Source organism: Phocoena phocoena, chromosome 8 (assembly GCF_963924675.1).
Source record: "Phocoena phocoena chromosome 8, mPhoPho1.1, whole genome shotgun sequence".
NCBI classification, from domain to species: Eukaryota; Metazoa; Chordata; class Mammalia; order Artiodactyla; family Phocoenidae; genus Phocoena; species Phocoena phocoena.
In genome coordinates this window covers 94,997,695-95,067,369 of record NC_089226.1, presented here as the reverse complement: position 1 = coordinate 95,067,369, position 69,675 = coordinate 94,997,695, and the positions used below count along the sequence as shown (strand labels likewise).

General features: G+C 56.0%; 2 protein-coding genes across 2 annotated transcripts; one reads left to right on the top strand and one right to left on the bottom strand.

Annotated features, from left to right (window-relative positions):
* The first annotated feature begins 17,919 nt into the window (after positions 1–17,919).
* TP53I11 (tumor protein p53 inducible protein 11) lies at positions 17,920–20,997 on the top strand. Its single transcript, XM_065882636.1, has 6 exons — positions 17,920–18,048; positions 18,673–18,731; positions 18,927–18,975; positions 19,216–19,312; positions 20,316–20,417; positions 20,864–20,997. The coding sequence occupies exons 1-6, from the start codon at positions 17,920–17,922 to the stop codon at positions 20,995–20,997; spliced, it is 570 nt and encodes a 189-aa protein (XP_065738708.1).
* A 5,159-nt stretch (positions 20,998–26,156) lies between these two features.
* Positions 26,157–47,207, bottom strand: TSPAN18 (tetraspanin 18). The gene is made up of 7 exons (XM_065882986.1): positions 47,145–47,207; positions 44,605–44,799; positions 38,801–38,875; positions 37,543–37,641; positions 36,812–36,994; positions 28,189–28,272; positions 26,157–26,204 (listed from the first exon to the last, which is right to left on the bottom strand). Exons 1-7 carry the CDS (start codon positions 47,205–47,207, stop codon positions 26,157–26,159), a joined length of 747 nt encoding a protein of 248 aa, XP_065739058.1.
* Between the last annotated feature and the right edge of the window lie 22,468 nt (positions 47,208–69,675).

The window sequence follows — 69,675 nt, the reverse complement described above, 5'->3', positions numbered from 1 at the left end:
CAAAGAGAGACTCGTTACTCTTACCTGAAAAATGGGCCGAATAATATCAAAGTGTCAGTTTAAATGAGAAAATCTAGGAATTTAGTTTGCTTTGCAGACTCTAAAGCAGTGGCTCTCAAACACTCTAGCTCGATTCAGAATCACCGGGAGGGCTGGTTGAAATGCAGATTGCGGCCCCGGCAACTCTATCCCTTCAGAGTTTCTGATTCTGTGTTGTCTGAGGCGGGACCAGGTATTTGCATTTCTTTTTTTTTTTTTTTTTTACATCTTTATTGGAGTATAATTGCTTTACAATGGTGTGTTAGTTTCTGCTTTATAACAAAGTGAATCAGTTATGCATATACATATGTTCCCATATCTCTTCCCTCTTGCGTCTCCCTCCCTCCCACCCTCCCTATCCCACCCCTCTAGGTGGTCACAAAGCACCGAGCTGATCTCCCTGTGCTATGCGGCTGCTTCCCACTAGCTATCTATTTCCTGCAAACCTGCTTTGAGAACCACTGCTCAAAAGCCATTTATAAATTACCCGTATAAATGTAAAGGTGATACCCTTGCCCCAAACTTGGATGACTACACTGGGGACTGGGCAGGCCAAGGAGGATCAGCCATCCCTGCCCAGGTCAGCAGCACAGCCAGAGCCGTCTGGGGTACTGGGCCTGGGGTTCCAATCCTGAGCTCACTGATCTCTGGGTTGTGGCCTTGAGCAAGTTATGTAACTCAGTGGGCCTCAGTTCCCTCATCTATAAAATGGAGCTAATAATGGTACCAACATCATGAGATTTGTTAAGGTTAATACATGTAAGGCACCTAGACCAGGGCCTGGCACATGGTAAGGGCTCAGAAAGCTATCTATTGAGCAGATGATAGTGCTCTCTAGGGTGTGGTACCCAAGGGGCCTAGCATCCCCTTGGGCAGGAGGCAGGTGAGGTGTTGCTCACGGCCCTAGCTGGCTACCCAAGGCCCAAGGTCCTGACCTCGCAGCCCAGAGTGGCTGCTCTACACTATCACTGTAAAGGGGTTTGGGGGGGTCCCCCAAGCTGAAGATCCACTAGCTGCTGTTCTTTTTGGTCAGGCAGGGCTCAGCACTTTCAGAGCCTGAGGCTCTTATCTGACTTGCAGCAGTGTGAGCTGTGCCCACAAGGGAAAGTCCACACTCTGTTCTGAGTTTTGGAAGCTGCCTCTCTCACACCAGCACAGAGCAACAGGTGTCCTGGGCCCCCAGACAGTGACCCCACCGCCCCAAGCCAGCTGGTGGAGGCTGGCTTTCCCAAAGGCAGTCACATGCACCTCCCTGTACCGCCACTCACCGCCACTGTCGCCTGTTCATTCATTCATTGGGTCAGTGAACGTTAATTGAGCACTTACTGTGAGCCAGCCTCTGAGCGCAGGACTTACAGGCTGTGCCTCGCCTAATCCTCCAAGTCCCCTGTGTCTCAGCGTGACTCTTCTCTCTCCATTTGACAGATGAAGAAACTGAGACTCAGAGAGGCTGAGTATCTCGGCTGAGGCCACAGATCTAATAAGCAGAATGAGGGCCTTGACCCTAGATCCAGGTTGGTCTAACTCCCAAGTTCTGCTCTCACCTGCCCCCTTGAGCTCTTCCCAGTGCAAGCAGAAAAGGGCTGGCTGTGGTCCTCTGGTCCCAGAGCTGAGCCGTCACGTCATTCCTTTAGAAGGGCTGAGCCTCACTGCTTCCACCCGCATCCTAATGGGTTGTCTGTCCAACAGGTGAGGAGCTGCTTGACATTCTGCGGTCCTGGAGCAGCAACAGCAGTGGTGGGGATGATTCATAGGCGGGAGGGGGGTGGTGGAGGGAAGGAGGCCTGGACAGTGTCCCTGGCGTGGAGGCAGGGTCCAGGCAGTGTGGGGGAGGCCTGTCTCAGGGTCCCTGAGCTCCCAGCAGCTTCTCCCAGTCCCCAAAGCTGTGCTCAGCCTGGGCCCACTGGAATTGGAGCGGAGAGACCCAGAGGTCTTCTTACTAGACAGGCTCACAGGGAAGGAAGACAGTCTAGAGGAAGTGAGGGGAACCAGCAAAGGGAAGTGGCAGGAGTTATGAAAGCCCAGCTCCTCTGCTTCACGCTGTGCGCTGGGACAGTGGCTCTTTCAGCCTGGGCCAAAATGATGCTCCTTATAGCAGTTTCCACCACCTCCTGGCTTGACAGATTTCACCCCAGAGCTACTTTCCCAGTTTACCAAGCACTGGCACCTGCGAGGCCCTCTCTCTCCCTCCTTCTTCTGGGCTTCCTACGAATAATGTCAGCAACAGTTGTCTACTACGTGCCTTCTCTTTGCTAACAGCTTAACATGCATCCTCTCTCTTAAACTCCCAATAACCTCTAGGAGATAGGCTCTCCTATTATTCCCATTTTACAGACCAGGAAACTGAGGCTTAGAGAAATGAACTCACTGGCCCATCCCTAGGATTTGAACCCAAGTCTGTCAGCTCCAAAACCCCTGGGCTCAACCACCACAGGCCTCTGACAACATCTTTTTCCTCTACACGCACCGCCAGCCCCAGGGAGGGGTCCCTGGTAAGACCTATCCCCTGTCCCTAGCCCCAAAGACTAGGCCAAACCCTCAATCCCCCCAGCCTCTCTCCTTATCTCTTGGGTGCCAACACTAGTCCCACTGCTGGCATCTCTGAAATCTAATTGCCTCTGCATTCTTCCCCAGGGAGTCACAATCCACAAGTGATTTCTAGCCACAGACACGGGCATTCCCTGTGCCCACTCCACCTTCCAACACCCACCTGCACGGGCACACACACAGACACACAGCCGCAAAGGAGGTGCTGCCGCCCCTGCTGGCTGGAACCTGGGCAGATGGAGGCCCAGCTGCTCCCAGGCTCCTGTGGGAGGCTGGAGGGGAGTGACCCTCGCCCAGCCACGGGTCTGGGCTCCACCTCCACCGCACCCCCACCCTCCTGGGGCTTTGAGGGAAACATTTCACCGCAGTAATCATGATAATAAGTCTGCAAACCCTTTGCATCTCATCACCTCACGTGACTCTCACAAGCCCGCTTTTCAGGAGCAGCACAGGGAGCCGCAGCTGGTTAGGAGCAGAGCCAGGGTCCTAACCCCCTGCTCTCGCCCTCTCAGTTAATGCTCCCTGTCCTGCGCTGTAAATAACGATGACACCTCATGGCTACCAAGTGTCAAGCACCTGTTCTTGCCTAGATTTGGGGAGCACTTTACAAAAGTCAGTTTTTATCCTCTTTACATTTATGTCCAATGTAAAGATGAGGTGACTCAGAAATGTTAACGGCAGAATGGCAGTCTAAGGAATGTTCTGAAGTGGAGGCACATCACTTTAGAAAATCATATAGGAAGGAAGAGAACAGAGCTTTTAATGGGCTCCTTAGGGAAAGTGGACGCCAGGGGTAATGGAGAATGTCTCTTCCTTCTCCTCCGGCGCCCCAAGCACTTCGGCTGTTACTGCGAGTTGTTTCCATTGCTGGGCTTGACTATTTGTGTGTACATCTGTCTCCCAGGAGCTATAAGCTCTTCAAGGACAGGGACTGGGGCCCCGACAGCCAGCACCTCGCCTGGCACACAGGAAGGGCCCAGTCAACATTGCCTCCTTCATGAAGGATGATGGGACGGCTTGTGCTCACACCCTCCCATCTGATGGGCTTGGGAGACAAGAACGCAGGATCGAGTCACCCAGCGCTCAAGGTTTATCCACATCAAACACCACCTAAGGCATGAACCCCTCCTGTAGCACCCTCAGCAACTCTTCCTTGGCTTCTGCTTGCATGCTGCAAGTGACAGGGTGCTCACTACTACTAAAGCAGCCCCTTCTGTGTTGGAGATCTCGGGGCGATTGTTATAAAGTCCCTCCGTCTATTGATAAAAGTCAGGCTCTCGGGTATATACAATAGTCACACCTAGGGGAGCATTAGTTGTGTCTCCTAGTCAGGGGGGCAATCAGGGGTAACACTGCACACAAGTGAGGCTGGTGCCTGCCCTCCAGCAACCCAGAGCCCAGAATGCTGGGGAGGCAGAAGGAGTAACAAATGAATTCATCATCCCTGCTTGAGCCAGCTCTGTTAAGGCAGTGAGTTGAGACTCTAAATTGTCACAAAGACTACTATCAAGCCCTGAGACTTCAGTCAGGTGGCTTTGGGGTCTGTGCTTCACCCAACAAAGCTAGGAACAATCCTGATCTGTAGTCATAGTCATTCACTCATTCATTCATTCACTCATTCGTTCATTATTGGCTAACACTGGCTGGGAGCAGGGATGGTGGCACTGTGGGCCACAGCACTGTCTCAGGATCAGAGTTGTTACCTTGGTAATCAGACAGCTAACCGTCACTGGGTGCTTACTATGAGCCAGGCACTTCCTGTTTACTTCTGTGTAAAGGGCATAGCCTCTCCTGCCCAGTCACAGCTCCGGGGAGGGCAATGGGAGTCTGCTTGGCACGCCAGCCCTGAGCACCTGGTACAGTCAGTGCCCAATAAGCGTGGGCTGCTGCCATTTAAATCTCCACAACAACCATAGGTGCTCCTACTATTGGTTGCCCCCAGTTTGTACACCGAGAAAACCAGACACCTAGAGGTTGTTACTTGCCCATGGCCACACAGTTTCCAAAAGGCTGAGCCAGGATTTGGACCTGGGCAGTCTGCTTCCAGAGCCTGCTTGATCAACTCTTAAGGTACGGGTAGGAGCCTGGGGAACCACTCACCTTTCTCTGCCCCCTTTGCTTATCTTGCGAAATGGAGCTTGTCATCAACCTCGCCTTCCTCTTTCCTCCAGCCCCTTCCCATTGTGACCATCAGCCAAGATAAAGAGATGCAGGTGTTCTTTTCTAGGAAGGAGGTTGGTGGGAGCTGGGGTGGGGAAACACATTACTGGTCACAAAGGATTGAAATGAGCTCAGAATCTTGTGGGGGGGGGATTGCTGTAGGAATCTAGTTGTTTTAGGCTGAAAGGCTCCCAGAGAGCCTCCAGGACCCCCAAACTCCATTCTTACCCCCTTGCCCTCCACAGGATGTGCGGACACAAAAGGTCTTGCCACTGTGCCTCCTCCCTCCCCCACGTGCCAATGAGCCCCAGCTAAGATCTTTGTGCCTTGACTGCAATTTGTAGCAACTTAGCTGAGGCTGGATTTTAGGCTGGAGGATGAAGGTGTGCGAGTGTGTGCGTGTGCGTGTGTGTGTGTGTGTGTGTGTGTGTGTGTGTGGCGGTGGGGGGGGTGTTGATGGTGTCATGTTACTTGACAAAGTCACACCAAGCAAGGGAGGACTAGAAACGGTGAGCCTAGGCTGGAAGCCAGAAGACTAAATGAAAGCAAGCATTAACCACCACCGTCTGTAAAATGGGAGCAATCATCCCGGCCTCATAGGTAGTTGTGAGAAGCACGAGTTAACACTTGTAATTCCTTCAGCACACGGTGCCTGGCACGGAGCGGGCGCTCAGCAGACGGGGACCATTGCTGTGTAACTGTGTTATTACACACTTGGGTATCTACCAGCCAAAGCATTCCTTTCCGTTTTAGACACTGGCCTAGGCCCCAGGCGATACCCCAGGGATATTTAAGACAAGGTGGCTTGCCAACCGACGAGGGTGTTGATAGTCTCACGAAAGGGGCGCAGTCTGGAGAATTTGCCACGAAAGTCTAACCTGGGCGGCGCGGGCCCTCTGTTCGGATTCCCAACCGCCTTCCCCCGGGGCGTGAGCGCGCCCCCCGCAGGCGATCTCCGGGAAAGCCTCGGCTGGGGAGCCCGGGAGCCCAGTCCCCCCAACCCTTCTCTCCCGCCCGCCCCGGCGGCCACCCTCGGGGGCTAGGCAGCGCGGCGCGTGGGAGGGGACGGCGCGCCATTGGCTTGTGCACGGAACTGAGAGGAGGGACCAGCTCGGGCCGCCAGACTCGGGCAAAGCCCCGCCGCGCTGGGCGCCGCGCGTAGTCCAGCCGGCCCTGCCCTGCCCGGCGCGGGCGGCGCGATGTGAGTCGACCGAGGGCCCGAGTCCCCCTGGCACGCCAGCTCCGCGCAGCGCCGGCGCCAGCAGGCGCTAGGAACGTAAGTTCTGCTCCCCGCCGCCGCTTCGGAGCCTAGCACTTTCCCTTCCCGCCGCCAGCTGGCCGGTGCCTGCGCAGCGCAGCCCACCGGGGCTCCTGCGGCCGCAGGAACCGCCGAGGAGAGGACCCCGTGCGCGCGAGCCGGGCGCCCCAGCACCTCTTGGCGCCGGAGGGTTCTGCCGGGACTCCAGGGATTCCCCCCTCCGCGGTTCTCCCGGGCGCCGTCCCGCAGTCCCTTCAGGTCCTCTCCTTCGCGCTCTCCGCTTGCTCCCTTTCCTCTGACTCGGTTTCCCTCTCTTCCCCGGCTTCCTCCCTCCGCCGTCTCCTCCCTCTAGGACGGTTTATTCCGCCCTCTGCCTCCGCCTTTTGGGCTCGCGCTCTCCGCTTCGGAGCGAGGGAGAAACCGAGCGGAAAGCATTTTCTCCCTCCCTGGGGTCTGACTCGGTCCCCGCGCTCGGTTCTCTGTCCCCTCCCCCCTCCATCCCTGTCTCCGTCCTCCCTCCATTGTTCCCGGGTCCGGGGTGTGTGCGGCACAAACTTGCGAGTCCCCTTCCTCGCCCCCTGCTGGGTCGAGGTTGGAGGTGGCGGGGTTCCCGCTGCCCATAAGTCTGGCCCGACCTTCAGATTCGGGGGACCGTGGGGGCTGGAGTGCTGGGCCAGAGCACCGGAGGCGTCCGACAGCCAGGAGCTCCCGCCTGGAGCCCCCAGCCCTCTATGAAAGTGGGTGGGTATCTGGAGCTGAGAGATAAAGGACACATTGGAGGGGGGAGGAGCAAGACCGGGAGACCCCAGTCTCCAGGGGTGGGGGGAGCAGAATCGGAAGCCGAGCCTAAGCCCCAGTTATTGGGAGGGGGTTAGGGGAAGGACAGGTGGAGATCGACGCTCCCCACTCTCTCCCAAGTCGCGCGCTCAGCGGACGGGCTCAGCGGACGGGGGCAGCGTGGTGCCATTGTCCTGGCGCTGAATAGCCTGGGACTGCCCGCCTTGGGCGGTATACTCGTACCCACTCCGGGGGTCCGTAGGGGAACCGCCAGGCCGCCTCGCCCACCCGCGACGCCCCTATCACGGTTGGGCACTAGCTCGGCGTCCTCTCGCTCCGCCCTTCCCCGCCACTACCCCGTCCCGGGCTCCCGCCGCCTCCTCGAGGCCCCGGAGGGAGCGGATTTCTACGCGGGAGCGAAGGCGGCGGGGGCGGGAGCCGGGTGGAGGGTGGAGGCCTTGAACCCCGAGGCGTCTCCGTAGCCCAGAGCCCAGAGTCGACGGCCAAGGCCGCCTCGCCGCCTCACCGCCCCTCACTTCCTGGTTGATTTCCTTCAGACAAACTTTTCCCGGTGGGGCTGCCCTGCGGGGAGAAGGCACCGGGGCTGCAGGGATGCCCACCCCAACTGAGAGGCCTCTTGGACCTCCAGTCTTGGTGGTCTGTGGAGAGGGAGCCGACGCCCTCTCTTCCTCCAGCTCGCAGTGCCAGGGACATAGGGATGGGGGAGGGGGGTGGGGAGGGAGGTGAGAGGGTTGTTGGAGAGCCAGGGGGAGGCAGAGTCCATTTTTTTAGCCGGGCCTCACACTTAGCCCAGGGGGAGCAAAGATTTTTCTCGTTGGGTTGTTAGTAAATAAGACTACGTATTCTCCAGGCCTCTGTTATCCCATCTGTAAAAGGGGCCCTCTGTCCCCCAAGGTGCCCTCCTGGCCCCATTGTCTTGAGAACCAGCCGACCTGACTTCTCCTTTTCTGCCCACATGCTGTCAGCTTAATCTGCCCTAAATTAGGAGTGGAGGGCTGAGGCCCAAAGCCCTCCACCCATGTTTGGCTGTCAGTACCTCCTGGATCCACAGCTCAGGCCCGCCACCTGCACCCCAAGTTCTCCAACCCCACACTCAACTGCCTCCCCTCCCCCAGGATCTTATGGTAGCCCCCCTCTGTGTCTGCTGGAGGAAGGGCCTGCCAGTCCAGGGGTTGGGGGTGGGAGGAACAGTGGAATTGACAGTGACCCGTGATATTCACACAGCGCTGAACTGCTCTTTACTTTCTTTCATTTATTGGACAAAATGTTCGTGAGGGCTGGGCCAAAAATGACTTAATGAACAGAGTGCCAGATACAGTTCTAGGCCCTGAGAGACAGCTGTGAACAAAATTAAAAGATTCTTGCCCTTCTGGAGCTGACACAGTGGGGGAGGGGCAAATAACTAATAAAGTAAATAAGCAAATTATATAGTATATTGGGAGGTGAGGGGGAAAAGTTGAGTGTTGGGGGGTGTTGAGGCCAGGGGTGAGGTCGCCATTTTAAATAGGGTGGTCAAGGAGGTCTCCCTGAGGAGGTGACTTACCAGCTAAAGTTTTGAGGGAGTGAGCTGTGGGGATAGCTTCAGGGACTAAAGATCTGGCCGAGAACAGCCTGTGCAAAGGCCCTGAGGCTGGAATGTGCCCCCTGTATTTGAGGAACTGTAAGGAGCCAGTGTGGCTAGGGTAGAGTGAGCGGGTGGGGAAGGGATAGGAGACAAGGCTGGCTGAGAGGGGATAAGCCTCCCCATTTCACAGATGAGGGCAGTGATGCTCAGAGATAGCATAAGTAACCCCAGGGCAAGCTGCCCAGGAGTGGCAGCCGCAGGGTGGGGTGCCTGATGCTCTGACTCCTAGCCCGTAATAATTTTCCCTTCACCCTGCATCTCAACCATTAATTCACAACCATGGCTGTGCCCCTCCGAAGGCCAGGCCTGGCCGAGTGCTGGGGATATGGAGGGGAGCCACCCAGGCTTAGCACCCCAAGGGGCTCCATATTCTGCAGGCTGTTGCCAGCCCCCTTCCCAGGTTCCCCTTGCCCACCTGTTGTCAGTACACTCAGGGCAGCATTTTCCTCCTGAGCCAGAGTGACCTGAGTTCTCTCTCTTCCCATTTCCTTCCTGTGGCCACTGCCTTGTAAGCACCCCACTCTGTATCCACATGTGGCTTCTACAAGCGGACCTGTTCTGAAGTTGGTATGGTCAAGGGGGAAACTGAGGCAAAGAAGTTGAATTTCCTTGTCTGAAAATAAGAGCAACATTATTTTTGAGCGTTCACTATAAACAGGAACTGTTTTAGGAGTTTTTTGTGCATCTTCTCATCAGTGGGAGGTGGGTGTCATTATTACACCCATTTAACAGATGAGGAAACTGAGGCCCAGAGAGGTAGTATCACTGGCCCAAGGCCATGCAGCTAATAAGTGGTGGAGCCAGGATATCAGCACAGGCCTTTTGAGTCATGCCAGAGCCCCCCAAACCCTGGGGGAGATGGTTAGTTCTGGACTGTGGTTCTGGCCCATCAGGGTACTGGGAAAAGTACAGGGACCCTTCTGCTTACCTCCCCCAACCCACCCAAAGGGCAAATAACTACTTGCTTATGAAAAAGTTGGCTCAAAATAGTGGGACATCTCTTCACAGAAACTCCCTTCCCGTCCTTCTCTCCTCCTCTCCAAGTTTCTGAGCATCTACAGGGGTGGGGGAGGTGGAAGGAGTGGGAGGAGAGAGGGTTATGGCCACTGCCTTTTCACAAGAGCTCTGGCCCCATGGGATCTGGAAGCACCAGCTGCCTTTGAGGGCCCTGATGTGGTCACTGGGCTGAGGGGGAAGCTGGCCCACTCCTGGGTTGGAAAGGACAGGAATTCTCCATGTGTTCTGCCCTTTGTGAGTGGCGGTAGGGACAGAGAAGCCCCTCTCAGTGACTTCTGTGTGGCAGCGGATGGCCATCCGAGGCCTGGACACCCCCTTGCCCACACAGCAGTTTCAGAGGGTGAGGCCCCCAGGGATGTCCCCTCCTTCTTACCCCTTGTCCTGCCCTGCCCTCTCACCCTCTCCAGCACAGCAGGGAATGTTTATTTTTTCTGTCCCTGAGGGCTTGGAGATATTTGTGATGAAAATGTGAGCTTTCCTCTGTCCTTCTGGAAATTAGGCAGCTTCGAAAGAAAGAGAACTGGTAGAGAAATAGCAAAATGTGTGTTTCCAGAGCCGGTGAGAGAGGTGGTAGGACTTGGGGGCGGGGCAGCTTGTGCTGGGGTCTTTGCTGGAGCTGGAGTGTGGCTGGTGAGTGACAAGGTTTGGAAGCCAGATCCGGAATATCACAGCCAGGAGGGGCCCTGGAGACCACACTTCCATTTTTCAGGCGAGGAAGCTGAGTCCCAGAGCCCGGCCCTGGCTTACCTGTGATGGCAGAATCTGTTGGTGACCTCAGCTGTCCTGTCTCCCAGCCCAGTGACTCAGGGCTCAGCCTTCCAGCTTCAGTCAAACCCGTCCTGTATTGCCAGCTCCTGTGTTCCTGGAGTTCTTGGAAATGGGGTGTGGAATCCTTTTCTTGACTATAGAGCTTTGTCACGGGGACTGGTTTGTACCCCAGCAGGACTCGCATCGTGTTCTCCTCCCCCGCCAGTTCTACTCTGTCATCCTTGCCCTTGACACAGAGCCCTGAGCCCGGTGGTGATGCTGGTACAGAGAGAGGTGGGTGATGCAGCCCCGCCTTCCACTGGCTCACTGGCTACTTGAGAGACAAGGCTGCCTAAGGCAGGCTGGCCTTTAGAATAATTGCACTCTGCTCTCGAGGGATACACTGCAAGGAAGCCCTGCCACGTGGCAGCCTCTCCTCAGCTTCTTCCCTTAGCCCGTGTACCCTGAGGAAACGCCCACCGGCAAAACCTGCACCCCAGAGGCCACTGTGATAATAATGTCGGTGAAGCAGCTGTGTGACTTCCTAGTTTAGTCCAACCCTGCTGACAACCTAGTAAGTCAGGCATTGTCACCCCATTTACAGTGAAGAAATGGAGGCTCCAGGAAGTTAATCTGCCCAAAGACACAGGACTAATGATGTAGAACCCAGAGATTTGGATCCTTGAGCTTCACTCTGCCTGAGGGCCCCGGTGGAGGGTTCTGGGCTGGGGGTTCTTTAGACCCCATCTCGCCCAAGGGGCTGATGGGCTGCCCCAGGAAGGGACCACAGGAAGGATGATGCAGGCTGTGGACCCTCCAGCCCCCATGGTCCCCTTGCTGGGGCTCTCCCTGCCTCCCCTTCCCTCTGCCCGGGGCCGGGAGGCTCCGTCTCTCACTGCCCCCACTCCTGTGCTGCATGTCCCAGACCCCATTTCCAGCTATTTTGCACCAACGTGATAACCAAACAATGGGTCTCCTTTGTTGCCCTTCCCAGGTCCTGCTGGAGTCACAGGGCCTTAATCCAAAGGAGGCTGGACCCCAGGGAGGGGTTCAGATGCTGGCAACCTGCCAGGGACTTTCACGGGGAGATGTGATGGGGAAGATGGCTTAGAGCTTAGTTCTCTTTGGACGTCGTGTTCACCACACCACACCCCTACCACACGCACACCAGCTTCTATCTGAATATCCTGTTAGGCACAGTTAACTTAGTTTGAATTTCAGCTCTGCCACTTACCCCCAAGAGACACATACGTAAGTCCCTTGGGCCTTAGTTTCCTCATCTCTAAAATGGGAGTCATAGTACAGCTGTTCTCATAGGGCTGTGGGGGTTACATGGAATTCCTGCTCTAGAAGTACTGGTCCCCTGCCTCCTTTCCTTGGGAGGATGTTTTGGGGGCATTTCTCCTTACCAGATGTGGGGGGACAGGTATGCTGCCCCTCCAGCAGAGGGTCTTGTTTGCAAAGGAAGTGCTTCTTGGCTCTGATACTCAACAGCAATGACTCCCCGCTGAATCACCGGAGGCTCGGCGGCTGGTGGGTGCTCTGGGCCCCAGGCCCCTTCCCCTCCCCCAGCCCCTCCTAAGCCAGCCCTCATGGTAGCACATTCTCCACGAAGGGGACAGCTCTGCAGTCCATCTGCTTCTGTGGAAACCGGGCTTCCTGGGAAGGCTACAGGGGGGTTGGGAGAGGTCCTCCAGGACTGGCATGGGAAAGATGTCTCAGCCCCATCGGATCTGCTGCCAGGGCAGCGCCTGGACAGCCACCCCTTTAATATTGTTAATTGCTGTCCTTTGGGGAGTGCATACCAGGGACCAGGCCCCTCCACTGCCTTTTCTCAGTCTGTCCGATCACAGCCCTGTGAGCTAAGAAGTCGTCGTGTGGTTTCACAAATGAGGAAATGGAGGCTCAGAGAGGTTAAGTAACTTTCCTGAGGTCACAGAGCAATTAAGAGAAAGAGTTGGGGGTTTGAGTCCAAGTTTGCCTCATCATTAAGTATATGCCCGCCCCCGCCCCTCCCCTGACACTTGTAACACTCCTCCCGTCCCCCCATGAGCCCTTCCCTTCCTGGTCCGATCTCGAGGCTCTGCTTGGCCTCTGTGCCATCATGGCCCCTTCTGTCTTGCCGCCGCCGCTAGGAGATCTTTGGGGATGTTCTTTTCTGGCCTCAGATGAGGAAGGAGGAAGGGGCTACACGGGGTCAGATCTCGGCTAGCAGGGGGCCTCGAAACCCTTCCCCCAACTTTACTTTGTCACAAATTTTTGTCGAGCTCCTCCCATGCCTGGAGCTGTCCAGGCCAGGTGAACAAAACCATCAGTAACCCCTGCCCCGTGGCACTCACCTAGAGATGGCTGCAGCTCTCTGAGGTGGTAGTGGGGTCTCGCCCAACGTTCTCACCCAACCTCCAGTCATTTCCTGGGCACCCCAGATGCCAGGGAAAACCCCATGTACTCTCCTGGAGTCTTCAGCACCCCCTGACCTGCTTGCGCACGGTCACCTGGCCAGAGGAGGTACCAGACTGGAACCCAGCTCTGCCTGACCACAAAGCTCCTTCCCGGCTCTCCTGGGTCACCAGCTCACGTGTGGCCTGGGGCAGAGCTTGTCCGCTCTGGGCCTCAGCTCTCTGGCCTGTCCAGCGTGTGTGTGGAGCAGAGCCTCCCCTTGGGCCCTGCCAGGTCTAACTGAGTGTGATCCTGAGTGTTGTGGGTAGAGTTAGGGAGACCTGCTTGCCTTGGCCTGACCGTCCCTCATTCGCCTCTGAGGCCAAAGTGCCTCTGTGCCCAGCGGGGCCAGCGGGAGGCTCTCAGGTGGGCACGATACCAGCCCTGCCTTCAGATCACTGGGTCTCGGGGAGCCCTGAAATGATGATGAGGATGGTCCGGAAGTGGCCCTGGCTGCCACTGAGGGTCCAGAGAGGGGAGGGGCACTGTGCCCTGGGAAGGCTCCCTGGAGGAAGGGGCATGCAAAGACCCTGAGGAACGGGGGGCATCGGGATGGAGGGAGTGGAAGGCAGTGGTTCAGAAGGGAGAACACCTGTTCAAAGGACAGTGATTTCCCAGTTCATTGGGAACTGAGGTCAGAGAGGCTGGCCAGGGGCAGAACGCAGAGGATCGTGAACACGGGGTCTGGGGGCTGCCGTCCACGTTTCCCCTTCTCCTTACCTGGCAGGGCCTCCCAAGTGAGCATCTAGGAGCAAGGGCAGCCCTCCTCCCAGCCCTTCCCCTAGCCTTGGGCAGCCTGGCACCAGCCTGGCCCCCGGGGAGCCCTGGGGGCCCTTCAGGAGGCACAGGGGCCTGGGAAAGGAAGCATGACGGCTGTAACAGGCAGGCTTTTCCACTGTGCACGGCTGAGTGAGGAGAGGGAAGGAGAAGGAGTGGGGCCCTGCCTGGGTCCGGGCAGGGCACTCTGCCACAGGTATCGCCTGTTATATCTCCTCCAGCCCTTCTGCAGAGTGGGCCTTCTCATCAGCCCCATTGTACAGGGGCCGCAACTGAGGCCGGGAGAGCTGCGGTGTCCTACAGAACCAGGATCTGAACCCAGGTCTGGCTGTCCCAAAGCCAGTTCAGCTGGGGTACAAGGAGGGAGTGGGGGAGCTGTCCTCTGTCCTCTCTTAGGTTACAGTGGGGCCAGTCCTACCTGGAGTGACCTTGAAAGGGAGGAAAGTTCATGGGCAGATCAGAGGGGGTGTGTGGTGTGTCTCGGCGGTGGGGTGCTTAGGGGCTGCTGTGCGCACACGTGCGTGTGTGTGTGTATGTGAGTGTGGCAGCTGCCCGCCTGCCCTCTCCAGGTGGGGTCCAGTCCTGCAGATGAAGGAACAGTGGGACTCAGGGCTCAGTGCACTTAACGCTGTAGGGCCAGGTGCTGGGGACCCTGCTCCCTGGAGATGACATTTAAGATCCCGCTTTCCCTGGGAGGCTGTAGGGCCCTTTGTTGGTGGTGAGCTTGCGGCTGGGCTCTGGGCTCTGTGTACGGCCGCAGTGGGTCCCACCAGCCCAGGTACCTGATGGCTGTGCCGGAGTGATACCGGAAGTCAAATGGAGCCCAGGACCCTGCCCTGTAGCCCCCCTTCTGTACCAGCCCTGGGCCTGTGGTGCCGAGGGGAGCCCTGTGTCTGTGTCGGTGGGGAGGGACCATCGGGCGGAGGAAGGCAGCCGACCCTCTGAGCAGGGGTTGCCGACACAGCCCAGGCCTGCAGTGCTGTGGCCCGAGTGTCAGCCTTACGCCATGGGATTGAGGTCTGGGGGCTCTGTCCAAGGGGTGGAGACGTTAGGAAATGCTAGTTAGGCCCCTCTCCTGATGCTTCCTGGCCTCCACCCCAGAGCCCCTGCTACATGGGGGACGTGGGGAGGAGGGGGTGTCTGTGTCTAAGTGCCCATCCCAACCAAGCACTTGGTGCGGGCCAGGCACTACCTTACGCCCTTCACGGGGGTCTCATCTTAGATTCTCACGGCATCCCTGTGAGGGAAGACCCTTTGCTTCCCCAACTATGGATGGGGTGACTGAGGCACAGAGAGTGTAAGTGACCTGCCCACAGGCACACAGCTAAGAAGTGGTGGCCCTGGGATTTGAACTCAGAGAGTGTGGCTTCTGCAGCTAAGCTCTTCTGGCTTTAGCAGTTAGCTGGCACTTTATAAAATACTTTCTGTCCGTTATTTTGTTTCTGCTTTGACCAGGCCTAGGGAAGATGTAAGGATTGTTGTTTCCATTTCACAGATGAGAAGACGGGCTCAGAGAAGCAACTTGCCCTGATTCGTGCCTGACAGATCAGCATCCCTGTCCCCACTCAGGCTGCAAGCTACTTAAGGGCAGGGACCCAGTCCCACCACCCCTACGTGGCTCACAGCACATCCTCACTAAATGCAGTCCTTTCATTTAAATGTGTAGGTGCTGTGCTGCGTACTCTTGACCAAGCTTCTCCTCTTGCCCATGGATCTCGAGGAGCTGGGAATTACAGCTCCATTTCACAGATGGGGAAAACCGAGGCTCAGAGCAGTGTGACTTGTCCACTAAACATGGGCAGTAAGGGACACAGCAGGACTGAGTCAGGCAGCCTGGCCGGCCTGGGTGAGAAGGGTTAAAACACTATGGAGACCTATATGAAGGGTTAAGTCAAGTCTGAGCATACCTGGTGCTGGCGAGGATGGGGGGTAAGGGAACACTCATGCATTGTGGGGAAACGGAAATGGTTCACTGCTCTGGAATGCAGTCTGGCACTTCTAGAGTTAAACGTAGATTTACCATATAACTCAATATAATTCCACGCCCAGGTATTTACCTCCGAGAAATGAAAACTTACGGTCACACCAAAACCTGCACGTGAATGTTTATAGCAGCTCTATTCATAATCGTCAAACCCTGAAACAACTCAGACGTCCTTCAGTGAGTGACGGGGTAAACGAACGGGTACGTTGACGCCAGGTACCGGTACGTGGATTCCCACTCTCCTGCCGAGAGGAAGGGAACGTCCATGTACACAGCAGCCTGGATGAGTCTCAAAGACATGATAGTATCCACGGTTATATACTACATGATTCCATTTATGTAACACATTTGAAAAAACAGAAACAAAACTACAGTGACAGACAACAGATCAGCAGTTGCCTGAGGTGAGGGGAGGGTCTGACTGGTGATGCAGCTGCCCTGGGTCCTGATTTGGAGGCGGTGGTCGCCTGGATCTATACATGTGCTAAGATTCATATAACTACAGACCCCAAAGAAGGTTCATTTCACCGTATGCAAATTAACAACTAGAAGGCCAGAGCGGAGGCCGGAAGAGGAAGGGTGGCGACCAGCCCGCCTGGGGCTTCCTTCATGGAGGGATGGGTGAGGGGCCAATGGCTTGCTGGCGCCCTGGGGGCAGCCTCCCGCGGGTCCACCTGGCAAGTGGGAGGGACGCCAGGCTGATTATAGCTTCTACCTGGATCCACCAGAAGGTGGTAACGAGCGGCTGAGGTGTTGTGACAGTACCCGGGCCCCCTACCGAGGAGCCTGGTTAAACCCTCGCTACCCCAGGCGGCTGCCCCCGCTGCCCAGCATCGGCCATTCATTGAGCTGCCTTCCTGGTCACCACCAGCCGCCGCCTCCCATTCGCCGGGATGTATATACGTGGGAGAGGAAAGCATAGCTGCCACTGTTTTACAGGTGAGGAACTAGGCCGGGGGGCTTAGGAGGGCAGTGGGGCCTGGATGTTACTCACTAAAGACCTTGGCCATTATTTCCAAACTCGAGCTGGTATGCTCCCTGCCCAGTTCATCCAGTGTAAAGCCATGTTATCCAGACACCCCACCGTTTGATTCTTTGTTCTGATGTTTATTTGCTGGGTGCTTTATTTTCTAAGACACTGGGTCTTAGTGTCTTAGAGGCTGGAAAACTGGAGGTGACCTGGGGACATTTCTGTGCCCTGCCTCTGGCTGGGGCTGAGAGGGTGAGACTTGCCGGGGGCCACACAAAGACCTGAGTCTGATGCCTGGTCGGGGTGGGGGGGGTCCAGCAAGCCCACCTCAGGTCCTTGGTTGAGGGACAGGCAACTTCTGAGCCTTGTCTGTTATCAGGGGTGGTTTTCCTGCCTTGCTGGAGAGTAGCTGTGGGTGGGAAAGAGGTGCAGGGATATGGGAGGCACCCAGCACTGGTGCAGCACGTGATAGGGTGGGGGTACTACCATTTTTCAACCCGGTCTTCTATCGAGCCTCATTGAACTTGGTTTTCTCATCTGTAGAATGGGTGTAAATAGTACCCATCTTGCAGGGCGGCAAGATCACGGGAGCCCACTCAGGGCCAGCTTCTGGAAACCTTTACCTCACTTTGGTTTACACTGTTGTCTCCTCCACATAGATTTTGTGCTGACTGAAGGTGAGGACGGCCACTCAACTCACATCAGCGTCTCCACTGCCCGGCACACAGTAGGTGCTCAAGAGCTGGTCTGAGGTGGAGCTGAGGGGAGGCTGGAGGTTGGGGGCCATCAAGGATCGTGGGCAGACCTGGAGGGGGTGAGGGGAGAGCAGGGAGGGGCAAGGCCCGAACTGCTGCCACAGCCCTGCCAACTCTCCTGGCCATCCCTCCTCTGGCTCAGTTGGGTCCTGGGGTCACCCCCTCCCCTTGTTTTCAGCGCTGGCAGGTTAGAGGGAGGATGTCTGGCAGGGTGGGTGGGAGAGATTGCTGGGCAGAGGAATTGTCTGGGCAAAAGTTCAGTGGCGGCCTGGACTCCAGAACTCAGGAGCCCTACCCAGGCTTGGGTAGACCCTTGCCTCTTCTGGCAAGGCTGACCCAGGCCCCAGTTTACCCCCTCCCCCCAGGAACCTTTGGGTACAGTCTATCCAGGCCTGAGTGCCTTGTCCTGGGCCTATACCTCCTCCAGGGCTGTCTGTAAGGCTCCCTCCGGCCTGGTCGTCTGGGGTGTGCCACATCCACTTAGGCCAGACGGGCTGGCGGAGCTGGAAGGCCTTAGGACCATCTGCCCTAACACATTTTACAGATGAGGAAGCTGAGGCCAGGAGAGGGCAGTGACTTGACCCTTTTAATCACACAGTCGGGTGGTTAGGGAGCCCAGTACTGCACCTGGACCCTCAGATTCCTCCTCCAGTGTCCACCTGCTGCCCCAGGTTGACGGGGAGGCCTCCCCAGGCCCTGGGCTGGGGTCTGGCTGCCCTCTGAGATCTGGAAGCTGGGCAGGACCCGTGGCTGAGGCTGGTGTCTCCCTGCAGCCCTCCTACAGACGCCGGGCTCCAGGACAAGATGGCAGCCAAGCAGCCCCCACCTCTCATGAAGAAGCACAGCCAGACGGACCTCGTGAGCCGCCTGAAGACCCGGAAGATCCTTGGCGTGGGCGGGGAGGATGACGACGGGGAGGTCCACCGCTCCAAGGTGGGCGGAGCTCGGCGGAGGGGCCTCGAACCAGCCACATGGGGGTCTGCCTCCGAGCACCAATTTGGGGAGGCAGATCTGGCCCACTGTTTGGGGAGAATAGCTGAGACCCATGACAGCTGCAGGGAGCCTCCAGATTTAGCTCATATTTTCTAGAAGTCTGATGGATATGTCGGAGGAATGTAGCAGTAACGAAAATGGGTCGTTAGAATTAGTTGAGTCCTTATTATTTGCTTCTTATGGCACCAGCTACTTTATAAGCATTATTTACCCTGGGAGATGTAGGGTCAGTTATTAACCCATTTTACAGATGAGGAAACTGAGACTCAGAGAGGTTAAGGACTTCCCCAGGGCCACACCAATAAGTGGCAGAGCCAGCCTTCAAGCCCACATCTGGCAGACCTCTGAGCTTTCATCCTCAGCCACTGTATTTTCAGCTTCCCATAAGCCCCGGTGTCAAGAGGAGGAAGAGAGGGTGTGCCTCAGTGTGACCCTCCCAGCCTGGGTGACCCTTTGGCTAAGCAGAGCCACCTGGGCATCCAGGGGCCTCTGGGAGGGGGTGAGTAGACTGGGCAGGCAGAGCTGCCTTCAGCCTGGTTGCCTCTGACCCCTCTGTGTCCACAGATCAGCCAGGTCTTGGGCAATGAGATGAAGTTTGCTGTTCGGGAGCCTTTGGGCCTCAGGTGAGCATTACGAGTTTGGTGGGGGACAGGGCTGGGGGAGGGGCTCATCAGCCTTGTCCCTGTGTACTCTTGTCTTTGGTTCCATCCCGTCAAATTCCCTCCCCCAGACCAGCCATCCCTGGGCGTCTTGGCTGGAGAGGGAAGGGTTCTGCGGGGCCTGGGGTGGCTCTGACCTTCCTCTCCACGCCTCCCCAGGGTCTGGCAGCTTGTCTCTGCTGTGCTCTTCTCTGGCATTGCCATCATGGTGAGTCCCTGCCCCTCCCCTGGGACCTGGCCCCCTCCCCTGCCCTGGAGCATCCTAGCTCCTGTGGTCCGTGGTCCCAACTCCTTGTCACTGGAAACTCAGATCTTCTGTCCTGGAAGGGAGGGGTCGGGGGCAGTTAGTGTCCTGATCCTGGACTGCTACTGGGGAAAGGAAGGAGATGTCCAGGGGAAGTTTCCACAGAGAGCCCCTCACCCTGAGCCTCCTGCCCGCTGTCCGCAGGCCCTCACCTTTCCTGACCAGCTCTACGATGCAGTCTTTGATGGAGTGCAGGTGACCAGCAAGACCCCCATCCGCCTCTATGGCGGCGCCCTCCTCAGTGAGTATTGCTGGGGCAGACTCTGGGGAGGTGATAGGCAGCCGAGGGACCCACAGGGGCCGAGGGAACATGGGGAGCCTTCTTTGTGCAGGGGCTCCCCTTCTCAGAACCCACGCTTCGGCCAACAAGTCTGTCTCTGCTGGGTGTGTGCTGCCATCTTGTGGCAACTGGTAGACTGTCCCCAGGGGATTGGGACTGTCCTTAGCATCATCTGGGACAAAGCACTTATTGAGTGCCTGCTGTGTGCAGTGCACCACCTAGGCATTGGGGTAGAGAAATGAAAGAGGCCCAGGCTCCGCCCTCCAGGGCCTCACAGCCCAGAGGAGGAGGCAAAATCAACAGTGTCTGTAAAACCCTCGCCCTTGGACCGCCCATTTGAACCACTTCTGTTTCCTCTCCAACCTGAGTCACACGCAGCAGTGCCTGTTAGGAAGCTAAATGACAGCATTTAAAACCCAGCACTGGGGGTGTCCCTCCTCTTCTCCAAAACATTCTATGGCTCCCTATTACCCGCAGACTGAAGTCCCAGCTCCTTCAGGTCTCTGATATTCAGGGTCATCTGTGGGGTGCATCCAGCCTGCCTTCCAAACCTCCCTCCCCGACATCCCACGGTGGGCCCCGGACCCCAGCCGCACCTCCTGAGGCCCCCGTTTCAGAAGGCCTCCACGACTTTGCAACGCAGTTTCCCCAGCCTTGTGCCAATTGCACTTCTACTTGACCTTCAAGGGCCAGTGCCAGTAGCTCTGGGGTGGGGTTGGGGGGTGGGGACTGGGGCAGCTTCAGGCCCTTCAGCCACGCAATGGGAGAGCTAGTGTTACGGGTTATGGGTCAGGTTGGATGACGGAGGAGTTTTAATTTGAGCAGTGGGAGTGGGGGCAGGGCATGTCCGGGATCCTGGCTACTTTGTCAAAGGGTGGAGCACCAGGCCCCCTGCCCGTCCCCCAAGGGGGCAGGTGGATCAGGCTACTCCGCCCCCCACTCCCCTCTTTGCCCCCCACCCCAGGCATCTCCCTGATCATGTGGAACGCTCTCTACACGGCTGAGAAGGTCATCATCCGATGGACCCTGCTCACCGAAGCCTGCTACTTCTCGGTCCAGTTCTTGGGTGAGTCGGAGGTGGGCAGTGATGGGGAAGCTGATGGGGTACAGGGTGCGGGCAGCTTGGCCCCTGGCCTCCGAACTCTTGCCACTTGTTTTCTGGGAAGCGATGAAAACCTGTGCGAGGGGGAGGGACTCGTGTGGCTGGGTTGACCTGTACACCTGCACACCTGTGCTCACGCAGCTGGTAGGTGCCTGTATCCTCCTGCATACATGCCCGTGCACCCACAATCCACTGCTCGTTTGTGGACCCAGCACAGGTGTGATGGCACACAACCAGTTCTGCCCATATGATCGCCCCCCATACCTGCTGTGGTTGGGCAGCTGATAGGATGCCCCAGCTCAGGGCGGGGGTCAGTCAGGCAGCCACCCTGAGGCCCATGGCATCCCGTGCTGGGGTAAGGGCTATCCCCACCTCTGACCTGTGTCCCCCCCGGCCTCTCTCTCCCACAGTGGTCACTGCCACACTCGCCGAGACGGGCCTCGTGTCCCTAGGGATCCTGCTGCTCCTGGCCAGCCGCCTCCTTTTTGTCGCCATCAGCGTTTACTACTATTACCAAGTCGGCCGAAAACCCAAGAAAGTGTAGCCGCCCGCCGGGCCAGGGGCCCCTCTGGGGCAGGGAGGCCTGGGGACCTCGGTTTCCCTTTGGTTCCAGAAGGCAGGAAGGACCCTGCCCCAGGCAGGCAGGAGTGGCCGCCTTCCTCTCCTCCTGGGCACTCCCCGAACGCTGTGATCTCCTGGGCCCTCAGGTTTGGGGAGGGATGGAGCCTCTGTACCCCATCCTTCCCCCCACACGGTGACGCCTCCTGTTCATGGGTGTCTCGGCCTCTGGATCCCCTGGACAGATGCGCGAGGAAGAGCCTGAGCCACAGGCATCCGGCCAAGGCCAGGCTCCTGCCCCTCTGTCACAAGACCCTTCTTTCTTGAGAGGCTGTGGACCGCCTCCTTGCTCTCCCCCAGGCCCCCAGCCAGTCTAGTGCCCAAGCAGCTGAACTTGGCTTCTGCCCATGCCTGGAAAACCTTAGAATTTGACCCCGGGCCCCTTCCCTTCCATGCGGGCGCTCTCCACATGTAGGGGACCCTCTGCCCCCTAAACACACAGCGCCGCTGCGGGCTGGCAGGCAGGGGTCCGCCTTTGACCCCTGGCACCTCCCCTTCCGCCTTCTGTGAGGTGGGCTGCAGGTAGCAGGGCCTTGTCCTCAGCCACAGCCTCTCCTCGGGCCTCGCTCTTGGCTGCTCTGCCTCCACGCAGCTCCTGAAGGCCCCTAGATGCCCCCTCTCCCAACTGGCCTGGGTCCAGAGGCTGCCAAGGGCCTCAGCCACAGGCCGGCCCTGACAGATGGACACCCGGGTAACCCCAGATGGCGGCCACCTGTAAGTGACGGGGTTTGTGGTTGAGGAAGAGAGAGAAGCATGTCTTCATCACTTGGCATGTCCTCCAGGGTCCGAGGTACACCTGGCTCAGCCCCCTTATCCACCCTCCCCCCCCTCCCCAGGGTGCTGCCCTCTGGCCTGGGGTGCCTCTGGGGCCCGGCTGGGTAGGACTGGGTGCTCTTCAAGCTCAGCAGGGGCAAAAATTAGAAATATTTCAGCAAGCCGCCTCCTCTCATGCCCAGCCCCCATCAGATGCCCTGGAAGAGGCCGACAGCTGGCTCCCTCAGAGATGAAGACCCCTGCAGGCCCAGCAGCCTGTGTGCCCCCCGTGAGTCCTTTACCCGACGCCCCCCCTTCCCTCCGGCACCCCAGGAATGGCAGCCCCCATGTCCTGGGGACAGATGTGGAGAGAAGCAGCCCCGGCCCCAGACTTGCTTCCCGTCTTGGAAGAGGGTGTTTAGGGGGCGCGATGGTTGGTCCTTAGGTGCGGCCCAGCTCTGGCTGCCGCGCCCTGGGCCCGGGCCCTGCCCACGCTGGGCCTCGCTGCCCTCCCCCATGCCCAGCTGTCCCTGCAGCCACACGTCCAGGGACACGGCCTGTGCCCAGCGGAGCACGGCACCGCCGCTGTTAACACAGCCGAGGAGAGAGGCCCAGCGGGTTGGGCGCCCAAGGCTGTGCTGCTGGTAACCTCGGCCGAGCGGAAGGGAGGCTAGACACTAAGGAGGGGCCGTCCTCTCCTGGCCTCCGTCTCTCGAGGCTGAAGTTCGTGCCTCTTTGCAGAATCCTGCCCCCAACCGCCGAGCCCCGGGCAGGCCCAGAGCCACGGCAGCCTTTGGGAAGTGGTCCTGGCTGGTGGGCAGTGCCCCCAAGCCAAGGCATGTCCTCTGAGCTGACCCATGCTCTATGAGGCCTGGCTAGCATGCCGCCAAGCGGTGGATGGTCTGTCCTAATGACCGCTGGGCTTGTTGGATAGATTTCCCCCGGGAGGCTAGCAGGGCAGGGGGACGTCCGGGCGCTGGAGCCGGGCTTTGTGCCGGGCGTCCGCGGGGGCTGAGCCAGCCAAGCTGAGGGAGGGTGGCAGGACCTTGTCCCAGGGGCTGGTAATGTGGGCCTGCTGGGACGATGCTGTCCTGGCTCTGTCCCTCCTAAAGGTTTGGGAGAACCCAGAATGCCCCTTCCCCGGTTCACTTGCCAGCCTCCTGCCTCGGCCCAGCTTCCCCACCCCGCCCCCAAACCAAGACCACCTTTCCTCACGGTCACTATTTATTCTTCGTTCCTTTCTCTTTTTGTAAGAAACAGTCACAAAAACCAGTGCAAAACCATCAGTGTGGGCGTCCTGCTTTATATTACAAAAACTCCTCTTGATATAGAATATAAAAAAGGGAGGCTCACAGGAAATAAACTTGATAAATTAGCTCTGCTACCTACCGCAAGGAACACTTAGAGTTTTCAAAATAGACTTTCGACATAGGACCCACCGGGGAGGGGAAGAGGGGGCTTCTAGGGAGATGGGGGTGCTGGGCCTCGGCCGGTTTGGGGGATCCTGTCTGGGCCCCTTAGGCATGGAGAGGAGAGAGGGGACAAGGGAGGCTGGGGAGGGGCCCCAGTGCCCAGCCACTAAGCAGGGAAGGTGGCCTTCGGTGCCGGGCAGGGTATGTGACCAAGTGCAAGGTCTCCCCTGGCACCTGGCCTGTCAGCAGGGTCAGGAAGTCTCAGCACAGAGACTTCCTACCCTCCCGCCTCCCCCAGCAGCCCCCAAATTGCCATCTGCACCTATCAGGGGCTGTGGCTGCTGGCCTTTGCCTTCTCGTGCCCCCGAGAACGGCCGCTGGGAGCCTTGCAAATAGCTACCAGCCTGCGTTAATGCTACAGAGCAGAGACGCCTGCTTCCCCTTTCCGGCCCCAGAAGGTGGTCAGCGGGGGCAGATCGGGGCTCCTTGGCCCCTTTCTGGAGAGCCCTTGGGGATTAGGGTCTTACATCTGCCCTCAAACCCGCCTCCCCCAGGTGTTCCTCAACGACCAGCCTTTCTTCTCGGGGGCCCGGAGGAGGTGGTGCCTGATGCCCGGCTCTTCTTACCTTGAAGGCCCCAGATTCTCCTGGGCAGTGGGGACCAGATGGGGCCCTGATGCCTGGGGCGCCCCTGGACTGAAGTCACACAGCTGCCCAATTTGACCCTAAGCCCTGCCCAGCCAGCCTGATTTTTTTTTCTTTTTTTTTGTCAACCACACACCAGCCCTTTGCCTCTGCCAGGAAGTTGAAACCAATTTTTGGGTGGTCTAGAGACCTGCGCTGGGGTACAAGCTGCACGGCCCCCTGGGTCCTGGGGTTGCCCAGTCGCTAGGGAGTTCATAACATCATTTATGGAGTTGCCAGGGCAGACTGATACAGGGACAATCTGGAAAGACCCAGCCCACAATGGGCCAGGACTGGTGAGGGCAGCAGAGTGAGTGCAAGGGGGAAGGGGAGAAATGGGGGGAGGGGCAAACCAAATCTTTACAGCAGGCACAGAGCTCCGCCGCATCTCAGAAGGGGGTAGGTGGCAGAGCAGGGGAGCGCTGGGCTCTAGGCCACTGCTCTGTCTCCCAGTGGCTGGAAAGCTGGAGGGGAGGCTGGAAGCTGGCACAGGGCCTTTGAGATAGAATGGGCTCTTCCCAGACCCTGAAGAGGGACAATGAAGAGAGGAGAGCAGGCACCATACTGTCCCTTCCACACCCATCCCTCAACAAGCTTGAGTTGTTTGGCAGACATCACTAATCAAGATTACACTGTCCTCCCCCACTGAGCCCAGACCAAGCCTCAGATTCTCCGCACGGCCTCTGGCAGCCACTCCTGATTGATCAGGGTCGAGGCATCTTGCAATAGAGTTGCTAACACTGGTCTAGAATTTGAGACCTGCACATGAGGGGCTGATCTGTGGGTGCTGTGTGGGTGTGAGTGAGTCTGTGGGGAAACCTCTCCCTGCCACATCCTGGAGGAAACACTCAGAAATGTGCTATGGACAGCGAAGGGACAGGAAAACCGTGTCACAGCAGAAATGATGAGGTGCCCTGGGGTTCTTTAGCCTGGAAATAACGGGGCTCAGGGGGACAACGTGTGGCCTTATCGCTTCGGGAAGGAGAGCAAGTGGGATGCCATGGACAGAACCACAGGAAAACAGGAACCTCTTCCGTGTATTGAGCTGATGTTAAAGTCAGAGCAGTCCAAAGAGAAGCCTGTCTTGGGAGGTAGTAAGCTCCCCGTCCTTGGAGGTGTGCGAGAAGAAGGTGGAGAAGTCTTGGCAGGGATCTTGTGGAAGACATCTGAGTGGCAGTTCTGAGTGAGGAGAGGAGAACCAGATGATCTTGGGGGTTCCTTCCAGCGCTGGGGGCCAGGGAATTGGTGGAGTTGGTGGAGGAAAAGTGGGCAGTGTAGAAAACGGGCTGTGTTGTGTGTGCATGTGTGTGTGTTCCTGGGACTTAGAGAAAAGTGTGGGGAGGTGGCAGGGAGACCAGGGAGGGCAGAGTCCAGAATTTTCTTAGCTGTGGAGCCGGGAAGAGGCAATTCCTGACCAGCTTGCCCGCTCTCTTCTGGGGAAACCAGGATGCAGAGGCCAGGGAGGGGTGTGAGCAGTAGGTCTGCTGGGACCAACAGAACCCTGGAAGGAGTGACAGGCAGCCTGGGGATGGCGGGGTTCTTGTTCAGAACTGTCACGCGCGTGCTGTGTGACTGTGGATGAGAAACTGCTCCTCTCTGGGCTTTCCAGATGATTTGCTCCAACAGATGGGGAAGCACGGACCCTACTGGCTGGGCCATCCTTGGATCCAGCATCTGCGGCCCACTCTTGGCCCCAGCCTGAGGCAGGGACAACTCCATCCTCGGAGGACCGGGGACTCCACGTAGGCTCCAAGCCCTCAAGGACATGGTGACCAGGTCTCCTCGGCGCCCGCGGGCTTTGCCAACCTTTCTCCACAATTTTCTTTTGCCTCCTTCTTGCCTAAATCCTTATTACTTCCTTGGCACCAGATCCTGAAGCTGTGAGTTGAGGGCGCAGGTCCCGGGCTGCTTGATCTGGCTGCACCAAGGAGGAGGCCTGGTCCTGGTGTTGCTTTGGTCTCTAGTGCAGGCTGCGTCCTGGGTTCAGGTGCCCGGGCCCCCGCGGGGAACCCCATGGCGCCTGTTCCGGAGTCCAGATGGGCTACATCAGTCCATAGTTTTGCCTTCATTTTTTTTGTTAAAAAAATAGCTATTTTCCTCTGCCCCATTTCCTAGCCACCCATCATGGCCTCATCTCCTCCCCCGGGGCCAGGAGGGCAGGGGCGAGGGGGAGGGGAGGGCATTGGGTGCTGGGCAGTGGTGGGTGGGGTGAGTCTTCAATCTTCAGGCCACACCCTCTACTGGATGCCCCGGAAGAGGCACATGGCAAAGACCATGGCAAAAAGCTGCAAAGAAAGTAGGAGTTTGCTTGTCAGGCTGGGCTCACAGCCCTCCAGGGGGCTGACCCTCCCCAACGAGAAGGGGCTGTCTGCTCTGGGACAGGAAGGGGCTCCCCCATCACTCCTAGAACACTCCTGCTGCTGGCACTCCTGACACTGCCCTGGGGGCAAGCCCCTCTTGCCAGTCACTGGTCCCCTTCATGCCGTGTAGTCATGAAAAGAAGGGGGCCTTGGACGTGGGTTCAAATCCAGCTCCCTTATTTGCCAGCAGCAAACTTGGGCCAATACTCAGTTCCCTTCTCTGGGCCTGAGTATGTATCAAGAGTCTACCATGTGCCGGGCACGGTTCTAAGTGCTGTCTCAGAAACATTTTCACAGACCAGGAAGTGAGACACAGGGAGGTCAGGTAACCCACCTAAGGTCACACAGCTACAAATGGAGGATCCAGGATTGGAGTCTAGGTGTTCTGACTCCAGAGACCATGCTCCTAGCCCCCGCACTCGCCTCCTTCCAACTCACGGGAAGGAGGCGAGATTGAAGTCTAAGGCAATTAACGATGTAATGAGGCCTGTTATATAGTAGATGCTTAATTAGAAGTTACCAGGATTGTTACTAATAGACAAGGAAGATGCAGCCCTTCTCCAAGCTAGGAGCACAATCACTGAACACCTGTCTAAGGGCCCTGGGGTAGTGGGGTGTGTAGAGACCCTGACTCAGAGATGCCCATTTCTTCAGACTGGCTGATGCCCCTGGGCCAGAGCTCTTGCAAAAGGTCCCCAAATCATTCTGCCTGGCACAGAGGCCACAGCTGGGCTTGCGGGCTGGGTGTGAGGGCAGCAGGTCAGGAACACAGGCATTGCTTAGCGAGCCCCTATTACACGCCAGGCACGTAGTCCCCGGCACCTGTAAGCCCCACCGTGCCCTAGGAGCAGGCTTTTAGCACCATGTTGCAGATAAGGAAACTGTGGCTCGGGCATCCTGTGCGTGGGGCAAGGCAGAGCTGGAAGGTGAACTCTAGAAGCCCATGTTCTTCCTGCAGGGGACCCACGCCTGCGTTTTCCCAGGGGGTCTGGTACTGATTTGTGTTTCTTGTTCATTGTTTCCTCCTAGGAGAGGACTCGTTCACCTAGAACAGCGTTGGCATACAGTAGGGGCTCAATCTTTGCTTGAAGAACGAATGAATGAGTGACCCCTCCCTCTCCCCATCCTCAATAGTCTCCACAAAACTGCCCTAAGCAGGGCTGTAGGACACAGTAAGAAGCTAAGCAAGACCAGACCATGTTAATGGTGCCAGGTGGGAGGGGCAAGGCTGAGGATAGGGCGGCCTGATTTCACTTCCTGACTGGCCAAAGACTGGCAGCCCCTTTCTTGAGATGGGCGGGCCTGGGCAAAGCCCTCCGTCCAACCTCCCAGGGCAGCGGGTTTGAGATCCGGGAGAGGGTGGTAGGAGGAAGGGAAAGGGGCAGCTCTGCCCTTTGGCCAAAGCGCCACCTAGTGGTGGCTCCAAGAGTCTGCGGCTGCCTTCCGTTTGAGGGGGCTCAGGGCCCTTCTGTCTTCACCTCTGGGGCTCAACGTGCACTTGTGAGGTCCTCAAGGCCCCGCAGGCCCTGAACACCCCACAGAGAATGGGCCTGATCTAGAAGCACAGGCTGTAGCCTCTCCCTGAAATCAGCTGCGTTGATCCTTCAGTCAGAGTTCACTCCGGACCGTGGGTAGGGGTGAGGGCAGCAACTCTCAGGGCCTGTCCATGCCCACTGCCCACAGACTTGCTCAGATGTGTCCAGAGTCCCAGGGTGACTCGCAGGCAGCAGATAGGCACGGCTGGGCTTACCTGCCCATCGTCCCTGCAGTGGGGACCCACTGGGTCCCGGGTTAAGGACCTGGAGACGGAGGCAGGCTGGGGGCGCAGGCCATGGGGGATCTGCCTGAGACCCTGTGTAGGCGTCTGTCTTGCTTCTGAGGAGCTACAGAAGCGGGGGCCTTTACTTACCTCGATGGCCAGCACCCCTATGGCGAGGGCTCCGGCCAGGTAGACGTAAGTTTCGAAGGCATTGAGGATCACCGTGTAACAGCCCTGGGAGGGAAGGACCAGAGGTAAAGCCATAGCCAGGAAGGAGGGACAGAGGTCAAGGGTCAGCCTCAGGACAGGGGTGTGAAGCCTGGGAACTGGCATGTGGCCCCAAAGCTCAGGCAGCAGCAGGCCGACCCTGTCACACCGCTGCTGGGACAGTTTGGAGGGGAGGAGCCGGGGCGGCAGGAGGCCCATAAGCTCAGCCACTCAGCAGCATACACCAGAGACCCTCCTGGCCCTGCAGCCCCTAAGGCGGGGCTGAAAACCGCCAGACTGACTGCTGCCGAATCAGCCACAGACCCGTTCTTCTTTTCTGATTGGAATATTGGGAAATTTCCCATAAATATCTGGGCTCCTTGCTTCTCTCATAAAATCAGAAGATCCAGCGAGGTAAGCCATCATTTCTTTCTGTGTGGCAGTACCTGGGGACAGGTGCTCCCTGGGGAACCACAGTCGCCACCATCCCCTATTGTCCCACACCCACCCTCTCTACTCCTTCCCATTACCAGCCTGGCAGCTGGATTTTGGTTTGTAGCCTCTGCCCTAAGGAAACACAGCCCATTCTTCAAGACCCAGCACATATCTCACCTCCTCCAGGCAGCCTTCCAGGATCAGCCCAGCTCTCACAGGGCCCCTTCTAAATGGATTGAATTCCTGTGCTATTACTGCTTTCTCAAGCAGTCCTCAGGATGTACAGACTGAGATAGAGATGGAGCCAGTAAGACAGAAAGAAAGAGAGGGATGGCATGCGAGCAAAGCCAGGAGCTGCCAGCACGTGACCTCAGCCCCATCTGACCCTGGGTGCCTCACGTCTTGGTCATCTTCGTGTCCATGCTCCTTCCCCCGGCACCATGCTGACCAGAGACTGATGCACGGTAGTTGCCCTGAATGAAATGTATTTTTAAAGGGGGAGAATTTTCTTTCATTTATGAGAAGCTGTATATTCTTTGGGCCCAGCCAGAGGACTTGCAAGGGAAAGAGCCCCCGGGTGTGGGCCGGGATCATGCCTGGTCCCCGCTGGGTGACTCTGGCTGTTTCTGAGCTCTGTTGAGATTCTTGGGTGATTCTTGGGTGTTCACGCCCATTGTCAATCACCCAGAAGCGCCGCCTCATTGGCCGGAAGTGGAAATGACGCCCCATGAGGCTGTGCCCAGGCAGGTGGACGGCAGGATGTGATCTGGGCAGAGTGGCCAGGTGGATAGCATGAGACCCTCCTGCTGGAGGCTGATGGGGGCTGGGCAGGGAAGGCTCCCACAGGCCCCCCTTTGAACACTCAGCAGCAAATAGGATGTACCCAGATAAACAGACCCCTCCAGCACGATGTCCTGGATCCACAGTGCTCTTGGGGCTGACGGTGTGTCAGAATCATCTGGGAGGTGGTTAACAATGCAGATGTCAAGGCCTCACCCCCAAGACTCTGGATCAGGGGGTCTGGTGTGGAGCCCAGGAAGCTACATCGTGAGCAGATGCCCCAGGTGATTTCTAATGCCTTTGCCATGGCCGGGCTTTGAGACACCACAGTCCCGGCAAGGACAGCAAGGAAAGAAGGTCTTAGCTGAACTCGGGCCTTGTCTCAGCAGTGTCACTGGGAGCCCAGCTAAGGGCTGTGTGATCGGAGCCCTAAGGGCGCCCTCCCACAGGCCAGCTGGTCAGGAACCCAGAGTGGCTGGAGGCAAGTTCAGAGCTGGCAGGGAAGCCCCATCCGCCTGGCCAGGCCAGGGCCATCCTGGATCCGCCTGCAGAGCCGTGTCAGGGCAGAACTCAAACTGCCAACCCCCTTGGTCTGTTTAACTCTTTTTAAAGCATCAGAACCCCAACACGTAGAGCCATGGCAGCAGGAAGCTGGCCTGCTCTGGAGGGAAGGGAAGGGAGACAGGGAGGAGCCTGGGAGGGATGCTTCCGGCCTCCCGTCATCCCCTCTGGCTGGCACCTGCCTCCCGGGGCCGACGACAGCACCCACTGCTGCACACCAGCCCTCTACCCCGACACTGGCTTTGTCGTGCAGTCTGGGGGCCTTCCAGACGAGCAGCACCAATGACCCGGGGAGAAGTGGTGGTTACGCCAGCCGCTTGCTTACTGGGCACACTGATAGGCACCCCTCGTTTTATTGCATTTCATGGCTATCGTGTGTTTTTAGAAATTGGAGGCTTGTGGCAACCCTGCGTTAAGCACGTTGTTGGTGCCATTTTTCCAACAGCATTTGCTCACTTCGTGTCTCTGTCGCATTTTGGTAATTCTCGCGGTATTTCAAACTTTTCATTATTATTAGATGTGTTACAGGAATCTGTGATCTTTGACATTACTACTACCTCTCGCTGATGGCTCAGATGATGGTGAGCAGTATTTTTTTAGCAATAAAGCATTTTAAAATGACGGTATGCACACTGTCTTTTTAGGAGGAAGGCTATTGCACACTTAATAAAGTGTAGTATAAACATAACTTTTATAGGCGCTGGGAAACCAAAACATTCGTGTCCCTCTCTTTAGCACGGTGGTCTGGAATGGAACCCGCAGTATCTGTGAGGTGGGCCTCACTTGCCCCATCCGGAAACGGGGGCTACGTAGGCTAACTACTTCAGAGGGTTGTGTGAGGATAACATGAGATGCTGCTGACAGAGCACGCTGAACAGGGTGGGCAGGGAGCCAGCCCCCGGTCCCGTCAGGACCATGCCGTCTCTCTCTGTGCCCCTGGGTGGTGGGAAATGTCTGAGTGCAGAGCTGGGTGTGTGGCTTTACCCTCTATGGCCCTGGGGATCCATGCACCACACACACACACACACACACACACACACACACACACGCCCTGGGGATCCGTGCACGAGACACACACACACACACACGCCCTGGGAATCCGTGCACCACACACACACACACACACACACACACACGCCCTGGGGATCCGTGCACGAGACACACACACACACACACACACACACACACGCCCTGGGAATCCGTGCACGAGTCTCACACACACACACGCCCTGGGAATCCGTGCACGAGACACACACACACATACACACACACACGCCCTGGGGATCCGTGCACGAGACACACACACACGCCCTGGGGATCCGTGCACGAGACACACACACACATACACACACACACACGCCCTGGGGATCCGTGCACGAGACACACACACACACACACACACACACGCCCTAGGGATCCATGCATGAGACACACACACACATACACACACACGCCCTGGGGATCCGTGCACGAGACACACACACACACACGCCCTGGGAATCCGTGCATGAGTCTCACACACACACACACACACACACACACACGCCCTGGGGATCCGTGCACGAGACACACACACACGCCCTGGGGATCCGTGCACGAGACACACACACACACACACACACACGCCCTGGGGATCCGTGCACGACACACACACACACGCCCTGGGGATCCGTGCACGAGACACACACACACACATACACACACACACACGCCCTGGGAATCCGTGCACGAGACACACACACACACACGCCCTGGGAATCCGTGCATGAGTCTCACACACACACACACACACGCCCTGGGGATCCGTGCACGAGACACACACACACACACACACACACGCCCTGGGGATCCGTGCACGAGTCACACACACACACACACACACACGCCCTGGGGATCCGTGCACGAGTCACACACACACACACACACGCCCTGGGAATCCGTGCACGAGTCTCTCTCACACACACACACACACACACACACGCCCTGGGGATCCGTGCACGAGACACACACACACACACACACACACACGCCCTGGGGATCCGTGCACGAGTCACACACACACACACACACGCCCTGGGAATCCGTGCATGAGTCTCACACACACACACACACACACACACACACGCCCTGGGGATCCGTGCACGAGACACACACACACGCCCTGGGGATCCGTGCACGACACACACACACACACACACACACACACACCTATACCACAAGGGGACAGGAGGAGCAGTAAATCCCTTCCTGAACTTGAAGTTGATTTTATGTGCCTCACCCGGGCCGGTGGGTGGGAGTTGTCCCCAGAGAGAAGATGTCCCTGCACCCCTCATCTGCTGTGGATGAGGTACCTGGGGCCTTAACTGCTCATCTGCCCTCTGTTGGGCTGTGGCACCAAAGACCCTTTGGGTCCCCGGGCTGAATCGAGCAGACCAGTTGGCTGATGGAGGCCCTGGTACTGAGACGCCCTCGGAGGGAGCAGTGAGGGCAGGGGGTGAATGGAAGATGCCGCCAACACTCAGCGAGTGTCCGCCCTGGCCAGAGCTCTGCTGTGGCCTCATGTGCTTGTTACGACTTAGTCCCCATTCCAGCCCCTCAGGGAAGAGGAAAGAAGGGAGAGAGCAGCTGACTACTTGCTCAAGGTCACACCCAAGGAGGCAGGAAACGTATTTACACTGAGGGAACTCCAAGCTCCCAGGAGCTGCATCAGGAAGCCTCGGTTCTCGCTCACCCAGGCGGGGTCCCTGGCTCAGGGCCCGGAGCTGCCTACAGCCCGGGTATCACCTCTTCCTCACCCGCAGGATGGATGCCCACCCCTTATCCTGACCCTGCCCAGCGAGACGCTGCAGGGGACCATCTCTCCCCAGGCTGCCACCACAGACTGCGAGTCCCCTAGCTGTGCCGCCGTTGCCAGCACCCGTCCTCTGTCTCTGCAGAGAGAGAACATCCCCCAGCCCTGGCTCCCGACCAGTCGCCACCCCCCCCCACAACCTAATCTGACAGAGGGCAGCTAGGCCAGAGGTGCCAGCACGAAGGCCACCCACATTTACACGTCCAGCATGGACCGTCCCCCGGGCCCTCTAAGTCCAACTGTCCGCTGGCTACCACTGCTTGGAGGTCCCAAAGGCACCTCACACTCAGCTTGCCTCAGACCAGATCTTCCCCCAAAGCAGGACCTATGGAGTCCCCCTCACCACTGCCTCATCCTGCCTTCCCCAAAGTCGGCCTACCACCACGTTACCTCCTGATTCATTTCTCAGATCCGTACACCTCTCTGCGTCTCCACTGCCACCATCCTGGTCTAACCCAGCATTGTTTCTCACTGGGACCAGTGTAAAAATCCATCCTGTTCACTCAGGTCCATCTCTAACCCCTGGCCACTGAGCAGCCAGGGTGCCAACATAGCCACAACCCCACATAGAACTCGACATGGGCTTCTTTGCTTTTCTAGCATCTTTGCCATGGGCCCGTCAGCACTGCATGGTCTGGCCCTGCTGATACCCTCGCTTTGAACTAGTCTTGCCTCATTCACTGTGCTCCAGCCATACTGGCCTTCCCTTGGTCCCTGGAACACACCATGCTCCCTCCTACCCCAGGGCCTTTGAACAGGCTGCGCTCACTCTCTGGCTGGAGTGCTCTTCCCTCGTCAGGAGGATGAGAGTGTAGTACTTTATGTCTAGAGGAGACACAGCAGCATCCATAGTCACAACCCACCAGGAAGTGGGTGGGGAGCACTGAGGATAAAGCAGAGAAACAGCGATGCTGTGGGGAGAGAACACTTAAGACCACCCTGAGAAGTGGGAAAAATGGATGCTTTCCTCTTGGTGGTCACCATACTGGCCTGGAGTCAATGTCTAGCAAGATCACCATCTCCTGGTACACTCCCTGATGTTTTTTTTCCAGCAGGGGAATACATTCTTTAATTGCCTGGGTGACTATTTTGACCTAGGGAAGGCTGAGGAATGAGCAGGAGAAGCTGCCATGGTGGATTCAACTCATACCAATGGAGGAGCCCGGTTATTCATCATGGATCACCTTTGGGGATTTCCTTACTTCTCTTCATTGGCACTCAGTGATAAACAGGGCCGGTGGACTAACTCAACACCCATAGATGAGTACACTCTGCCTTAGCTCCTGACAGCCATATGACTGAGTCCTGGCCAGTGAGACCAGAGCAGAAGTCTGACGGGGATTTCTGGGAAAGAAGCTGATGCCACCTTCTTCCTGTCTTCCATATGGGTGGGATGTCTGGAGCCATGGCAGCCATTTTGCCACCATGAAGCACTAAGCACAAAGAAAGGCCACAAGGATCACAGAGACTAGGCCTTGCTGGACATGATGGAGCCACTGATAAACATGAGGAGCCACTGTCTTCCAGAATTCTTGCCATTTGTATCAACCCTTTTAGTTTAGATTTTCAGTTACTTGGAATCAAACATGTTCACTGACTCAGAACTGCGATGAGGATGTGAGGCAAATTCAGAAATGCATCCTGGGCTTCAGGGAAGTGGGCTTTGGAGAAAAATCAAATAGAAATAGTCCCTCAGCAGAAGCTTTTAAAAGGGAAGAATGCTCAGGAGGGATGCTGGTGTCTCAGGAAAGGAATCCCAGGAGTCAATCTCTGGGAATCCTCATGAGAAACAGGGTAAGAGTCATCGTAAAGAACTAATGTAGCCGCACAGGGACCTCTCTGATGAACTTCAATTTCAAAGCCACACCCAGGAGATGGAAGGAGGCATCATAATGGCGGATGAATCCAGAAATGGGAAGCATGTCAGGATGAAGCCCTAACAGAACAGGGCCCATGGGAAGCCTCCCTGAACAATTCACAAGTGGCCTTAGGATAGAAGCTTGGCTGTGGGCAGCAGGCAGTCCTAATGGTAGAAGTTTGTTTGTCTTTATCAACCCCCAGCTGTGCTGGCTGCTCTGCTTCACGGAGTTGTCAGTGTCCCAGGCACCTTGATGCTCTGACGTTCTAGGGGGCCACCCTCCTCTGCAAGGTTTGAGGTGGCTGTCACCATGGCTGTCACCAAGATGGCTGTCACCACCAGCCAGGGGTTGGGCGGGGGGGAGAAGGAGGGGCAGGCACAGTGCTTGCTCTTAAGGACGTGACTCCATTGTACAGCTCGCCTCTGCTCACCTCCCTTCAGCTAGAACTGGGTCATATGGCTTAGCTGCAAGGGAGGCTGGAAAGGGGGGCTTTACCTGGTGGTCATGGGGTCTCTAAACCTCCTCTTTCCAAGGAGGAAAAATGAACCGAGCACGGCAGCCAGCAGTCTCTGCCACTGTGTCGGGAATCTGAGGTCCGGAGCGTGTGTCTTGGCCAAGGTGACACAGCTGCTAACAGCCCAGGTCCGCCTGACATCACAGCCTGAAACATCCCCCCACGCCCGGCAGCCTCTCCTCACGGCTGAGACCTAACTCCTGGGGCGCTGCCCCTGCCCCCAGCTCATAGCAGCCTGATTCCAGGACCTTTGTTTCTTTATTTAGGTCTCTTTCCCCCAGTGCAGGGGGGCCGGACCGTAAGGGGTAGAGGAATGTGGCTTTGGGGCCTGACGAGTCCTTGGACATGACACGAGCAGGTGCAGGGGAGGAGGGTGCTGAGTTCATGAGGCAAAGCTGAGGCTGGAAAGAGTCTCATCAGACAGTCAGGGTCAGGCCGCAGCCCAACTCCCACCCCCTCCGCCCCCCGGGACTCTAAGAGGCCAGACTTGGGCCTCGCCCCCATCCCACCCCAGTCCCTTCTAGCCCATCATCCAGTTCTATTTTCTTTAGAGTAAAATTATTATTTCATGTGAAATTATGACTTGCTATGTGTTGGCTGCTTGCTATCATCTGCTTCCTGTAACCAGACGGTAAGCCCCGCAGGAGCAGGGGTCTTGTCTGCTGTCCCCTGCTGTGTCCCCTGCACCTGGCACTCTGCCATGAGAGCCTCATCAAAGGCCGAATCAAGTGAGGGGTGTGGGGCTCAGGTCACCCTCATTCTCCCCCCACTGCTCTGCCTAGCCTGGTCTCACACACACCCCTGGGGTGTATGGGGACTGGTCAGTGGGAAGGGGATCAAGGTCAAGGGCACTGTCTGCCTCACAGAGGGGGCAAAGCAGGTGCCCTTGCAGCCCCCAGAGGTGGTGCACACAGGAAGGGAAAGGGCTTCTTCTGAGACCGAGATGAAGTCCTTGGGTTGTAAAAGAAGCCAAGAAGTCTAGGAGCTTCCCAGACTCTGGAGACTAAGGTCAGGGAAACCTTGCTCCCGTGGGATCCGGAGGTGCTCCCACATGGCAAAGGTGAGCTTCCCTCCAAATAAAATGCACAGCTGAGGAGGGGCCCCCGCTGTGTAATTCTGTTTCTGGCTCCTGACACCTGCATTACCAGAAGCTCAGGGAGTGTTCTACCTGGAACACTGGAAAACTCCTAGTCACCCCTGAACCCTAGCCAAAAGGCCCACTCCTCAATCAGTGCCTGATTGATTACTGATGTCTGTGCATACATGCGAACAAGGCGGGCTCTGGAGGTCAGACACTGGCTGCACCGGGCATCAGGGCTCCAAATGCTCACAGCCATTGATGGACTGTCTGACATTCTCATCCTTTCCCCCTTTTGGTTGGATCTCAGGAGCACGCACGGAGCCTTCCTCAGCCCCCGTTCAGGAGTCCCATATCACAGCCAACATTTCCGTGGGATTCCCTGAGTGCCTTCAGACCTTCAGGGCCCAAACTGTCACCCACCCAGCTCTGGCCACCCAAGCCCAGATGGACAGGCTTCCCCTGCCTGGGGGAGCGGGGCCTGGTACCTGCTTGTTCAGGAACAGATCCCTTCCCAGGAGGCATTCCTCCCTGCTCAGCAGGACCCCGTCCCGACTCTGGGGTTCTCTCCGGCAGCAGGCCTCCGGCACCTCGTCACTATCCAAAGTCAGGAGTCGGAAAACTGATGCAAACTTAAAGTCTTCAGGCCCGTTGACCCCACAGCAACCAAACTAGGAGGAGAGCAAAGAGAAGGGGGGATGGGAGCTGGACCCAGGTACGAGGGTGCAGAGACACACAGTCACTTCAAAGGCCACCGTGAAGCAGCTGGTGGGAGCAGAGTCAAGACCCAGGTGTGGGTTGGCTCCTCCTCCTCTGCAACCGTGGGAAAGTCACTCAGCTTCTCTGAGCCTCCAGCGTCCTCATCTGTAAAGTGAGGGTGGTGGTAACCACTCCTACCTCACCGGCACTTAGCGCTCAATAAGTAGTTGCTATGATTACTATCATCGATGACCGTTACGATGACCGTTACAACTGCTCGAGGACTCAAGACAGGGAGAGCAAACAGGTTTCCTCCCGAGTCTGGACTGTGAGGCATGGGCAGCGGCTGCCAGCTGTGCGAATGGGGGTTCTGAGGCCCGGTCCGGGCTGGGTGGATCAGTGCCTGATCGATTACTGATGTCTGTGCAGACACGTGAACAAGGCGGGCTCTGGAGGCCAGACACTGGCTGCACTGGGCATCAGGGCTCTGAATGCTCCCAGCACCCCTGGGGCCACTCACTGTGATCATGACCGAGTTCCAGGTGGCAGAGAAGACGTCTGTGTCGTTGTTGCCCTGGTAGTGCTTGGTGAGCTCCTTGGTGAAGAATTCGCGGGTGAGCTGGAGGCAAAGGGAGGGGGCAGGCTGAGATCTACAGCAGCTTGATACAGCTCCCCTCCCTGGCCTCTCCAGTGACCTGCTCCAGGGGAAGGAGGGGGAAGGCCTCAGCGTCCTGGTGCCAGTGACCCTCCTCCCAAGCAGCTAACTTGGGGCAGGCCCTCACCTCCAACCCCAGGACCTGTGGCCTCTCTCATCGTCAGACCCCCGACATGAAAACGCAGTCTACCCACACGGGCCTCGGCAAGCCGGAGGCCAGGGCCACCTGGGAACCTCCACCGTCCCTGCAGCTCCTCCCAGAGGGAGGTCTGGTCCACAGTGGGGCGCTCGCCCCCCTCATGACGCCGCCACCCGCCGCCCTGAGCTGTTCCTCAGACAGAGCCAAGTGGATGCACTGCGTCCCAGGCCCTGAAGAAGCCACCGTGCTGCGAGAGGTATGACCCTGCTCCCTGCTGCAGGGAAGGGCGGGGACCCTGGTGGTTGGAGCCTCTGTGATAAGATGGTCTATAGGGGCAAGGTGCCCAAATTTCATACTTGTCAGGGCCTCATGCAAGAGGGCTCTGTCCTGTTCTCCCGCATGGCACACATTCTGTGCTGGGGGGACAGCCTTTTTTTTTTTTTTTTTTGCGGTACGCGGGCCTCTCACTGTTGTGGCCTCTCCCGTTGCGGAGCACAGGCTCCGGACGCGCAGGCTCAGCGGCCATGGCTTACGGGCCCAGCCGCTCTGCAGCATGTGGGATCCTCCCGGACGGGGGCACGAACCCGTGTCCCCTGCATCGGCAGGCGGACTCTCAACCACTGCGCCACCAGGGAAGGCCCAAGGGACAGCCTCTTTGACTATCCTCAGACTGTCAGATGACTACTACTGGGCCACAGCTGGGCAAGGTGTGGAATGGAAGATTCTAGAACCAGGTGCGGGGTTGCACCAGAGGCTTGGGAAGAGCAGAGACCCTTAAGGGCCCTCTGACTCTGACCTTCTGGAAAAGCCCTTGCAGGGAGAGGCTCACTGGGGTCTCTCTTTGGGCTGTGGGGCCTTGCTGGGCCGGTGGGTTGTGACTTGGGCTGGAACTACTGGATGAGAGGGCACTGACTCTGTGAGACCCTCTGGGGAGGGAGGGGCTGGCCATGAATGGGGCCGGAGCACACAGGGCCCAGTACATACGTTCTCCCTGAAGATGAAGGCCAAGATGGCCGCCGAGAGCTCCGCCAAGAAGATGATCAGGATGAACAGGAAGAACTGCAGAGAGAAGGGGGCAGGCCCGTGAGCCCTGAGGGCGGCGGGGGTGGGGGGGGGGGGAAGGCGGCAGGCTCGTGAGCCCCGAGGGCGGGGGGGAAGGGGGCAGGTGACCGCTTGCCGAGGCACCCTTCCATCGGTCACACGATTGACACAACGTACTGATTCTGAGAGACTGAGGAACTTAACTGCCGTAAGCCAGACATTTTTCATAATAAACACACCAACAATCCATCTTTGGAGCCAACAGGGTTGTCCCTCTCCTGGATCCTGTCTCTTCCAGGCATTTTATCCTCATCCCAGGAAGACCCCAGGTCATATACCCTCCCTGACTTTTTGGCGCTGACAGCAGCTGCCCCATAGAGGTCCCGAGGTTTCTCCAAACTCCTTGGTCTGAGGACTGCTTTTGGGGAGAGCTTAGGACGGAGAGTGAGATGATCTGTCCAGGATGCAGACATGAAACATCTCCTAGACCTACCAAAGGCTTTGTTTTGTTTTTTTCAATGTCCAAACCCAAGGAGAGCCCCTGGCTTAAACAGATCAGCCAGCACAAGGCGTGCATTGTTCACTCCTTACCCACAGGGGCCGGGGGTGGGGGGGAGGTCTCGCCAGGTTCAAGTCCATGGTCTCTGGTTTCATAGAGGCTTGCTTGGCATCAGAACCCGACACCTGTCCCACGGTCTCCTTTCTGTTTAGCCCCCATTTCCACAGGGAGGAAACAAGCCAGAGAAGGAGAATAACCTTCCTTTCCAAAGGCATGCAGCTCAAGAGTTTGAGACCAAATCCTGTCCTCTTAATGCAGCTCCTTTCAGAGCGCCACACTACCCCTCTCTCTGATGAAGAGCACAGTTCAGGGCTGGCCTGGAAGGGGGTCTCCTGAACCCTGGGGCTCTGGTTCCAGCAGGTCAGGGGCAGGCTTGCTGTAGTCAGCTGTGTGGGCTGACCTTGGACTGAGGTTGGGAGTAGGGCTCCCTAACCAGAAAGGAGAGTGACAGAGGGACACCTGTATCCCCGCGCAGGCTGCCCCTGGCCACGATGCCCATCCCATCCCCCTCCACTTCCACAAGCTCGTCCTTGGGCTGAGAGGTATGTTCCCCACCGCTGCAGCCTCTCACCCCTGTGACAGTGATGGAGGGCCCTGGCAGGGCTCCTGGCATCTCCATTTGGCTGGTGACAGACGGTCATCCAGTTCTCTTTCACATGGCCTCCACGGAGCCCCGCCCCACCCTCTGCCCTTGCGGTGGAGTTGCTGGCTGTCCTCAGGCTGGCAAAGAGCGGCCTCGGAAATGATTTCCACCCCAGCGACGTGACTGAGCTGTCTCTGCCTATCAACCTCGGCTTAGACAGTTATAAACTATGGATGAGACAGAACTCGGGAACTCCACGTGCTCATGACTCTGGGAGCCTGCGTGTGCTTTCCAGGGGACTTAGCACCGTGTCAGCGAGATGATGCAGGTGAAGCGCTGTGCACGAGGCTGGCACGATGTGAGCACGGCTCAGATGGTGGCTCAGAACCAAGAGGAAGCATGGCCTTCCTGAAGACAAGGGCTGGCGTGGGCGATCTCCGGGAAAATAACAATAGCTACAATCTACGGGGTGCTTAACACCTAAGCACTGTGGCTCTTACATGGGTGATTTCATTGAACCCTCTGGGCAGCCTGGAGTAGCAGCTGCTGTTATCAACAACACCTCTGTTTTACTGATAGGGAAACTGGAACCCTGAGAGGGTAGAACTTGACCAAGCTGGCTCAGATGGGATAAACACAGGAACTCTGATTCCAGAACACAGCCTCCTAACACCATGTTATCCTGGAGCCCAGAAGAGCCTCCAAATCTTAAGACTTTCAGATGGCCTGCAGGATCTCTTGTGGATCGACAGCAATCCTTTTGCTTTCACATTTATCAAATGCTTATATGTGCCAGGAACAGAGTTAAACAAGATGCATATTTTCTTACTGAACTCTGATCACAACACTATGTCTGGGAAGGAGGTATTATTATCTTCATTTTACATGTGAGGAACCTGAAGTTCAGAGAGGTTAAGTAACTGACCCCAGGTCACACAGCCAGGAAGTGGCAGAGTAGGGATTAGAACAAGGGTTTTCTGACTCCAAAGCCCATGTGCTTACCCACACCTCTGAGACCACCTCCTCTCTGTTCCTTCATTCTAGGGCTGTTTATTGAGCACTTATGCTGTGCCAGGTACTGTGCTAGGTACTGGTAAACCAATACACATAAGGCAGATGTGGTCCCCATCCTCATGGAGTTTCCACTGAGCCAAGGTTCATGATTCATGAAATGAAATTCGTGAGATGAAAAACATAAGATTCATGAGATGAAATTAAAGAATGAACCTGGTAACTCACTCATTGATGGGGAAAGCGGGCCTCCACAGAGGAAGGGGGTCTGCAGATCTCCTGGCCATTGCTCCTGCCTGGAGCAGGTCTCCCTAAGCATGGGGACTGAGGGATAACATGAGTGTGTGAGTTTAAGTCACCTGAAGGAAAGTGCAGGGCTTTGGTGCCAACATCGGTAACAACGTCACTTCTGCTAACTTCTCCGGCATGAAATAATTTTCTCCTGCTTGACAGGGTTACTTCTGGTTATTTGGAGGCGTTCCTCCTGGACCTGGCCACAGGGCTGGTGCTTCCGGGGGCTTCGCCTAACCAGGGCCTTTCCCGGGGTTTGTTTGCCTTGAGTTAATCTGACCTCATCCCATTTGCCTAAGGACACATTGGCCAGTAATTCCTGAACTTATACTATCACACTTTTAGGCTCAGAAAATTAATCCAGGAGTAAAAACTGCTCTTTTGCCTACTTGTGAGCATCTCCAGACTTTTCTAAGCCATCTGCCTATAGCATGTCAGCTTTCAGTTCTCGTTTCTGATAATATTTAGCAAATTTACATACTTCATGAACAATTCAGCTCATTTATCACTTTTAAATTACACTCATCTCTTTTTGCTGTTCTCTTTTCCAATGTAGCAGGTCTTGGTTATAAAATATTTTTAAAATGTGAATCTTTCTACAGATGGGTTAAAAACATTCCTCGAACTAGTTATAGGTAAGCAACTAGGAAAAAGGGGATGCCACACAATCTCACCAATAGGCTGAAATTGTTCCATGGTACGTGAAAATGCTGTAAAACTGATCAACAGGAGTGTTTGGAAAATGTGTTTTTAGAAGAGTTGATCGTTAGCTGACATTAGACTCACTGTCTCCAGGCCTAAGGGTCACTGGCACCCCTTGGGGTTTAGCCTCAGAGCGAGGCAGAGGGGTGCCCAGCTAACTCTTTTCCCCAGGCCTCCTCTCTCTGCAAGCCTTTAAGCCACAGTTCCAGAGGTGACTAAAGTCACTCTCTCTTGGCTTCTCTCAAGATAAGTCTTCCCTCCTTCCCTGAAGGGCAAGGAGGCGGCTCAGACTTCTTAAAAGGATGCAGTGGCCGGGAGGGGTGAGACCTGGGGCCCCTCTTCAGCTGGAACCACCACACAGCTGAGTCCAGGTTGGAACAGAAAGCAGATCTTCCTATTTTTCATGAATCTTTCTGAAAACCTTCCAGAAGCCGTGGTGGCCCTAGAAACACGCAAGCATGCATACCACACACACATACAACACATAGGTACAGGCACACGCATGGAGAACCTGACATATTTTGCACATAATTTGCGGTGAGTTTTGGATCACTTGAGTCCATTCCAGGTTAGGAGCCTCTGGATCAGCCCTGGTCTGAGACAGCAGACCTGAGTCCAAGACTCCCCTGGCTTTGACCTGCACTGTGACCTCAGGGTTATGTGTGTTAGGGTTCTGAGAGAGAGAGGGGAGGGGAGGGGAAGGGGAGGGGGGAGGAGAGGAGAAGGGGGAAAGGAAGCAGGGGAAGTAAAGAAAGACAGAGGCAGGGAGAGGGGGCAGAGGTGGGTGGGGGAGGGAGAGTGGTCCAGGAGAAGGGGAAGGAAAGGCATTAGGCACAGAAACCAAGAGGAAGACAGAGGCCGAGAAAGAGCGAGAAAAGAAAGGGAGAAACACACATAATGAGACTGAAGAGACAGACGGGAGGAAGGAGGCAGAAGAGGGGATGGGAAGGGGTGACTTCAAGGTTCGGTGGGCACACCGGCCACAGCCGGGACTTAACTCTCTCAGGGGACTTGGGGCAAACCTCCTCCTACCCCGGGGTCTCAGCCTTCTCCCCTAAGCACTGGGGAGAGCGATGTGTTGTCCAGCTGGCAGGCTCTGAGGGAGCCACTTAGCTCGAGAGGGCTTGCGAGGCCTTCAGCCTGCTCCTGGCCCAGAGCCCCAGCCCGGCTTCCTGTCTTGGCTTCAGGAATGAGCCCATTAACGTTGGATGAGCCCTGGGGGCTGAGATGCAGGGTGGGCATAGGAGTGATGTAGGAAGGGAGCTCTGGTGTGTCCTGGGACCCATACTCAGCTCCTTTCAAAGTCCCCAGCTCCCCAAGCCCAGGCTTTTCCCTGCACCGTCGGACGCTGTACAGAGATCTCCACCAGGGGGCGCCCTCGGGTTTCTTTGTTTCTCTCCAGAAGGAAAGTTTGCATTGCTTACCCTGCTGCCCAAGGCCAGAGGGACCCGGGGCGCCTGAGTCACACACATCACAGCTGATTTCACTTTCTATCTGTGACATGAATGGAGAGTGTCCAGTCTGTTCTAATCTGGGAAGGAGGCATTTGTGCAGATCTCTGCCTCCCAAAGCCACTGGTGCCGGCTCATCCGCAGGAGTGGACAGACGCCTTGCAAGCCCTGACCAGCCCATGTCTCCCTATCACTTAACCCCCGACCCACGCAGCTGCTCACCCATGAGGAGCGTCTGCAAGCTGGCCCTTCCACGCACACACTTCTAAGCTGGGCCGTTTTTAACCTACCCTCCAGCAGGACTGCGCTCTACCCGGTTTTCGTAGCCCGCGGGGGCACAGGACCTCATAGGAGAGGAAGTCCCATCACCAAGGCCAGGGCAGTAAGCAGAGGCCCAAAGGACCACAGCCCATGTGATCCCAGAAGACCAGAGAAACAGAACATCCACCACTTGTCTTGTTCGGCTCCAACCTATAGCTGAGCTGGTTCGCCCCTCACTTAACGAGAAGACACTAAAGCTCAGAGAGGTTAAGAAACTAGACCGGAGTCACATCATTAGTTACGAGACAGAGCAGAGCGCACACACAAGCCCAGGCCTGCCCAGCTCATCCTCGTGGGCTCGCCTGCCTCTCACCAGCCTGTCCACCAGGGAGGGGACGGCCACTCGGCCCCTGATACATCTATAGCACCTAGTGAACTATGTGACCTGTAATAGTGGGTCAAGGACTGTCTATTTAATGAATAAAGGCCCTTCAGAGGTCATATCATTTCTATTCTAGAAGTGGAAGTGCGAAAGCTGAATGATTTATCTGATAGCTATCTTAGCTCTCTTACCACAGAGTTATATATTCGAGGTCTTACAAGCAAGTAGAAAGCATGACGAGTCAGCGTTCTCAGCTGACCCTGCCTTGGAGAAGCCTGGCTGTTCAGACCTGGAGTCCAAGGCCGCTGTCCACGGGGGAGCAGCTCACCCACACGGCAGGCACGGGTCCAAGCGCAGATGCATGTAGGAAGGGCTGGTGGCCCTCCCGCTCCTGGAGAACGGCCTACTCGGCTCAGACCTCAGTGTGAGTCCCCCGTAGTGTGGACACAGGGCCCCCAACACCTAGCCCGGGGCACCCATGTGTGGGGTGGAGGATGGGGTACTCACCAACAGCAGCAGACACTTGTTCTCCCGGACGGCCCCGCAGCAGCCCAGGAAGCCGAGCAGAAAAAGCAGGCCCCCCATGGCCAAGAGGATGTAGGCGCCCGTGATGAGTAGGGGGTTGGCAGCCACGATCTCCCGGAAGCCGGTGGGGTCCACCATGACCCAGATGCCGACGCCCAGCAGGCAGGCCCCACCCAGCTGCTCCCCGGGGCCAGTCAGGAGAGGGGAGAAGAAACAGACAGACACGGAGGTTAGACACTCCACACACACACGCCATTTCCCTGAGCGAGGCCCTGGGGCGGAGGCGCTGAGTGCCCGGTGGACTGGGCACAAACTCCATTTGCTGCTCGAGTCAATGTCCTGGCAGTGTTTTCCTCTGCTCTGGATTTCCCTACTTACCCTGACCTGCGGTGTGTCACGCAACCTCCACACCTAGTCTCTGACCCACGCCCCACCTCGGGCTGCTGAGAACCATGTCATGTAGAGTTTATCCACCACTTTTATATTCTCCTTAAATGTTAGAGGTGCTGGGTAATGAGGTCATTCAGTCCAACCTTCTGATTCCACACTGAGCCCCAGAGGGGACCAACGAACTTACTGAAGGTCACACAGCAAGTTCACGGCAGAGCCAGGGCTGAACCCCAGGCCTCCCTGACTCCAGCCCCAAGGACCCTCGCCAAATCCATGAACATGCTCTGACACCTATGCTGGGAAAACACAGACAAGAGCCACCCTCTTTGTCCTCAACAGGAGCTCTCAGTTGGGTTGGGGTCACCCCTCTCACATCACATTCTTTTTATGTCTTCATCTCCATGGCCCTCGTCTCCATGCCTTACTTACCTTTGGAGAGAGGCAGCTTAGTCCAGAGAAAGGGCTGTACCACTTATTAGCTGTGTGACCTTGGGTAAGTGGCTTAACCTCTCTGAACCTTGGCTTCCCCGTGGTTAAAAGAAGATACTGTTTCCCACCTCCCAAGGTGGCCCCGAATAAGAAGAAAGGACAGAACGGACGTGAAGGTGTTTAGCAGGGTTCAATAAACATCTGTTCCATTGGTCTTGGGCACAGACCAGTATTGGAAACAGACCTGTTGCAGCAGAAACCATTTGGCATCATCAGATTTTAAAGGCTGGGAAGTGTTTGAAATCCCCGTGTCGTGGGAGGACCTGAGGAATGACAGAAAACTGCTGAGCTTTGGCTTGGCCGGGGGGTCTGTAAGCTGGGGGAAGAGCTGGATGGTTTGGGGCAAGAGGCGATATTTTCAGGTGCGGTGGTGGGACGGGGGAGACAGAGAGGCCTGAGGGACCCCGGGACAGTGAATGACAGAATCTACATTTTCGCCGTCTGCTGTGCAACGGCTTTCTCCTTGGTCTCCCACAAACCTCCAGGGAAACCTCCTCATAGCTGTGGGAGGTTTGGGGCTTTAATAAGTGTGCTGAGTTCTGCTTCAAGGGCGGGGCTCAGGCATGAACTGGGCGGCCCATGATGACTCAGCCCCATTGCACCTAGGGACACTGGGGCTGCCCAGGGCCACCAAGCTTGGAAGTTGGGTCTAGAATTCAAGTCTGTGGGGCTCCCTGCTCTTCAGGATTAGGGGCAGGGGAGGGAATCCAGGAGAGTTGCTGAAATGTACAGAATATAGATGGTGACAGACCGACAAGAGTCAGTTTTGACCAGAAGAGGCCTCTCTTTCCTAGTGACCCTGCCCTGGGGGACATCAGTAGATGCTTACTCATCGAGGTCTTGGATGCACTAAGGTCAAAGGTTGAGGTGGGGTCACACGATGAGCGTGGCTCTGCTCCTGGGAGAGGCCATGGGTCTGAGCAGAGCAGGTGGGCTGTGCTACAGGGCGCTGGGCTGGCCACCTGAGCCCCCAGGGCCTCTGTTCTTTCACGCATAGAATCCATAGGTTGGATGGGGATGGAGCTGACACATTCCAGGCACTTCCTAAACTAATCTTGCTTCATTTGCAAAAAACCCGTTGAGGGAGGAGTTTAAAGGATGAAGATACTGAGGTTCAGAGGGGTGAAATGTGTTTCAGATCACAGCTGGAGAGATGCAGAGCTGGGCTTTGAACCCAGGTCTCTTGGTCCCAGAGAGGTTTCAGATTTCATCAGGTGGCTCCATCAGCTCCGCCCATCCAGCTCTGCTGTGCATAACTGCTCTGGGGGGTCAGGGCTGGGTGGGGCTCCCTGCTGCCCTCTGATCACCCCCATCCTCCCCCCTGCCAACTCCCTACCAGGGGTCAGATTTCAAGATAGTAGCCAGGACTGAGGCCCCTATCTTTTCTTTTTTAGAGGAGCTGAAGCATCATCTCAGGGGCTGTGCAAAACACCTCTCCTGTGATGGTGGGCGCTAGGAGTGGGGTGGGCACTGCTGGGGGCCTCCGTGCCGTGAGCCCCCAGCTGGGCAGGTAGAGCTGCTTCTAGCACTGGCTCCTGTTCCTGTTCCTGGGACTCAGCCCCATGTGACTTTCAAGCCGCAGTCAGTCCTGCCCACCCCGCAGAGGCCTGGGGAGACCCCGGGAATGTTCCAGGAATACTTACAAATATGAAGAAATTGAATACAAACATCAGATACTTCATGCAGCTCAGACAGTCGCCTTCCATGGTGCTCCCCCTACAAAACAGCAAGGCCCTCTCAGCCTTCCCGCTGGGGGACCCCATCCGAAAAGATCTCCTGCCCCTCCCTCCTCTCCTCCTCCTCGGGGTGTCCCAGTGGCCAGCCTGCCCTTGTAGCCGATGGGGGAAGAGGGCAGCTGATAGCAGCCTCCTCATCACAGGGCTGGTGCTTTGCCCTGTGAGGCCAGAGCTAGGAGTGAGAACTCGAGAGCTAGCCTGCCCGGGTTCAAGCCCTGTCTCTACCGTTCATTTGCTGTGTGGTCTTGGGCAAATTACTCCACCTCTCTGACTGTTGCTCTCTCCCACTTGAAAGTGGAGATTAAAGACAGAAGCTTCCTCCCCACAGTGCTGGGAGGATTAACTGAAATAATGCAGAAGTATGCTCAGCAGGTACTCAGTGTGGCAGGTGCTCAGAGGTGTGACATCATGACGTTACTTGATTGCAGACAAGAGCCTCCTATTTGGTAGATGAGACACTAAGGCTCAGGGCCTTGAGGGACTTGCTAAGGTCCTAGAGCGGGATTAGAACCCAGGTCCGACAAACTACCTACTACCCCACATACCGTCCGACTCAAAGGACCAGTCCAGTGAGGAGTGGTGTTGCAGGGAAAGAGCTGCAGGCACCTCCTGGGGCCCCAGGCCCCCAGATGCTCCCCCACCCTGACTACCTCTATCGTGAGACTTAGAGCACCCCACCTCCCCCTGGAGTCTCCCCGTCCCTACCTAAGAGTATGCCCATGGTAGCGGGTCACTGAATACAATTCTACTCAACAAACATTTGTTGTGCAACGACTGGATGCCAGGCACTGGGGCTTGAAAACAAGATGTAGCCCTCCGCCATGCCCGGGGGAAGCAGACGGCATCTGCTATCGCAAGCCATCCCTCAAGGTGCACAAGTCACGGTCATATTCAATGTACAATGTTCAATATTTCTACGCTTTCTTCCTGACAGCCCTGGGGAGAGGATGGGCAGACCCAGGAGGACCTACCCCTTCCCTTGCTCCAGGCCCCATCCTCCCAGCAGCCAGTGGAGGGCTGAGATTCAGTGGGGACCCATGGGTATGGCGGGCCTGTTTAGCTAGCATCTCTTGGTCCATGCCACGCCCACCAGTTGTTAAACCATTATCCTTGATGGTGGGTCATCCTTGTCTCTTGCATCATGCCCAAGCCCAGGCTCTCTTCCTCCAGAACGGGTCCTCACACCAAGCCACCAGCCCTCCGCTATCTCCTCCATCTCTGACCTTCTAGAAGCAGCAACTAACCTGCATCTAAACATGGCAGTTCCAAGCACGGGCTCGGAAGCCAGACATACCTGGGCTCCAATCCTGGCTCGTCACACCTCTCTACCTCTGTGTCTTTGGTAAGTGACTTAACATCTTGGGCCGCAGTTTCTTCATCTGAAAGTGGGCATTTAGGACCTGCATCCTGGCGTGTTGTGAGGATTAAATGAGATGTCCTATGTCAGGGCTCTCCACGGCACCTGGCTCAGAGTGGGGTGAACAGCCCTTACTAGGAACACACCTAACTTTACAGTCATAGGTGACTCACTGGGCTATCACTGACCATGAGATCAGGACCCCAGGACAAAGACTTGCACCCTAGGCATGGCATGCTGACCCCCTCTCCCCTGGGCACTTGGCTGATGCAACTCCATACATCTGCTGAGACCCTGTCGTCCTTGGAAAGGGGGAAGAGGACAGGGAAGAACATTCACTGAGTGCCGACTCTTTGCCAGCCACACTCCAGCTCCATGAAGTGACTGTCCTGAATCTTTCAACAGCCGCACGAGGCAGGAAGTACTGTGCCCATTTTACAGATGAGGACACTGAGCTCAGGGAGGGGAAGGTGCCCAGCATCCTGGAGCTTGTGAGCATGCCCCTCAGCTCACTTCAGATGCTGTGCTCCGCCTGGTCCAGGGACCACTGTTCAGGCAGACAGCAGGGCAGAAAGAGCACTGGACTGGGAGTCTGGAGCCCCAAGCTCCAGCTCTGCAAGTCACTTCCTCTCTCTGGCCTCAGTGTCTTCATCTGCAAAACGATGGAGATGGAGTTTGATGGGCTGTCAGTTCCTGCCACCAGGCTCTGACTCGGGTGGGCTTTTAGAGGGCAGGAGGGGCGGCCCCAGTGAGATGCTGAGAAGTCTGCAGGGGGGCCAGGCTCTGGGGGCCCCCTCCTCTGCCTACCCAGGCAAAGCTGTTCTCCAGGGTCTGATCCGGCTTCAGCTGGCTCTGGCTCTCTGGCATTTAAGGGGCATAATAAATACGGCAGCTCATAAACGGGCTACCTGTATTTATTATGTACCACATTCATTAGAGCTTATATCTAATGGGTGCCTTATGGAGTGCTGGGCTCCCAGACGAGTGCAATAAAAGGTGATGTGTCTCCTGGGAAGAGCCTCTGACAACCTCAAAGGTGAAGCAGGTAGAAAAAGAGATGATGTGAGCTGGAGGGTGGATGGAGACAGGGAAGCCCAGGCGTCAGCTCCAGGGCCGGGTGCAGAGCGGACAGAGGGCTTTGCCGCCTGACAGAGGATCACATCCCAGTTGCTCAGCTGGTGGCCTGGGGCAAGTTCTTGAACTGCATACATCCGAGTTTCCTTTTCTTTAAAATTAGCATAAAAAAATAATGCCTTTCTCATAATGTATGGAAAATACTGAGAACAGAGCTTGGTGTATGGTAGCTGATAAGAGCAACAGCGAGTAGCAGCTGCCTGCCCTTGAGTTCTTACTATGTGCCAAGGAACACGCGTGCACAATCTCGTTGAATCCTCGTAAGGCTCTGGATTTAGGTAATGTCATTTCCCTTTGTTCAGGCGAGGGAATTGAGCTTCAGAGAGATGGAATCACTTGTCTTAGGTCACACAGCATAGAAGTGCCTGAACCAGGATTTGAACCCATGTCTGTCTTAATCCGGAGCCACATCATCATTTTCAATGAATGCTAATTCCCTCGCCCCATTCATCCATTTTCCTCCAAAATTCAGGCTCGTCTTCACACCTCTTAATGCCATTTTATTTCCCAGTGGCCAGAGAGACGGCCTCCTGCGTCATCGCCCACGGCCAGGCTAAAATCAAAAGACCAACAACTGCTAGCTCCACCAGCCACAGGGGCTCCAGAATGTGGGGACACACCTCCACGGCCAATTGGCCAGACAAAAGTGACAGACACATGGCACCTCCAATCGCTGCCTGGATCTGGGTGTTGGCTCCACCCACCCACGGAGCCTTTTGGACGCTAAGCCCATCACCACGCAGTGCCCTAATTTACTTCTAAGGACAGTAGAACATAGTCTCTGCAAGGCGGATTGAGAAGAAACTGCAGACCATGGAGGTACAAAGGCTTGGCTGTTCCTCAAAAAAGATGTTCGAAAGGCACTTATGAAGGAGACGGAGGGGGCGGATCTCTGCTAAATGGAAAGGCCATGCCCTCCCCGGGGCTAGGGGTGAAAGGCCCACTGAGGTTTCCCCATTCCACGGAGCCCACAGGGTCCCGGAGCGGAGGGTGGCAGTGACAGTGGGGCTGCAGGGTCACACGGGTCCTGGCTCCACCTCCTTCTAGCCCCGGGGCCAGTGGACAAGTCACGTAAGCTCCCCTGGGCCTTTGCTTTCGTGTCTGCAGAATGGGGCCAAGAATGCTGACCTGCTCAGGAAATCAGAGGACTGAGGATTAAATGATAAATAACGTATGTAGGGCTTCTCACGCCAGGCCTGACACACGGCGGTTCCTTCCCTTCCCTCCTTGCCCTGCTCTCTCAGACCCTGAGAGGGAAGGACTCTGATCCGGAGGATTTCTGCTCAGGGAGGAGGAGTGTGGTCAGTGGTTTTCATACTGGGTTCCCCGAGGCTAGCAATCTCCTAAAGTCATTTTCAGGATTTCAAGTAACACCTCACAAATCATCACCTCCGCAATGCCTGGCTCAAGGGGCAAGTGTCTTGGGTTTTGGAGCCATTAAACCACTCCAGGGTGGGAACCCTATTTGTCATGCTGTTCAGAAGCTCTAACTGCTAGGTATGTGTGACTCGGCAGTACATGAACTAGGGAGAAAGGTATACTTCATAAATGATGACTTGGTACAAGGCAGTGCTGTTTGACCAATAAGATCCTTTAAATCTTGAGGCCCAGAGAGAGGAAATGCAGGAGTCAGCATCACAGGCAAACTTGCCCTCGTGTGAATTCAAATCCCACAGGCGCAGGGAAAGCATGCTGGGAAAGCAGTTCAGGTGCTGTGGGTCCAGCTGCCCTTCCATGTGGGCGCCTGCCCCAGGGTGAGCCTGGGTGGGAGCAGTGGACTTGCTGCCATGGCTCTCATGGTCTTGAGACACCTGTGCCCTTCACAGCAACCACTCCCCGCCGCCCCCCCCCCGCCCCCCCCCCCCCGCCCCCCGCCCCGCCCCGCCCCTGGCCTCTGAGAGTTGGTGCTTACAGATGGGTGCTTTATCATTCAACGTGACCCCCGGATGCCACTGACTGTTTCATGTATAACAAAGCCAGGTGTTTAAGGGCTTTAAGGGGAACTTTTACGTGACACTACTGTTTCTGTAAGCACTGATTTAGAATCCAGCCCTTGTATAACTTATGTCACCAGCATTTCAATAAAAGAAGTTCTTGGCCATGAAAAGGTAGAGCAGCACTGATCTGGCCCAACACCCTCACCATGGAAATGGGAAAACCAGGGCTGTGAAAGGGAAGGGGAGAGTGGCCAAGTTACAAAACCAATTAGTGAGGGATCTGGGCCTGGAGCCCTGTTTCTTGAAGCCCAGGCCATTGCCCGGTAGCTACTCTCCACACTCAATATTTTACTTATTTATTTTGGTAGCACACACCTTCCCTTGTTAGAATGTATGCTTAGAAAGGCATGGACTTGCGCTTCCCTGGTGGCGCAGTGGTTGAGAGTACGCCTGCCGATGCAGGGGACGTGGGTTCGTGCCCCGGTCCGGGAAGATCCCACATGCCGCGGAGCGGCTGGGCCCATAAGCCATGGCCGCTGAGCCTGCGCGTCCGGAGCCTGTGCTCCGCAACGGGAGAGGCCGCAACAGTGAGAGGCCCACGTACCGCAAAAAAAAAAAAAAAAAAAAAAAAAAGAAAGGCATGGACTTGCTTTGTTCACTGCCATATTCTTAGTGTCTAGAGCAGTGCCTGGCACATGTGGGTCCTCAATTCCTATGTCTGAATGACTGAATAAATGCAGGAACAGTGGGAAAAGAGAAAACAGACACAGAACAGTAGAGACTCAGCAAATCAGAGAAACAGACAAAGTCAGAAAGAGAGGGAAAGATGGAGAAAGACTGAAGGAGAGAGACAGGGAAAGAGACAGAAGAAGAGATACGGGAAGGGACAGACAGACAGACTGAGAAAGGTCTGCTGGGGAGACAGGACGGTATCAGGGGTTGGCACAGGGGTGCACAGGGACGGGGAAGGGGGGAGCAATTGCTGACTTGTCACCTGGGCAGTTCTGATGTCAGCGGGACAGTCTCTTGGTCAGAGGGGTTCCTGTATATTTCCGTTATTGGCCCAGCTTGTCCTGTAAGAGAGAATATTCAATTATTCTAGGAAGCCTATAAGGAGCAACCCCATTCAAGAAGCTGCTTGTGGGGCTTCCCTGGTGGCGCAGTGGTTGAGAGTTCGCCTGCCGATGCAGGGGACGCAGGTTCGTGCCCCGGTCCGGGAGGATCCCACATGCCGCAGAGCGGCTGGGCCCATAAGCCATGGCCGCTGAGCCTGCGCGTCCGGAACCTGTGCTCCGCGGTGGGAGAGGCTGCAACGGTGAGAGGCCCGCGTACCGCAAAAAAAAAAAAAAAAAGAAGAAGCTGCTTATGAACACCCGACCCCCCTTCGGACACGCACGTTCTGGGCCAGTGCCTTGCTGATCTGGGCCCGTTAGCGCTAATGAAAAGCTCTCAGCACCTGGGGCACTCCTGCTGGGGAGGCCCGCACCCCATGCCCGCCTTCTGCCCAGATGGCAGCTCCCGGGTGCCCTGGCTGGGGCCGCATGGGGAACCACATCTTCAAGAGACTTGTGGTTTCTGGCACGGGCTTCAGCTCTGCTGACACGCTACTGCATGTGGCTGATGAACGGGGAGAAGAGGGTGGGTGTGGTGGCCCGTACAACTGGATGCCCCCTGGTTGCCCCTGGATGCCCCCTGGGCATCTGCACTGATGCTTCAGAAGAGAGAGTGCTGGCAGAGCGCCGTAAATCAAACACCCTCCCCGGAAACTCTGACTCCCAGGGGAGAGAAATTTGATGCTGGAAAGGGTGCCTTAGGCTTTGCAGAAGGATTTGCCAGAAGGCTCCTTTCCTCATTTCCACTGCCAGCTCCCAGCAGTGGGAATGGGGGTGTGATTTCAGCAGTCAAACGGGCCCAGATGGAGACTCCTGTTCTGTCACATGTGTGGGGAATTCCATAGCCGGCTGCTGCTCAAACACTGGGCTAGAGGACATTTCCAGGGAAAACCTCAGGTCTGGGGGAGCTTGGGCTGCAGTGGGCCTTCCCATGGGCAGGAAGGGGGAATTTCTGCGTCTTGGGTACCTGTTCAGATTTCTTCCCATTCTCATCAGTGGTGGGGATGAGGGGCGGTAGGTGAAAGATTCCTCTCCCTCCCTCCCTCCATCCCTCCATCCTTCCCTCCATCCCTCCAGCCATCCCTCCCTCCATCCATCCATCCACCCATCTGCTCAGCAACTCCTACTTTGCGCTGGGTGCTGTGTTAGGAAATGGAGATACAAAGAAGCACGAACTCAACACTTGGGTGGCAGTGGGGGTAGGAGATTGGGGGAGGCAAGGGAAGGGATGATAATAGGGCTGGGGGCCCACAGGCAGGAGGACAAACTCTCCACTGGCGTAACTCCACTGGCGTAACTCCACTGGGGGCAGTTAGGGAGTTTTCACCGGGAAAGGGACAGTGCAGGGGAGTAAGTTTTGAGGCAGTGTAGAGGTGGGGATGGGCAGAGGTGGGGAAAGGCAGGAGAAGGGGCCCTCCTGAGAGCTCTCTGAGGCTCCAGGAACTGGTACCCCACTCCTGTTTAGCCTAAACATACACACGTGGCAAGTTCTTCAGCTGCCTGCCTCGGTATCTGCTGTATGGCTTTGGGCTATATGCTTACATGCATGAGCTCATTAAATGCCAAGAACAACCCTAGGAAGCAGATATCATACCATCATCTCCATTTTACAATGAGGAAACCGAGACCTGGAGAAGGAAGTGACTTGCCCTTCATCACACAGCTAGTAAGTGATGGACCAAGAATCCACACCCAGCAGTCAGAATCAAAGCCAGCTTTCATGGAAAGGGCTGCCTTCACTCACATCATTATGGTGAATCCTCAAGACAGATCTGCAAGGTGGACTATTGCCCCATTTTATGGAAGGAAACTGAGGCTTAACTGTGGCAAAGCTGTTGCATCCTCTTGAGATTCGAGGCTCTTTCTAAAACTCCAGGCGAGATGTTAGAAAAACTGTGTTGGGGGCCAGGAGTGGGGAAGAGGGCAGAAGCCCAGCCCCATCTGAACAGTGACAGATCCCCTGAAATTGACCCCGGGGGTGTGGGGAAGGGAGGACACTGTCACTACCAGGCAGGACACTGCCACCTGGGTGGGCATCTCGGGGGGAGAAGCCCCCGGGGTCTAGGCAAGGCCCAAGGAGCTCTGGGCTGGAACTCTATCCAGGGATGGCTCACAGGGCAAGATGAAGCCAACTCAGGGTCCTTCCTAGAGCTCGGGTTTCTGTGGCCTAAGGAATGGAAGCCCCAGTGTCTAGTTCAGGAGATGCACCCCAGCCCCAGGGTTCAGGGAAGCAGGGAGGGGGTCATAGTTTTCTCTTACCCCCGTTCTTCCCCTGCCCCGTCCCAGCCCTGGTGCCCCAAAAGCACCATCCTCTGCCCAGCATCTCAGGCTGGTGGTCACCTTGAGTGTGACACAAACCACCTTCCTCTGGACACTGAGGCTGGGATGAGATGCCTGGGTGATGCAGAAGGCTTACCCGGGGGCGGGGAGGAGGTGCTGAGCTCCGTGTGAATCTCCAGCATCTCCTCACTTCCTCTTCACCAGGATGCCCCCTCCCTGATTGTTTTCTCACCCAGTGAAGATCTGTACTAAGGGGAAGCTGGGAAAGGATGGCCTGGGAGATGCCTGCCTGCTCAGCCATCACCACTGCTTCTGCACAGCCTGGGACGGCACCTGTCTTGGCCAGCACCCTGGAGACCTTCAGAAAGTCACTACTCTCCCTGAGAAGCTAGGTGCTCCTATGAAAACTGTGATTCTCAGTTCTGAAGCCAAAGGTGGTTGTAAGAATTCATGAAATGAAGCGATATGATGTGAAAACTCTTGGAAAACACTTGGAAACACTGTTCCCGTGGGGATTTATTATTATCAGCATCCTCATATATTGAAACTAGGTGGATGCCCAAACCATGTTCACTGGTTATCAGTGGAGGTGGGTGTGGGGCAGACCATGGACGTCTGGCTTGGTCAGGATGGATATAAATATCTTTCCTTTAAATGGCCCCAAAGTCAAATTAGTTGCTCCAATTTTGTGATAATTGAGCCTAATAATAACTAGTAGTATTGAGCATTTACCATGTACCAGACTCTGCTAAGCATTTCTCCTGCATCCTCTCATTTAATCTTCACCTAGGAGGTAGGTATCATTATTATCCCATCTTACAGATGAGGAAACTGAGGCTCAGTGAATATAATTAACTGGCCTGGATTCATTCATATGGTTAGTAAGACCACCTGGCCATGAATCAGGCCTAAGTCTGCTAGACTCCAAACCAGAGCACCTGATAAGACATTGATCCGTGGACATGGCACAAGAGAGAGGACGCCAGAAAGAGGGGGTGCTATGCCCCAGTCTCCAAAGTTTCCAACCCAGTGCTGCTCTGCCCTGAATCAGGCGACCAGGCAGTGTCCCAGCGAGCTGGCTAGCATCCTCCCCCATGCCAGCTGGAGGCCTTTGGGGGATGACCCCATCCTGCCATCCCTTGACAGATGGGAGCCCTGAGGCCCAGAGAGGGGCAGAGACGGTGTGAGGTCACGCAGCACTGCTGTATTTTCCTCTGCAGGCCCCTGCCTGGGCCAGACAGCTTTATTAATCTTGTCAATCCCACTGCCCCAGATGGCGGCTCAGTCCCATCTGCATTGAGCAGGCCCAGGAGGGGTTCTCTGATTAAGAAGAACAGCTCAGTTCGTAAATCACTCCTTTTACTTTCACTGCCCCCAGGCCCCAGGCATGCTTTCTGGAGAGAGAGAAAAGAAGGCAGGTGGACAGGGGCGATGGAGAAGCCCCCATCGGAGGAAGCAAATGTAGATCTGGGCTGGAGGGAGCCGAGAAACGTCTTGTCAGCACTCTGGCCAGGTGAGGGCGCTGTGGTGCAGGGAAGAGCCTCAGGGGGTCCCAGGGGAGCGGCCTCACCTGGGTCCCAACCAGTACCGGCTCTGCCCCCAACAAGCTGTAAGACGTGGGCCAGCTTCCTCACCACCTGAGCCTCCATCTCTCCATCTGTGAGATGGGCATTCTCAGATCTAACTCCCAGGGTCACTGCGTGGATGGAGAGATGGTGTAGGAAAAAGCACTTGAGCGGCTGTACGTCCAGTTCCTTCCTTCCTGTGCACGCCAGGCACCTGCTAGTGCCAGCACTGGGCTGGGTCCAAGGCACGGAGACGAGCGGCTTCCCTCCCTCAAGGACTCACTAGAGCCTACGGAAAATTAATAACCCGGTACTCAAAGAGGAGTGTGAACAGCCACCTCAACCAAGGGTGTGCCGGGCAGGAAGGGAAACAAGTGCTGACTGCCTGGTGGGGCTGCAGGCGGAGCCTAGAAGCTGGGGGGCTTGTGTGTGGAGGACAGGGCAGGGACCGACATTTATTGAGCCTCAGTGAATACTGCAAGCCATTGTGTTATGGGCATTTACCTATAATGATCCTCCAAAGAGATCTGCAAATTATCAATAGATAAATAACCATCGTTCCCTTTTACAGAAGAGGAAACTAAGTCTCCAAGGGGCTAGAAAGGCCCCAGAGCCAGAACTGACCCAGGTTTGCCTGACTCGAAGATGCAAGTGTTCCTTCGTCAGGACTTGGGGCTGAGGCTTGTCAGAATAACGAGGATTCTTGTCATCAGGTTCCAAGCTGGGGGGAGGGGGGAGAACTTATTTGCTAGCTGGCGGCGCCTGCTGGGCCTCATCCCAAGATACACGGTCTCATAAACAAGCAATTGGCCCGAAATCCTGGCGTGCCTGGTGATAGCACGGACACGGGGACATGGACACAGCTGATGGGGGATAACATCTAATTAGGCTCCTGGGGGCAGAGCCTGTGGTGGATGTAGCGGATCCTAAGTGACAGCCTTCCCCGGCCTCCACACTGGAAGCAGAGTGGCTGCAGCGTCTGGGAAAGCACAGTCTGTAGTCTGTGAGCAGAACCAGGTCTGGGCACTGCGTGTTCCTGCCGCAAGCCCTCTCCTCTGCCGTCAGAGAATCTTCAAAGAAGGAAGGAAGCCTTAGTGAGGGCTGACTCCAACTCTCTTTTTTCACACTGGGGGATGCTGAGGGCCAGAGAGTGGAAGGGTCTGGCCCAAAGTCACACAGCAGCGCCAGAACCAGGAACTCCTGATTTTAAGCCCACTGCTCTTCCCACCACTCAAGGCAGCCCACTAAGACAAACATCTTAATTTATTTTGACTTCTGAAAGCATTTTACACACATTATTTTATCGAATCCTCCCAACCACCCCAGGAGATAGGCACTCTTGTTTTATACATGAGGAAACTGAGGCTCAGAGAGATGAAATCCCTGGCCCAAGGTTGGAGAAATTGCTGGGACAAAGCAGGGTTCCCATCCTTCTGCCCTGGCCGTCCTCCAGAGGTGTGGCCTGGGGACTCTGGGCTGCTGGTCCCCAGAGTGACCCTTGCCACAATCCTTGCCCCCTGCCCCATGGACCTGGACTGGACTCAAGCCACAGAAGGCGCTCATCCCCGACACTTCCTGGGATGGGTCCATGGCTCCATCCTCCTGCCTTTGCACTGAGATGGCCCATTTGCAAAGGCCTCTGGGAAGGCTCTGCACCTTCCACCAAAAGCTGGTGGGCAACCTGGCTGCTTCCATGGGATCCAGAGAGTGTCCACCCCACGGCCTCTCTGGATCAGCAAAGAACAAGCTCCCTCCCAGCCAACCGTTATTCTGTGGCAATTTATATCAGAAAACACTTCATTTTTATGTTCTTTCATTCATTCCCCATTTAGTGAGCACCCTTGGCCTCTGGGGGGAACCCACAGCCCTGGGGGACCTGGGTCTGGGGGATCTGCCAGTAGACTGTCTCTGCAGCTCCTCCTGTGCTAGGAAGTGTCACTGTGTCCCCAGCCTCCCGGCAGCCCTCTCCCCGCCCAGCCTGGCACAGGAAGCGGTGACTTCCGGCAACACCTCTGCTTCACCTGGCTGAGTCTGTCTCATTATTCTCCAGGGTGCCTCCTGGAAGCTTTTTAGTCTTTATGCTAACCAGAGCCTGCAGCTACTTATCTCTTACTGTATACCTGGCCTTGAACTATCGGCATACAGACCTCACAAGAATCCTAGGAGGTGGGTCTGCTCCCCACTGACCTGTGATTGAACCAGGCTCAGAGACGATGAGCAGCCTGCCTCAGGGCACTCAGCCAGGCTGCAGGGGTCCCCTGGCCTGATCCCAGAGCTGAGCTCTTAGCAAGGGTCTCTCACTTTTCCCCCAACCCTACATAAAATAAAATACATAGGATTAAACCAATTATATTAAAATATGGTTTTTTTGTTGTTGTTTTTTTTTTTTTGCAGTTCGCGGGCCTCTCACTATTGTGGCCTCTCCCATTGCGGAGCACAGGCTCCGGACGCGCAGGCTCAGCGGCCATGGCTCACGGGCGCAGCCGCTCCGCGGCATGTGGGATCTTCCCGGACCGGGGCACGAACCCGTGTCCTCTGCATTGGCAGGTGGACTCTCAACCAGTGCACCACCAGGGAAGCCCTAAAATATGGTTATGAGAATATTTTAAAAACATTTGTAATATGCAAATACTTCTTTATCAACCCATTACATTCAAGATCCAGTGATAGGTTCGATAACTATTGAAATCTGCAACAGTTTTGGGGTGATATGAAAGTATCTGCTTCTATATATTGATGGCAACATTACAAGTACAGCTGATGGAGCTATGGCTTGTTGCCTGTGATCATAGTTGGAGGAAATGCTCAATTTCATTTAGATGTTAGTGAAAGCAAAGACATAATCTTCTCCCCCAAGTTCACCAATTCCTCGAGTTCCATGTCATCCACGGAGCCTGGGATAGGCACTCCTGCCTTAGACATAGCTCATCCCTGACAGTAACGCCCCACCCCACTTGTGGCTCATCAATCCAGTTTGTCACTCACAATCTCCATCCCTCCCCAGACAGAGGATGCCCTTTCCTCTCAGCCCCCACCCCCAGCAGAGGGGCAGAAAGTTTACAGCAGGAGCAAAGGAGACCATAGGGGCAGGGAAGAGGAGGGGTATCAGAACCCTAAACTGACCATAGCCACACGTGGCCACCTTCCTGCCCAGGGCAGGAATAGGCAGCTTGGGTGGAGGTGGAGGCCAGGGAGCTAGCCAGTCTGAGAAGCCCCTGGGGAGTTTGTTCAGCCCTCGAACTTCCAGGTTCCAGCCCTGAGATTTGGATTCTGTGGGCTCAAGGAGAGGCCTACCGGTCGGTCTTCCCTTCTGATCCATCCCTGGGGGGGTGGGGGGGGGGGGAGTCTACACTGTCAGGTTCAAAGACCTCAAGGTGAGAACCCCCCTGAGGTCTATCTGGAAGGCCAGGGCTTCAAGCAGGCTGAAAATCATGCTCCCCAAATCTAGGAGGGTAACCCTGGAACCAGCCAATGGCTGTCTGCCAGTCAGATGCCCAGCGCCCCTCCCCCATGGAACCAGCCAATGGCTGTCCGCCAGTCAGATGCCCAGCGCCCCTCCCCCATGGAACCAGCCAATGGCTGTCCGCCAGTCAGATGCCCAGCGCCCCTCCCCCATCACCCCGGTCAGCAGCCAGAGCCCAGGTTCTCCGACGTGACCCAGCCTCCAGCACGTGGCTCAGGGCCTCCTCCCAGCCTCCCCATCTTCTGCCTTCCCTCCAAGGGAAGAAAACTGAACGATGATTCCACGCCACTGGCCTCCTGCTGGGACCAGCCAGCACGTGTCTGGATTGTCTGCAGTGGAGATTTTAATTCCCTGGAAATCCTCCTGCCTCTGGAGAGAGCCTGGGGCTGGGGAGAGAGAGGCAGCAGTCTTTTCTGTTTCCCCCAGGGGTTTGAGATAGAATAAAATATAGGAAAGGAGGTGCTTTGTGAACTAAAGAGCAGAGTCCAGGTGGAGATCAGAAGAAACTTGCAGGACTGGCCTCATCCCCTCGGGCTTACTTCCTAAGGGGGCACTCACAGGATGAAGTGGAGGGGGGAGCAGGCCATCCTTATGGTTTGCTGGTGCATCTGTGCTGGCCGGAAAGGGAGACTGCCCGAGAAAGTGACTCAGAGTCACCCTCATCCTGCAGCCAAGGAGACTGGCGTCCAGAGGGGAAGGGACTTGCAGCAGAGCCAAGGACACACAGCAGAGTCAGGGCTGGACGGCACAGTCCAGACTCCTAGCCTGGGTGCCCCCTGCCACACCTGAGGGCCGGCCTCAAAACGCATCCCAGGCGACGCCAGGCCCCTGGGAAAGGTGAGTGTGGAGTCAGCGGCCGCAGCCACTGTATACTCACACCGGGATTGGAGGGGACAGGGCCAGGGAACACTGGATGTACCCTCAGCACTTACCATTGCTGGCAGACCTTCTCCACCAGATATAAGCCTTTGGTGGCCAGGGCTGTGTCTCCCACTTCCTCTGAGTCCCCTCAGGGCACACAGGGGGTACTGGATGAAATATTATCAGTATAATAACTGCTACTGCTTTGCGTGGGCCAGGAGCCGTGCTGAGCACTGTTCCAACATCACCTGAAATGGGTGAATTATCCCCAAGTTACCCAGGAGTACACGGGGGCCCAGGGAAGGTGAGCAAGTTTCCCACAGTGGCCCAGCTGGTGAGAGCAGAACTGGGGTTCAGAACCCAATCCAGACAACAGGCCCACAAGACGGAAGCAGGTGAAGAGAACAGGCTGGCAGGCACGAGTCCTGGATTCAAGTCCAGACTCTTGAAAACCGGGGAGAAGCCTGCCCTTTCTCTGACCCTCGAGACCTCTGGCTCTTTCCCACGGTGACTGCATCTATAAGCCCCGGTTGGGAAGCAGAAGCCCCCAGCCCTCCCTTCCACTCGCTCTTGCTTCCCACGGTTCATCCTTCTTAGGACTGGAGCAGCAGGAGACCCTTTGAAAGACTTGGTAATCCATCCCAAAATATGCAGGGCTGTTGCTGGGGCAACCTGGCTGCCACACAGCCCAATTTAAATATTTAATGGTTTCGCGGGTATTAAGGGGCCCTGGGAACTGGGCGGGAAAGGGCACGGGTCTGAACCGGGGTAAGGGGGCGGGAAGCCCGGGCAGCTCCTGCCAGAGCAGCCCCCTCCCCCATGAGCCCCATCAGAGAAGGGTGCCTAGGGCTCCTGGCTTCTGTTGCCGTGCTTAGTGTCTGAAAGGATAAAAACAGGAACCCAGGCAGTGGGTGAGACACGGAATTCCACTGCGGGGGTGTTGGGAGGGGAGAGGGTCCAGGGGAACCTCTGTTGCAGGTGGACTATTTTTAAGTGCCCACAGTGCGGTGGACACTATGCTAAGGTCTCACATTCTCTCCTTTGAGCCTCACTATAATCCTATGGGGCAGGCATACTATTGTTCCCAATTAACAGCTGAGAACCGGGATCAGAGAGGTGAAGCCACTCGCCCAAGGCCACACAGCTGCTGAGTGGCAAACTTGAACCCAAGGCCGGGTGGCTCCACAGCCAGTGCTCTTTTAGCTACATCTATCAGGAGGCAGGCCAGAAACATCGCTGCTAGCTAACACCTGTAACAGCGGTCATGTATGAAGTCCTTTCTAAGGGCCGGGCACTGTGCTAAGGGCTTTACAGGCTCTAATTCTCTTAATCTTCAGCACTACCCTGTGAGGGAGGCGCCCCCATTTTACAGATGTGGAAACTGAGGCCTCGAGAAGGGAAGTCAGACACCAAGATCACAGGGAAGTGGGGAAGCCTGTATTCCAGCCTCGGCAGGACACTCCAGAGCGGGTATTCTTCATCTAGTTCTTAGCCCAAATTTAGAAAGTTGCATAACAAAAACAACAACAAATAAATAAAGATCAAATTTAAAATCCTTTTTCACCCTGGTGCTTTGTCCTCATCCTCCCAAGATGGATAGGGCGGCAAAAGGAAATCCTTCCAACTACTTAGTAATAAAGATGAGTCGCTCTGAGGTTTTTTGGCTTCAGCCACTTGCTCTACACACAAGACACGGGCACATGGACAACAATGTAGACACAGCCTTGCAGACACACAGACACATGCATAGACAAACTCAGACACTCGTACAGACATCCAGACAGATATAGGTACACACATAGGTACTTACACAGGCACACACACACACACACGCGCGGATGTGGCCTCCGGTCGCTTTCTGCCTGATGGAACTAACTACAGTGTCAGGAGAGAGATAGAAAAGACATCCAAAGTCATTTGGCCAATGCCTCTGCCAACCTCAAGACTATTTGAAACGGCCGAACTGATCTGATCTTATTCTCAAAGATCTTCAGGAAGGAGGACGATCCCCATTCTGATGTCTCCTCCTGAAGTAGGGAAGTTCTTCCTGGCATCTAACCAAATTCCCTCCTGCTTTACATTAATCACAATGCAACTCCTGACATCAGTACTCTGCTTTACAGCTCCCAGAGCACTCCTGTTTCTGTGCTCTTGCTCGATCCTCATAGCCATCCAGCAAGGCGAGCAGAGCAGAGATGACTAGATAGTATTTTACGGGGAGTAGGGCCCAGAGAAGTTAAGGAGCTTGCCTGAGATGACACAGCTCCCATTGGAGCTGGGCTTCAACCCAGGTATATGCTGCTGATTTCACGGCTCCTCGAACTACACCAGGTGCTATCAGTGTCCCATGGATTTCACTTTGTCTTCTCCTGTCTGCAGTGAGCCTCCTTGGATCTCAGCCTGTCAGTGTTCAGCGGGGGGAGGGCACTGACCCTGGCTCACATCCCTCCTGCCTGAGTGATACCCTGGTGCAGCATGGGGGATGGGGGCGTCTCAGAGCTGGGTGACCCCGGAGTTCCCCCACGCAGAGGCAACCACATCCCCCTCCCCCAGAAAGGAGTTTTCCTGTGCTGAGAGCAGGCTGGTGAGGCTGTCCTCTCCTTCTCAGAGCATCCTCCACCCCATGGCAGGCTCCCTCGATTCCCCAGGGACCAGGAACTGTCCCCAGAGCAGAACCAAGCCACGCCCCGAGCCTTACGCCCACAGGGCGCACTGCCCCACTTACATTTGCTTGGTAGTAAATATTAGAGACACTGGGTCTTCCCAGGGCAACTGCAATTCATTCTAGTCACCTGGCCCGAATTAGGGAGGCCACAACCCCTTGCCATAAACGGAATGCCGACAGGTATTTGGAGCTCGAGGAAAAACAATGGAAAAGCAGAGAGACCATGACTGAGAGTCCTGCCTGGCTTGAGAAGATCCTGAGAGGAAATGAATCAAAAGGAAGATCTGGGGCCGGGGCCTGAGTAGACGAACAGGCAGGAGTCAGAGAGACCTGTTTTCTTTCCTCCCCATAAAATATCATCCCAGCTGCTCCTAGGAGCCCTAAAGAAAGGTGTGGGCAGGGGTGGGGGTAGGGAAAGGGCTGGGCTTAGACAGACACAGGAACCGGGCTCAGACAAAGGGAGTGCTTCATCCTTCCACAGAAGCCTGTTCACCAGCGCCACCAAACATCGGTGATTTACAGGCCAGGAAGGATGCTGGCAGTCCCACCAGGAAGCCGCAGGGATAAGCAAGTATTTGGATCTTACAGGGCCCCAGGAGAGAATTTCTATTTCCTTCTGACAAAATAATAACTAATAATAAAAAATAAAACTTCTCCAGGCCTTGGTTTCTCCATCTGTAGAATGGGGCAGAAAGCCCCACCTTGTTCATCTAATGGGCCGGTAGTGTCTGGGCAGCCCTGGGCAGCCTGCCTGCTGCAGGCTTGGCCCCTCTCTGAGGCTCTGGTGGATGACAGATGACTCATGCAGAGCACGTTACAAGCCGAGGATGTGCCCTTGGATTGCTGTGCCCGGAAGGCCTCTTCTCTTCTCTGCTGAGGCCCAGTATCAGTTAGAAGGGGCAGGGAGTCTGGTGTGCAGTTTGGGTGGATCTGAGCCAGTCATGGCTTCTGCATCCCTGGGGAGGGGCGCAGGGTGGCTATGATCAGAGTTAACACTTACAGAGTGCTTACTCTGTGTCAGGCACCGTTCTAAATGCTTCGTATCTATTAACCTTTAATTCACAATAATCTATGAAGTGGGTACAATTAGTATGCTCATTTTACAGATGAGGAAACCGAGGCACAGAGAAGTAAATTAACTTGCCCTGAGTCACACAGCTATCAGGCTAGCATTTGAACCCAGGCAGGTAGTTCCAGCATCTGGGCTTAGAGGGTGTCCAAGATGTCCCGAAGTTTGTGGGGCAAACCGTGGAGCTCTCCAGAATTAGGAAACCCACTAGAAAAGAGTGTTGCAGTGGGAAGTGGGGGCTCAGGGTCTGGAACTTGCTCTACTGCTAACTAACCATATGACGTCGAGCAAGTTACTTGCCACCCGCCGGCCTCCGGGGCTTCTCTGCAGAGGCAGCTTGCAGAGTGGCCAAAGGCATCAGAATGGCTGGGTGGAACTGTCTCCCCGACTCGCTACCTCCATGGCCTCGGCCCCTCTGAGTCTCAACAAACGTGCCATCTTGCAGGTCCCGTGAACCTGGATGGGACTGTGCTCCACGGAAAACTCTAGAAGTGGAAGCTTTTGTTGTTCATTCGGAAGCCACGCCTTTTGCTCATCCACAGTTTCGTGGCTCCCAGCACCAATGCTGAGCAAACACCTGGGTGTCGTTGGCTCCGCTTTGGGTGGAGAGTACTCACCGTCCTTTTAGAAATGGAAATGGTGGCCTGAATATTTGATGAGTAGGCCTCATCATTTAAAAATGTAAATACAGCCTGGTCTGTAGCCTCCAGAGCTAAATGTCAGCAAAATAAAGGGGTCGGGGCTTAAGAAGGTCCCATGAAACAAGGACACTGGGGGTGGAGGGCAGGTGGTCTCGCCCCTTGTGAACGCCGATCTTAGGGTGCGTGGGGTGTGTCTGAGCGTGGCGGTGAAGGAGGCCACACAGCCACTCACACGTGCTTCAGCTGCCCTGCAGACCACACAGATCAATGGTGCCACTTGCCTGTGTGTCCCCTATTTTGTCAGGGACGGGGTGCTCAGAAGAGGGCTAACAGAGGGGACTTCAGGCCAGGCTCCAATCAGGCAAATTGATACTTTTTCTGCAACCCCAGAGGATATAAGGATAAAAGGTCCAGGGATCTGGATTCAGTTTTGGACTTCACGGCTACAAGCTGGCTCTGTGGCTGGACTCAGCCCCCTCTCTCTGTCTCGGGTCCTGAGTGGCGGGCTTCCCCTCTGCCTCTGCATCTCCGAGTCTCAACTCCGTCTGCGCTCTCTTCCCTCTCTGAGTGCACGTGCACGTGTGTGCACACACACTGACACACACACAGACACACACACACACTACTGTGAACACTTCCTGCAGGGGTGGAAGGCTACCAGCTATGGCGGCTGGAAACATTTTCTCTTAAACCCCACCTCGTCGGGGGCCTGGACGTAGATCCCCTAGCCCTACCCTGGGAGTGTGACCCCCAGCGGGCAGTGGCCACGTTTACTTCAGAGGATCTGCACGTGTGAACCACTGTACAAAGCCTGCTTGCCCAAGGCAGCCTCAGGACTGCCGGCGCCCTGCTGGGGCAGAGGGATCTTGGGGGAGCCTCCTTGCAGAGAAAAGGAAGAACCTGGCAGGTGTTTCATTTCCCCCTGGCTGCCCAATAATTAAGAAAGAGGAAGACTCAGCAAGTTCAAGGGGCAAGGTTGGGGTTTCCCAGGGACCCCACAGGGATGGGGAGGGGGGTGGGTGTACAGAGCAGGCTTTAGGATGAGGCCATCCTGGGCTCCAGTCTGAGCCTATCCCCGGGCGCTCATGTGACCTTGAGCAAGCACCTCTGAGCTCCTCGAAGGTGACTCCAGAGCCACCAGGTCCCTGACTGCTGTGCAGACCTGGGTCACATCCAGGCAGGCCTAGGCAGCAGGGCTGCACCTGGAGCTGAGGTGAGTGTTGGCCAGATAGCTCTGAACTTTGCCTCAGGCCATTACTCCAGCAATTGTCTCTTCCTGGGTGTAATTCTGAACAGTAGATGTTATTGGAGAGCAGATCCTGTGGGAAACATTTTCTGTAGAGGCCTCATATTGGACTTTCCAAGGTAAATGTTCCAGTAAGAGATAAGCCCAAAGAAAATCCTGGATCCATTACCGGAGTGATGCAATGGGGGTGGGGATAAGCCACCTCCTAGCTGTGCCCTGGGGCAACCAGTGCCTCCCAGTCAACTGGGATGAATGAAATATGGAGTATGCTTAGAACAGGGCCTGGCATACAGCGGGGCCTCTGTGAAGGCCCACTCACATTGCTGGGCCCTGGGTGGAGAATATATATTTTCACATACATCCCACTGAAAGTTTCTGACAACTTTGCAAGGTATAATATCCTTGGTTCATGGAGGAGAAAACTAGGATGAAGACCCTGAAGGATTTAGGATTAGGGCTGACCTGTGTGCATCCTAAAGCCCAGGGCTGTGCCCTTCTCTCTGCTACGTTTCAGTTACCTCACACCATTTTAAGGTCCCCTTTCCCTCCAAAATATGGACTTAGGGCTCCTTTGCCCGACTTCATCAGTGATGATCAAAGAAACCCTTTCTTCCCAGGATGTCTTGTCCTTGTCACGAGGTTAGACCTGCCCAGCTGCTCCTGGAGGGGACTGGCCCTCAGGGGCAGTGGCAGAGGTTCAGAGGGTGGCAGGGGTCTGAGAAGCCAGGACCTGGGAAGGAGGGACCCCGCCCTCATCTGTGGAACCAGTTCACCGGGAGAGAACAAACAATAAGAATGTGTTGCACGTCTACAGAGCTGCATGGGCCACACACGGTTCTCACTGGCTCTTGCCTATGTGGTAGATGCTCTTATTACCCCCATTTTTCAGCTGTGACAACTGAGGCTCAGAGAGGTTAAGTCACTTGCTCAAGGCCACACAGCTAGAAAGCAGCAGGGCTGCTCCAGAGTCTAGGCTTGTAACAACAGCCTGACACTTCCCCCTCTCCCATCTGTGGTAGCAGGAGCCCTATGCCTGTTGCAGAAGGACTGATAGCCAGAACCTCCATCCTGCAGGCCCGTCCCTCTAGGGCCACCAGGTATATGTGGGGCCTGCAGTCTGCTGCCCCCAACCAGAGTGGAGTGGTGTCCTGGTGGATGGGCTGTCACGGAGGACTCCATCACTTTCCCATCTTAGAGAATGTCAAGGCTTGAGGGGCCCCGGAGGTCCTAGAGTCTGTCTCTTTCATGTTAAAGATGAGAGCTCTGAGGACCTGCCCCCAGTCACACAGCATATTCTAAAGGGCTTCAGCGTTATGTGGTGGCTTCAGATGGTTTCGCCCTCTTCTGTTCACTTCTCAGGGGGCCTGTGGCCAGCTGCAGAGTCTCAGAGGTGACACTCGGGTTGGGCCCCAACTCCCAAAAAGTCCCAGGGAGGGAACACTTCCCATGTTCTATGTGCTTCGGCTGCCCTCTCATTTAATCCTCATGTCACTATTAGTATCCCTATTTACAGGTGAGATGGGGTCCCAGAGAGGGGACACCCCTTCCCCAGGGTCACAAAGCTTGGAGGAAGAGAAGCTGTGGTCCTCTGCCTTGAGGCCACTGGCAGGGAGTAGGGGTCTCTGCATAACCACTAGCCAGCACAGGACAGCTTCCAGCTCTGTCCTCCGGACCTGAGACTGAAGCTGCCTGGCTGCCCCACTCCCTGGTATTCATGCTACATATCTTGGAGTTCATTTGGAGGAAGGGGACAAAGCTTATGAAGATGCATTGCAGTAGCCGCCTTGGGGGCTCTTCTGGCACAGATACCGTCGGGGTGCCTTTGGATTGGCCTTTTTTTTTTTCGGTACGTGGGCCTCTCACCATTGTGGCCTCTCCCGCTGCGGAGCACAGGCTCTGGACGCGCAGGCTCAGCGGCCACGGCTCACAGGCCCAGCCACTCCGTGGCATGTGGGATCCCCCCCGACCGGGGCACGAATCCGCGTCCCCTGCCTCGGCAGGCGGACTCTCAACCACTGCGCCACCAGGGAAGCCCTGGGTTGGCCTTTTGATCGCACACAGCTTTCCGGAGATGGAGCCTCCTAGCCCTGGGACCAGGACAGCTCTTGTCCAGTCAGAGGAAGAAGAGAGCTAAGACAAGAGTCATCCCTCACCAACAGCAGAGGGGCTGCCACTCATTCCTGTCCAGAGACAACTTGTCTCTGGGTTTCCAGAGGATAATGGGACACCTTCATCCTTCCCCCTATCATTCTGGCCTCCAGGTACTAACTAACCACGGGGACCAGAAACAACCAGCTCTGGTTGAAGGAATCGTCTATCCCCCAGCCATTTACTTACCCCCATTGCATCCTCACAACAGCTTACGAGGCCCCCCACACTTTGCTGAGCTCATCTCTGACCACCCGCCTCCTCCCTCACCCCACTCCAGCCAGCTCTAGCCACACTGATCTCTTCCACGTGGTAAGAGCACGCCTACCTCAGGGCCTTTTGCACCTGCTGGTCCTTCTGCCTGCGACTCTGTCTCCCTCTGATATTCCACACAGCATATTCCTTCACTGCATTCAGGTCTCTGATCCAATTCCTCAGGGAGATCTTCCCTGACCACCCCCAGCCCTGCTCCCCAACAACCTAATATAGTCCCTCTCCCCAGTCACGTCTATCCCCTTGTTGTTGACACTTCTCTCCAACAAAGTTCTCTTCCGGTTATTTTTCTTCTGCCTCCTTCCCTTGAATGCCCGGTTCATTGCTGAATCCCAGCATCTGGTACAGTACCTGCCACAGAGTGAGTGCTCATTGGACGTTTGGGGAAGGAAGGAAAGAAGGAAGAGAGGGAGGGAGGAATCAATCTCTGCACGGGCCTCTTTCACACATTTCTGATTTAACTCTTGCTAAAACGCTATCAGAAGATGAAGGACCAGCTACAGAATTTGTGGGGCCCAGTGAAAATGAGGCGTCTCTTATTCAAAAGTTATTAAGACTTTCAAGATGGCAGCGGCAGAGCGTTAAACCAAATGCAAGGCTCTGTGCCACTTCCCAGGTTGCATACCTGTGAAGCTGGCCCTGAGGAGGTGTTATTACCATCCCCACTGTGCTGCTCAGGGATGGGAG

What these genes read in the sequence shown, in the direction of transcription:
- TP53I11 (XM_065882636.1), top strand. Translation starts at nt 17,920, where the DNA reads ATGGCAGCCAAGCAGCCCCCACCTCTCATGAAGAAGCACAGCCAGACG. An exon ending in TCTCTGGCATTGCCATCATG is followed by an intron (nt 18,976 to 19,215) that starts GTGAGTCCCTGC and finishes CGCTGTCCGCAG; the next exon opens with GCCCTCACCTTTCCTGACCA. An exon ending in CTTCTCGGTCCAGTTCTTGG is followed by an intron (nt 20,418 to 20,863) that starts GTGAGTCGGAGG and finishes TCTCTCCCACAG; the next exon opens with TGGTCACTGCCACACTCGCC.
- TSPAN18 (XM_065882986.1), bottom strand. Translation starts at nt 47,207, where the DNA reads ATGGAAGGCGACTGTCTGAGCTGCATGAAGTATCTGATGTTTGTATTC. An exon ending in CCTTCATCTTCAGGGAGAAC is followed by an intron (nt 37,642 to 38,800) that starts GTATGTACTGGG and finishes CTTTGCCTCCAG; the next exon opens with CTCACCCGCGAATTCTTCAC. An exon ending in ATCTGTTCCTGAACAAGCAG is followed by an intron (nt 28,273 to 36,811) that starts GTACCAGGCCCC and finishes CTTCCCTCCCAG; the next exon opens with GGCTGTTACACGGTGATCCT.